The sequence below is a fragment of the Phaseolus vulgaris genome, chromosome 11, assembly GCF_051622355.1.
Source record: "Phaseolus vulgaris cultivar YP4 chromosome 11, ASM5162235v1, whole genome shotgun sequence".
NCBI classification, from domain to species: Eukaryota; Viridiplantae; Streptophyta; class Magnoliopsida; order Fabales; family Fabaceae; genus Phaseolus; species Phaseolus vulgaris.
The window spans coordinates 893,610-950,212 of record NC_143508.1 but is presented as its reverse complement, the minus strand read 5'-3'; the positions used below and the strand labels follow the sequence as shown (position 1 = coordinate 950,212).

The following is a 56,603-nucleotide window of genomic DNA, read 5'->3' as shown; positions in this document are numbered from 1 at the left end:
AAACCTACATTTTTTTGTCCTTTTACTTTTCCATTAGAAAAAATCTGGCATGGTACAGGTCCAGAGGCAGTGATAGCTAGTAAAAAACAGTAAAAGCAAAAAAGTTCAGAAAAAGAAAAAGGTTTCAATGATAGTGGGATGATCATGGCTTTTGGGACGACATAATAAAACCCTTATATTAAAAAAAATAGATATAACATTTTAAAAATAATGTACCATTTTGATTAATATTTCCAACATTTATCACTATAATTAAGTATATACACTACTAATTATTACATTACAAAAGCTTATTCATTTAAAAAATTGATTCCAAATTTATGTATCATAAAATTGTTTCAGAACCCAAATTAAATAGAGATATAGGTGAATTATAATATATAAATGAATTACAAATATGGTTTCACTAAATTAGTTTTCTAAACTTACATTAAATTTAAAGGTTACTTTTTTAAATAGTATTGAAATCTAACAATCTTACCCTATCAAATCAATGTTTGTGAAAAATAGACAAAAACTTCCCTTTTCCCTTAACCAACAGTTCCTGAGAAATATTTATATTAATCTAAAGATTCTTTCTTCTGAGTTTGATTTGACATATTTTTTCAATTTAGTTATATGTGACAAAACAAAATAGATTTTACATCACATGAACATTTATGACATTGACCAAAGAGTAAAACAAATTGATGGAATGGCACCATTCAAAACCACTTTATATTACTATTTTAATTATATTATTTTGTATTTTAATATATATTATTAAAATAAGTTGTAAAGTGGGAGTGTTTTGTTTGATATGATATGATATGAAAGAAACATTTTTATTATGCATATTTTTCATCAGAATAAGCATAAAAATGACAAAGTGCTCTGCACAAAAGGAAAGGACCCAACTTCTTTTATTTTCAAAAAAGTTATATTTTATGCATCATTACATACTAAGAATGCAGCTTTATGAAGCACACAAGAACTTGCAACAACTTTGTGTTGTTTTTATGCATTTGGAAACCCTTTGAAACTCTCCTTACTATTAGATTATGGATACCAATTCAAGAAACTGGAGATGGGCAAGAATGGCCCAATTGCTTGCAGCTTCTGCTCTTCTTTTGCTGCAAAACTATGTGGCCATTTCTGCAGATACAAGCTCTGTGAGTGCAACTCAAGTTTCTAATTCTACTTTAGTATACATGTTCATACATATATGAATGCATAGTATCTGAATAAATGCTTCTTTCTAGGTGCACATTGTATACATGGGAGATAAGATATATCAAAAACCAACACTTACTAAAAAGTATCACAACAAGATGTTATCCTCACTTCTAGGAAGGTATGGTTTGTGGCCTTCACACACTCCTTTTCCCATTATCTTGTGATACTTCAATGAAGATCAATAAATAAAGTAACTGCAAGTGTTTTCTTTTTGTTCTGAAGCAAAGAAGCTGCAAAGAGTTCAATTCTTTACAGCTACAAGCATGGTTTTTCAGGGTTTGCTGCAAGATTGACAAAACATCAAGCAGAAGCAATAGCTAGTATGATCCTTGCATTAATTATGATGTTGATTGTTGTTTAACCAATCTCAGAGCCTTTTAAAAGTTATATAATTTATACCATGTAATGCAGAGTTTCCTGGGGTAGTTTCTGTCATTCCAAATGGCATTCACAAACTCCACACAACCAGAAGCTGGGACTTCATTGGGATCCATCATTCCACTTCTAAATCTGCTTTGTCTAACAGCAACTTGGGTGAAGGAGCTATCATAGGTGTAATAGACACAGGTAATAATTGGTAGTTAAAACCTTAATATCTAATTAGATACTAATTTAGAAACCATTTATCAGTAATAGAAATTAATTTAGAAAGCAATACTTTTTTTAGTTTGTAAAATAGTTTCTAAATTAGTCAATATATGATTATTTTTAGTTTCTATTTAATGATTTTCTAGTAGTGAACTACGTTGCAAATGTAGCTATGTAACAAATAAGAATTGTGGTTTGTTGAAGGCATTTGGCCAGAGTCTGCAAGTTTCAATGATGAAGGAATGGGACAAATCCCATCAAGGTGGAAAGGAGTTTGTCAAGTGGGAGAGCACTTCAACTCCACCAATTGTAACAAGAAGATAATAGGTGCAAGATGGTTTCTGAAAGGAATAACTGATCAGACTAAGAAGCTTCTTCATGGAAACAACACCAATGAATATCTCTCAGCAAGAGATGCTATTGGCCATGGCACTCACACAGCTTCCACAGCAGCTGGAAACTTTGTTGGAAATGCAAACTACAGAGGACTTGCTTCTGGTTTAGCTAGAGGAGGAGCACCTTTGGCTCACTTAGCCATCTACAAGGCTTGCTGGAACTTTCCAATTGGAGATTGCACTGATGCTGATATCCTGAAAGCTTTTGACAAGGCTATTTATGATGGTGTTGATGTTCTAACTGTTTCTCTTGGCTTTTCCATTCCCTTGTTCTCATATGTTGATCAACGTGATGTAATAGCAATTGGTTCTTTTCATGCAACTGCTAAGGGAATCACAGTTGTTTGTTCTGCTGGAAATTCTGGTCCTCTCTCTCAAACCATTACAAATACTGCACCATGGATCATCACAGTTGGAGCAACCACCATAGATAGGGCCTTTCCAGCTGCCATCACTCTTGGAAATAACCGCACTGTGTGGGTATGCTGCAACTATTTCCAAATCAAATTGGTGAAATATGCTGATACTTTATACATGGTTTGGACTTTTGGTTCTATAGAAAAAAGTAACACTAATTTTAGTTTCTGAAAATTATAGGACAGATCTGACACCAACACCAATAAATCATGAGTTACATTCAACCCAAAATCTTAAAACAATAAGTTTTTGACTCATATTATTGTTCTTAGTCCGAAACTGAATATTTCCTATCAATGTCCTCACTTCTTTTTCAGATGTTCGAGAGGTGGGTATCAGTAGAAATACTTTGATGCTCAATTTAATAAAAATTACTTCTATGGTTCAGTATTAGAATCATCAGTTTGAGGCCCCTTCTATTTATAGTGTTTGCTTTTTTTTGACAAAAAAATTACTTAGACCCAATGATCGCTTAACCATACTTTACAACCATATTTTACAATCCCTAATAAGAATTAATGCTCTTATCCATTTGTTAGGATATGGACACTGTTTTGCCGACCGTTCGACAACTCAAACGCTGTCGGTCGGTATTGTTACAGAATGACCTTCACCTTCTCAGTCAAGCTTTTGACTCTTCGTCGATTCTATTCATCGATCCTAGACATAACAATTATACTCCTTAAGAATTTTTAACCAATGTGGATTCTAACTCATACTTGGCTACAAATAGTTAGCTATGATAAATTCATTGATCTCCACTTGAGTTATATCAACAGCGATTTATAATTGGCTAATAGTGCAAATTTTTACACTGTAGTGCAAAGAAATTAACTCACCTGAAGTAATATTTATGGGAATTAAAAGTATATTTGAACCTGTGATTATTGCTATATAGGGACAGTCCATTGATACTGGAAAACATAATCTTGAATCTGTTGGGCTCACATATTCTGAACGTATTGCTCTGGACTCATCAGAGAATTTGGCGTGAGAACTCCCTTCAGTTTTACCATTTCTTCTATGTTGCATTCTTGTAAATTTTGTATTTACTGTTTGTGTCTTCCTTTCAAGCAAGGATTGCCAATCTGGAAGTCTAAATGCAACTATGGCAGCAGGCAAAATTGTTCTATGCTTTTCTGTATCAGATCAACAGGACATTGTTTCTGCATCACTTGCAGTGAAAGAAGCTGGAGGAGTTGGACTAGTATATGCACAATATCATGAAGATGGCCTCAATCAATGTGGTTTGTTTCCATGTATCAAGGTAGATTATGAAACGGGAACACAGATATTAACCTATATTAGACGATCAAGGTGAGCTAACATACACAAACTGATGATGACATTGTTTTCTAAAATGCTCATTTTGGTTAATATTATGCATATCTGAAAGGTTTCCAACAGCAAGCCTGAGTTTTCCCACGACTGTTATTGGAAAATGGGCATCACCACGAGTTGCTTCTTTCTCGTCTAGAGGACCCAGTAGCATGTCTCCCACAGTGCTAAAGGTATATATCTGGACCTCAACTTACATGCCTGACTTATTTTTAATCAAACCAGATTTTTTTTTCAGAAACTTTGAGATAGGAGACTCGGACACATATCTTAAATAGTGTATCCGTGTCGGATACATGCATCAGATATCGATATTTATATATGATACTTGTATGACACGGTGAAGTGTCAAATTGAAGGAATATTTATTGAATTTCTATAAAAAAACTAAGAAACTTGCCATGTAAACAAATAACTATTGCTCTTACTCCACTTTTAATTCCATGATATCATCATTAACCTGAACTTGGGGGATGATTCATGGAGGTAGCCTGATATAGGTGCTCCAGGTGTGGACATTTTGGCTGCATTTCCTTCGAAGGGAACTACAAAGAACACTGGATTTGCATTCTTGTCTGGAACTTCAATGTCTTGTCCTCACGTGGCAGGAATAGCAGCTCTCATGAAATCCAAGAACCCAACTTGGTCACCTGCAGCCATAAGATCAGCTCTGGTAACAACAGGTGAGTGAGTCACTAAAAAAATATTAAATAAAAACTAAATTTATAAACTAAAATAATTGGTTAGATTAAATTAGATGTTATTTTATAAATTAAAAAAATTATTAATTTGTAAAGTAGTTTTTATTATTAACACAAATAATAAAAATAATATCTAATTTAGTTAATATAGTGACCAATTATTTTTTATCTCTAATTTTAATTATTATTTAATAATTTTTTTTGCAGTAAGTAAAAATCAATAGATACTAAAAATTTAATAATAATACATTAAAAATCCACATTTTTTATATATATTTATTCCATCACATCAAAGTTATATACAACTCTCAAGATTAAAGTATCATTTTCTTTAAAAATTACATCTTTACATATAATCTCCAAATTAACCATTTTTCTATACATTGATAACTTGATGATTGCTTAACTATTATTGAACTAACGTATCATTGCTCTAACTATTATTGAACTAAAAAATTATGCAGCATATCAAACTGGAACAGATGGAAATGTTATATCTGAAGAGGGTTCTACACACAAAGCAGCAGACCCTTTTGACATTGGTGGTGGACACATGGATCCCAACAAAGCAATGGATCCAGGATTAATATATGACATAACAACAGAGGATTATGTCCAATTCCTCTGTTCCATGGGTCACAGTAGTGCATCCATTAGCAAAGTGAGCAACACCACCACAAGTTGTAAGAAAGAAAAGCACCAAGCATTGAACCTCAACCTTCCATCCATATCAGTTCCAAACTTGAAGAACACTGCAACAGTAATGAGAAGAGTGACAAATGTTGGGAACATAACTGCTGTCTACAAAGCTCTAGTGAAGGTTCCATTTGGCATAAAAGTGAGAGTTGAACCTCAAACTTTGAGTTTCAACTCAGATGCACGCGTGCTTAGCTTCAATGTCAGTTTTCTGTGCACTCAGAAGTTTCATGGAGATTACAGATTTGGTAGCTTGACATGGACAGATGGGAAGCATTTTGTGAGGAGCCCGATTGTTGTGAGGAGCATGCAGTTTGGATCTTGAGTGGATGTTACGTGAAGAAATATTAATACACAATTTGTTGTTTGGAGAGACTAAACACAGCACATTCTTTATGTGAGCACATGCAGCATAGATATTCTGAGGAAACAGAACTCGATCCTCATGGAATACACTGTCCCATGTTAAGATTAAAAACGTTTCTTGAGATTGCTACTAACATTTATATATGTTCTCGTAAAAAAGGGAACTTTTCACCGGATGAAGAATAATTGACTTCGTTTTGGTCATTCAGTGTTACCTTCACTTCTTCTCTTCTAACTCCTTAGGACGCATTCTATTCTTCTCTCTCTCGATAGGATACTTTAAAAAAATATTCCCACAATCAAATGTTTAATATTCGGTCTAATAAATACATAAAAATAATGTACATTTCTTTTAGTTGTTTTTGGGTTGAGATTAATATATGAATCGTGATTAAAACGTAAATTTTCATATAATTTAATCTTATTATTATTTTTTAATCTTAATACATTTTAAACATTTGTCAAAGGAGTAAAACATCTCAAAACTATTTGTCCAATATAGCTTTAAAATGAAATTTTGAAGAGCAAATGTGAATAGTAGACTATTTAAACATGCAACATTTCATACATAGCTTTAAAGGTAAATTTAAGAGTGAATCAAATTATCTAAAGAAAAATTATGGTTACTAAGCAAAAAGAGATTTCATCACATGCATCAAGCAACGGTCGTATTCTTGAAGCATATAAGTGAAAAATGTTAAACATTTGTGTTCTTCACCTTCTCAATTTACCACCTTGTGACAATTCTTATCATATCCTTCCTCTGAGAGTTATTCGTGTTACCATTTGCTACGTGTGATTGTTTTAAAGAGATGAATAACTTTTTCCATTATTTATCTTTTTTTTCTTCTTTTTTATTTTATACATTACAATAATATTTTTGAGATTCAAAATACTAAAATTTCAAATTATAATTAAAATTAAAATGTAAAATAGTATACAAAATGAAAAAAAAAATTGTTATCTATTTAAAAATAAAAAAGAATGAAATAGTTATAAAAAAAATTACACTATCTCTTTATTTAACCTTTTTTCAATATAAAAAGTTTAACAACCTTGCATAAAGATATGTTTAACAATTATAGAAAAACAAAAGGCAACAAAACTAATGTAAACCAATTTAGTTCAAATTTTATATTAAATTAAAATAAAACCCAAACGAGTTTGAGTGTTATATTGAACATGACTTCCTAATAAAAAAACAACCATGTGGAATCCTAAACGCCCCTAATATTTCATGTCTATAATAAAATGAAATAATAATTTTAAATCAATTTAAAACCTTATTCTACTTTCTAAAATAATTAAATCAATGATAAAACACTATTAGTTACAAAAATAGTACATTAAAACAATAGGAAACACATTCATGATCATTTGCTTCTATTAAGAATTTCGTGTATTATAAAAATTAACTAAAATGTAGCTTCCTGTTTAAAACAAGAAAATAGAACATAAAATAAACATTTCTCTTTTTCATGATATTTCTGCTAATTTCCATTTCCTTTACATACAACTCACAGTGAAGGTTAATGGAATTCTGCTCCATTCCCTTATTAATGTTCCAAAGAAAAGATACAAAATAAAGAGAGACTAACATAATTATTAAGTTTTAAGAAGCAATCTACTAAGCAGATCAAGATAAGCAGATAGATCATACAAAATTATGGTTGCAGGTTGAGGCTTCTTTAAGATGGAGCACCAAGATATGAAGCAAGACGTAGAATATCAGAAAATATTCCACCAGCTGTGACTTGAGCACCAGCTCCTGGGCCACGAACTATCATAGGCTGATCCTTATACCTTCTTGTTGTAAATGCAATGATATTATCAGATCCTGATAATTGTGCAAATGGATGATCCTTCTTGTATCTTCGCAGCTCTACCACTCCTTTTCTATTAATCACGTCCACCACTCCCACATATCTCAACACCTTCAGAGTTCAAATATAACAATCTCAGAGTTATGTTGAGGGGCATAAAAAATGTATGAACTTTTGATTAAGGACATAATATATAGACGGAGAGATGTATGTACTATATACCACTACAAGAAAATCATTAAATAGTAATAAAATTTAGAAACAAAACATTAGTTATTATATTGACTAAATTAGATACTGATTTATAGACTAAAAAATTATTGATATCTAGTGTGGTTTCTATTATTAATAAAATATTATAAAATGGTTTCTAAATTGATATCTAAATTAGCTACTAATACTTTAGATTCTAAATTAGTCTCTATTTTTTAGAGACTAATTTAGAACATAAATAGTTAATAGTTAAAACCTTGGTAGCTAATATCAATTTCAAAACTATTTTATAAATTTTTATTAATAATATAAACTATTTTAGATACCAATAATTTTTTAATTTATAAAATAGTCTCTAATCTAGTCAATAGATTAATTAATTATTTTGGTATCTAAAATTAGTTTCTATTACATAAATCTGTCGTCTTACTTTTTTAAATGAAATCAAGGTAAATATGCAAATGAGTATTACTTTATGTTTCTGCATCAAGGTAAATATGGGAAATCAAGGTAAATATGCAAATGAGTGTTACTTTATGTTTCCACCTCATGCGCTATGCAAAATTAAAACATACAAGATATAATTACCTGTACAAACCTTTGAAAATAAAAAAATAAAAAGAAAATATAGTAGCAATTTTTCTAATTTGTAAAACTTTTCACAAACAACAAATACTAAAATATTTGTGCATGAATTATGCATGGTTAAAGCAGTTAATACTCACTTCCCCAGCATTCTCTGCATCTTTTTGTTTCTTTGTGAAGTCCTGATCAAATTTTGGTAGATCTTGCATAAACTCCTGAGCTGATGCACAAACCTGCACCGATTCATCAAAACAGTTGTAAATCAAAATGCTCACACTAAAACTAAAAAATGCATAATCAATAGAAATTATTTCTTACTTGTAGTGGTTCTGGCACAAGGCTTTCAACTGAAATATTAGATAGTTCTAGCTTTAATCCAGATTCCCTAGCAAGAATTATAACCTGTAGAGTCAAAGTAGCTTCATGATGTTGAATTTAAATGGCCACTTCCAGGATTACATGAAGCATAAAAATGCTATCATTAACCAAGATTCACATTGTAGTTAATGGTTAAATATGACTATCACATTAAATAGGCAAATGTGATATTTTATTACATCAAATAGAGAAATATCTTAGCAAATATTTGTCATTATTAATCATTGATCTTGTTTCTTATTATTGTATTGTATGTCTTTTTCTTCATAAATAAGAAAAGTCATGTGTACACAACACAATTAAAAACAATCCTTTCAATATGATATCATTTGGGTAAATATACCCCAATAACACTTTTTCTTTTCGTCAACCGATGTGCCCTCCAATTAGCAATAGTATCAATCTCATTCCCTTCTTGAAATCATTCATAAAGATAACAATTTTCATTTTTGGTTCATCAAGGGATATGCTTACATGTTTCTGTCTCATGTAGCAACAATATTGGACTTTCATAATACTTCACATATTTGTATCAATGAAGTATTTAAGAGTATTGGTATAGCATACATGTCACGTGATACAAATTAAAGGATGGGGGCTTTATACAAAGCATAAAGGAATTAATTAACATTTGACAACAAAATTTGATAAACATATACCACACTGTACCTTTCGAGCAACATCTGTTCCAGACAGATCATCCCTTGGATCTGGCTCAGTATAACCAGCTTCCTTTGCTTCAGCAACTACCTCACTAAAAGCCCGGCCATCTTTGAAGTTATTAAATATGTAACTCAAAGTCCCACTGCAGAGCCAGAAGCAATACTTACAGTGAATGGTAAATGAATAATGCCTCTAGACATTGATCATGCACAAAATACGATCTAAGTTCTGACAGAATTAAAAAATCAATTTTGCTGATACAATAGGGTAGTTCATTTCTGTAAGGGATGCATGCACTCCTCAGTGCAAGAGTTGATGACATTGAATAGTTTTGCTGTGGAGGCACATGCAAGGAAGGCACCACAATACATACCTGTTCTGAGGAAGACTCCTCCACAAGTTTCTTTGGGTGAAATGTAACACAGATGGTGCTGCAGAGGGGACACCAGGAAGAGCATGGTGTGGTGGAATTTTTAGAGACTATAGATCTTCTATAATTGGATGATTCATGGCTTTTCTGGGAGTTTAGAATATGGAAATGACTTTTTTTCTAAAGAACAAACTATGGATTGAGTGTGACTCAGTTAACTCCTAGGGTTAATGTTGGTGGGATAACATAGCTGGATTTATTTCTCCAGAAACTTTTACGAATATGTTTGAGTTACCATGTTATAGATTTGTTGCTAAATAGTGGGTTTGGTTTGGTTTAGTCCCTCCACGATCTTGTATTATTTTCTTTTGTTTTAATGTGATTTTGAGATATTGCAGATGATTGATGTTGTTAGTGGTGCCAAGATAATTGGGATGGCAAACAACTTAGTGATACTTTTTGCACCTCTATTCTAGTTAAAACAGTGTTTTAATTTGTTTTTGTGTTAAGAGTAAGAAAATTGCAAGGGATTGGACAAAATGAGACAATGCAAGACTTCAGAATTTGACACTGTCCATACAAATATTTTGCCGGAAAAAAAAGGAATAACACATCAAAAAATACCTAAATATGCCTTCAATTTGCAATATTCTGTCTCCAGTTTCAAGGAGGCCACGTAAAGTGCTGACAATGGGAAGACCAGCCCCAACCGTAGCTTCATAGAAGTAGTGTGTGTAGGATTGCCTTTGAAGAGCTCTTAACCTCAAATACTGGATGTAGAGAACAAAGGTATGAAAAATCTCCAGAGATAGTAAGTAAGTAGACTACAAAGTAACCATCATTACAAACAGTATATGTACTAGCAAAAGCTGCCTAAGCTTAAAGAAAGAAAGCACTTCAAGAATTACCAAAAAAAAAACTATTAAAACATATAATCAAAGTAGTTCAACCACCAGAACATGATCCCAACCCATTGCCTACTGTTGTTTTCTGTAGCAGTTTTATTGTAAAAGTTGAGCATGGACATTAAGAACTATACAATGAACATCACACAGTAAAAGTAATATTTTTTTTTTCAAAATTCCAATTAAAGATGACAAGAAAAGACATTGCAGATTGCTTTACAGCCAGATTTAATTGTCGCATGTTATACTTATAAAGCTTTACATTTTACTGTCAGTAACTACTCTAATTTTCCATTTCATAGAATAAGATCCGGTTAGAACACTTGTGCAACTCGTTATCAGAGTTCAGTGAAAACTGGTTTAGAGTGAAAAAATGAGTGAGAAAATTGTTTTAATCTGAAACTATGTGAGTCTTTATAAACTGAGTTCGACTCAAAATAAAACTGAGAAACTTGCCTGGTACAAAGTCTTATATTGTAAAAGCCTACATAGTCTTGTAATAGCTTACTTTGTCTTAGAAAGTATATTTTAAGTCTAATTCAAACTCATAAAACCAACTTGGTGAGGTTTACACTATATATTATAAGTCAATCATATCTCTAGTAAAAGTGGAATCTCCAACACACTCCTTCATGGCGAAAATTGGACATCGCAAACATGGAACAAGATATTTGTGAAAAATTGGACATCGCAAACATGGAACAAGATATTTGTGAATGGTTCGATAATAGGTGGTAGGATAGATCTAACAAACATCACTAGGATTGACTTTATACTATCTTAGAAAGTGAATTTAGTTGAGATAAATAAAAGAGACTACATTTGAAAGAGCTTAATCACTCCTCATATGCTCTCATTCATATTGATAGAATTCCGATACAATGAGTAGAGGGAAGAGCAAATCAAAACTACAGACCTAGTCCTAGGTAAAACTCCTGGGTACAGCATATAACAGTTTTCCAATAGAACTACTTTCTACCTATATTTAATCCCTATTCCAACATATTTTAAGTCTAACTCAACCTTACAAAATTAGCTTGAACAGTGTTGCAAAGTGAGGTTTACACCATTTATATATTATAATTTAGAAATATATTTAGTAAATTTAAGATCTCCAACACTCTTACAATAACCAGCCTATCACTTTGATAATTAGCCAAACTGAATATGCTGGCTGACTCAGCTAATAATAGAGTATGCGACTGAATATTACCTTGTATTGATATAGCTTATGTTGGACAGCAAAACAGCACTTAATCTGATAGTAGCAAATAAAAATGGTGGCAAAAAAAAATATTTTGGTTTTGAAAAATGAAAAGAAAAATAAAACGACAGCTTCCAGTCAATGGATATATGACTAAAATGATAGAAATAACAATGAAAGCAGCCTATCCAGATTCCTTAATATTGCTTGTGGTCTAGCCAAAAAAAATCATAAACAAGAAATTCACTTTTCCTTTAAATGATTTATTCTCTAACTAAAAAAACAAAAAAATAGAAAATAATTAAATCCAAATTGGAATTTCAGTATCCAGCAGTGTACTTGCAGAAAACATTGGCTTGTACTTAGTAGTGTCAAAATCATACAGCATTGATTACACCAGATAAGTCAATAACAGACGCTACCCATCCCAAAGACAATGTGCACTTCTTTACCTGCTCAAGTGGTCCTGAATTTGCTTTCTTGTTAGGAGTAATTACGTGTATTCCTTTGCGCAACCACTCATAGTAATAGCCAGCAATGACAGAGTCAGCTGTGCAGTCGACTAGTGCTGTGTTCGGTATAAAATGATTTCCATGTACATGTTGAACAAATTTTTCCAAATCAGCCGCTTCTCCTTTTTCCTCTCTAAGTTCTCTCCATATAGCTAAGTCAATGCCCCTGCAAAGAGCAATAACAGTATATAATGATTGAACAAAAACAAACTTAGTCAATAATAATGCACAGATAAAAGGTAAAAGACAAAAGAGGTCCATCTCTAAGATTTATAATACTTCTTTAAGAACAATAAAACAAACACGTGATAATAGAACAATATTTGTGTGAAATTTACACAACTTCATTTTGGGTGAAACTGCATATGTCCACTTGCTCATGAAATTTCATTCAACCTTTTCTTTCCTTCTAATGATAATTTTCTTTTATTTAAATAAGAATGCATAAATGATATATGAAAACCAAAAAAGCTTTCCAAAAAAGATAAAAAGAGAGATGTAAAGTGAAGTTAGCTTACTCACATAAAGACACTCTTGGCTGTACAGGCAAGAAAGTGTAATGAGCATTCAAAAAGCTATTTCAGTCAGAATGATTCAACTTACGCATCACTAAGCAGCATTGACTTTGAACCAAGTATGCCCATTACACGCAAATCAATGTTGAATTCTTCTTTCAGGGTTGAGGCCTGCATTAAAAGTTGTCAGGTAAATTTGCCACATATTTCAATTCCAGTATGCTAATATGATAAAATAAAGACACGCCACTTAAACAAATAAGATGAATGGAAGACAGTGTATTCAACCTATACAGTTGGGCTTTTATCGATGTATATAATAAGATACAAAGAAGAGGCAAGGCACTTTCCTAAAACCTAACCCTAAAGTTGGGGTACACACAAAGGAAAAATTAATGAAAATAACATTACATTTCAACTCTACTCCTCAAGCTAGAGCATATAGATCATATGCACCAAGCTTGGAACATATAAACTTAATCCTCAGTCCTATTAGAGATTTAGTCAGAATGTCTGCAAGTTGTTCATTAGAGCTGGAAAACTCTAAAATCTTTGGACAACAGTATCTCTTTAACAAAATGACAATCAAACTTTATATTTTTAATTCTCTCAAGAAAGACCGGATTGGAGACAATATTAAGAGATTCCTGGTTGTCACAATACAACTTCATCTATTCATTTTCACGAAATTTCAATTCTTGAAGGAGTTGTTTAATCCACACAAGTTCGCATGTAGTTAGGGCTATAGATCTATATTCAGTTTCTACATTAGATCGAGCAATAACACTTTATTTCTTACTTTTCCAAGATAAAAGGTTCCCTCCAAGATATACACAGTATTCTATCGAAGATCTCCTGCCAATGGGACAATCAGCCCAATTTGCATCACAATACCTTAAGACTTGAGTATTTCCCTTGTTCTCTTACAACAATCTCTGTCTTGGGTTTCCTTATACATATTTCAGAATGTGAATCACAACATTCCAATGATCAATGTGGGGTTTTTGCATAAATTGACTCACAACTCCCACTGGATAAGAAAGATCAGGTCTTGTTATAGTGAGATAAATGAGTTTCCCAACCAATTTTCTATATCTCTCTGGGTCTGAGAAAAGTCCACCTTGGTCTCTCATTAACTTCTGACACCAGCTTGAATTTGAATGTGATGAAAAATCATTAAGTACTAGCTCAGCTGATGTATATTTTACATATATGGAAAAAGAAAGAGTACATTACAAAGAAAAATATATTGAATAACGTTCAACCCTTGGAATAGGAACACATCCAAAAAGCAGTTTTATGAAAGTTGTAAAATACAATAACAGTCATAATTTTAACAAGATCAAAATTAAATTCTTTTGAAGAATTATTTTAATCTGCAAAACTCAGATAAAATTGGTGCAGCTTCAAAATAAAGCAATTACATGTTACTAAAATAAACATCGTTTCTTCCATCATAGGCATCATTTTCCTTGAATTGACGTGCAATTTTAAACTAAAAAAGTATTAGTTAATCTCATACCTAGGACAATAAAAAGGCAAAATATACACCAAAACATTGTGTTCTTTTTTAACCAAAATAATTATTCATTCATACAAAGTTGTCTACAGAAACTGCACCTGATCCCTTAGCTGGTCAAGTAGTGTACTTCCAATTAATCCAGGTCCAATAATGCCCATTGATATGGTGGTTCTTGAGAGATAAAATCTGGAATGGACAGCTCGCAAAGCCTTTATACAATCCTCTCGCTTCACAACAACAGTAATATTGTACTCAGAACAACCTTGTGCTATAGCACGGACATTTATATTGGCCTGTTCAAGAAAACAAGTTTGAACATTACACACATGAAAAATTATAACAAAAATCTCAAACATAGGCAATATCTTTATCATAATTCTCTAACCTTAGCCAATGCATTGAAAAGGGAGGCGCTAACACCAGGGGTGCTTGCCATCTTCTGGCCAACTGCAGCTAGAATGCTACAATTTGGAATAATTGCAACCTGAGGACATGATTTAGAATGCCACAAAGCATTAAAATAAACAGTTTTAAGTTTCAACATCATTCAGTCAGATATACTAATTTCATTGATAGAAATTAAATTACTAGCTCTCAAGTGTATACTTCGTGATAATATACAAACAAAAGATATAAGCACATAAATTCATGGGAGAAAAAAATGAAGCAATCCATTCAACACAAATTTCACATCCAAATATCTTACAAAGAAAATGACAGGAGCATATTTCAAGAGGCTATACATTCCTTTTGATTGACAAACAGATTTTCACCACACTTTCAATACAAAAAAGTAGCATATCCCTAGTTAATAATAGAACCGAGAAAGAACTCAGAAAAGTATAACTATATTTGTATTGTGTTGAAATGAAAAATTAAAGGGAACATGTAACTGATTCTAACTAATTGACAGTTAGTAGTAACTAACCCCAATTAACTGAAAAGCATATTACAATGACGGAGTAATACACTCTCCCACAAGCCCAAGGTTGGTGAGAGGTGGAAGCAATCTCAAACACTTTGAGCTTGGACCTAAGCTGTAGAAACCAAGTAAGAGACAATGGCTTGGTTAGGAAACCAATCCATTGATCCTTGTATGTGGATAACTCTCTAAGGTGCTTGACAAAAACTTTTTCATGAACAAAGCGATCAATTTCCATATGCTTCAATTGGGCATGTAACACTGGATTTTGAGCTAATGAGGCAGCACTTTGGTTATCACAAAAAAGTTGGTTTAGAGTGAGCAATACGATGTTCAGTGAAGAGGGTCTAAAACCCATAAAATTAAGCAATGGCAATAACAACACTCCAATATTGCAACAACTTGATTGTAACACCACCATGAGATAAGATTGACAAGATAAATAAATGACTGCACTGGAAGTGGATCTCAATCATCAAGGTCAAAAACACATTCAGCATTGCAGAAGATCGATAAAGAGAAGGGTGTCACAGAGGCAGGGTGAAATGCAAACCACAGTCTAAAGATCTTGAGGTATTGAAGGATTCATTTGATTGCAACTCCAGGAGACTCCAAAGAAGTAGCCATAAATTGACATACTTTGTTGACTGCAAAGCTGAGTTCAGGGCAAGCTATGGATGGTACCGTACTGCAAGGCACAAACCACAGACCTGTAAAAAGAGGGATCAAGGAGAAGACCAGCACTAGAGTTGGACAATTTGCAAACTTAAGTCATTGGAGAGGAGATGGGCTTGGCATCAAGCATAGTTGCCTTGGTTAAGAGGCTGTGAATATACTTGCTTTGAGTGAGTAGTATAGAGTGCCATCAGATTGATGGTGAACTGCAGTGCTAAAGATGTAATCAAGAGTACCTAATTGATTGAGGCTAAACACAGAATCTAACTGCTGATTGATTAACAATAACAATAGGTGGAGAGCTCATAGGTGGAGAGCTGCCTACATAAAAGTTAGGTTGTTGTATTCTTGACAGCTAAATCTAGATTGAATGTTAATGACACAAGTGCAGTGAACATATTCTTTTATCTCTCCAATTTCCCTGAATCATCTCTATTTTGTTTTGTTCTCTCTTCCCCTCTTTTTTCTGTCACTACTAAGTCCTATATCAGTTTCTTTATTAGAAAATGGTATATTACGATACCAAAATTATTGAAAGGATTGTAGTAACTGCGTATTATTGAAAGGATTGTTTGTAACTGTGTGTTGTGTAGACACGAGTATTCTTATTTACAATAAAGAAGAGATACATTAAAAAGGAACAAAATCAATATTTAATAATGGGAAATATTTGTTAAGATACGTCCTTATCAAATCATATCACATCTCTCTATTTAATGTAATATTTAAATTATATCTCTAATATAATCAAATCTCTTCTCTAACATTGCCCCTTAAGTTGGAGCATATGTATCATATGTCACAAGCTTGTCAGCCATTGGTTGCAGGAGTTGATAAAGTAAATAATGACAAGATATCTTTAGCGCTCCCACAAGCTGGAATATATGTATCATATGAGTCAAGCTTGTTACAAACATTGGATGGTAGGGCAGCTGCCAAAGAGCAAAAAATGCTTGGAGATCATTGTTATTGCTAGCAAGCAAAAGAATACTTGAAAAGTGTGGTGGCTGCCAGAGAGCACAAAGACTCAAAGTGTGGCCGCTGCCGGAGAGCAAAAAAATTGCTCAAAGCACGTGAGCTGCCGAGTAGCAACTAATGCTCGGAGAGTGCAGTGACTGTCGGGGAGCAAGAACGGTAATAATACTCTAATACCATATTGAAATGATTATTTGTGTGTGTTGTGTACACATATGAGTATTTTTATTTACAATGAAGAAGGGATACGATAATAAGGAATGAAATCAACATTTAATAATGGGAAATATTCAATAAGATATTTCACTATTGAATCGTATCATATCTCTCTATTTACCGTAATATTTAATTATATCTCCAATATAATCAAATCATATCTTTAACACAAGTAAAAGTCTCATGGTGTGATGGATGGCCAAATTTTAAATGCCAAAGACGCTGGGAACTAGGAGATATAAAAACATTTGAAGCTTAGAATTATTACATGAAGGAGAAAGACAAAAGAACTGGCAGGAGGATGGCATCAGCTGAAGGCATTTATGCCAGAAATAATAGTCTCTCCTAGTCCCAATTATTAATATCTGCATCACTGATATTTGCTTCCACTCTCCTAGACCGTAATAAGTGGTGTGTAACTTGCATATTTATTTTAACCATAATATGCGGATATTGTTAATTATAAGATTAATAGAAAAATTATAAACACTTACACAACAATGAAAACAAATCATATAGAAAAGAAAATATGGCACTTCAGTCTTTATCCTCTTAAGCAAATCAAGATAATGGCATTCAAATGTGTTCATGCAGTTTTAAAATCTACAAAATGTAAAATGTGAAATCTTCGGTCAGACATCACTCAAGTGAGTGAGGTCAGTTAAACAGAAACATGCATTTTTATTTTAAAAGAGTTGGATTAGCACCTGAGAAAGACGCCCATTATCCAAAGCTTGTCGAAATCTTGATTGCAATGCCTCAGCAACAGCTTTTACTTCTTTCTCAGGGACAGCAAAGCATACAGAATGCTCACTACTAGCCTACACAATTGCTGTTAATGATGAATGCAATTTCTTATATATCAATGTGGATAACGAGAAGAGGTGCATGGAAGTTAGAAGTGCACCTGAGATATCATTATAACATTAGCTCCAACATCTTTTACCGCACCAAAAATAGCACTGGCTGTACCTGGAACACCAGCCATTCCAGTTCTGCAAAAAATGCATTAGAGAAAAACTCATTGTAATCTATAACTGGTTACATAAAACCTTAAATAAAAATAAATAATCAAGCAGAAAAAACTGCCAACTATTAGTCATCATGTAACACGACAGCAATTCACGAGTAACTCACCCCTCAACATTTACAAGTGCCAAGTTGTCTATGGTTGCAAATCCTTTGACATAATTTTGCAGGTTCTGTATATCTTCATGATCATTAACAGAAGGGTGGCAGATCTTTGTTCCAGGAGCAGAAAGGTTGAAAATGTTCCTTATCATAATGGGTATGCCATATCTCATTACAGGAATAATTGTGCGGGGATGCAAGACATTTGCACCAAAATAAGACTGTACAACAGACATTTCCAAAGTTAATATCCTTAATTTTTATGAGTCAAAGGAGCACTGAGGCTCTACAGTATTCAACTCACCATTTCCCATGCCTCTTGATAAGACAATGTCTTCAAAATCACAGCCTCGCTAACTGCAGAAGATGTCATGGCTTATATTTTAATCAAAACATTATGTTATAGCACTCAAACAATAAGACAGAAAAATCAACTTCAACAAGTCAGCTAGAACTCCATTTGGTTACTATAAACCAATTCTCACAATGCATTTAATCCTCAACTCAGACACAAAGTAAGTAGCGTCACAAACCTTTTCTGGGATCAGCGCTATACACACCATCCACATCTGTCCAAATTGTGACTTGACGAGCCCTAAATAGAGCACCCATAATTGCTGCTGAGAAGTCACTTCCATCTCTCTTCAATGTGGTAGGAATGTTTTGAGGTGTGCTTGCAATGAATCCAGTAGCAATGATTACCTTACATGGATTCAAAGAGTACCATTTTTCTAGTCTTTGCTCAGACTCCAAATAGTCAGGATCAACTTGATTAGAACCAGAAGGATTTACAATAATGACATCCCTTGTATCCATCCATTTGCAATCAATCCCACTCTATAGAACCATAAGAAAAGCAAGTTGCAATAAGCTAAATTTAGATAAAGGGGATAAGCATGTGTTTCTAATTAAAACATCATACCTTTCTAATAACTAGAGACAACATCTGAGCAGACCATAATTCCCCATGTCCCACAACAAAATCTGTAAAGGACTCTGTTGCATGACCAGCTGCAAGATATTAAGAATGCTAGTCAGGCTTAAAATGCAACTCCTTAGCTCAAATTCATTTAAGCAACCATGAAGACACCTTTTCCACAATGAATGGAAAACTAAAAAGGCGTCCATTGTGGAAATGGTGTTTAAAGAGATATCACACACAAAAATTATGTGAAAGGTGATTGAGCATAAATAAGAGAAATGACTAGAATTGCAAATAATTAATTTGGATTTGTGTCCATAAGGTTTTTATTGACTTGAAAGAAAAAAAAAAAAAAAAAAGGAAGCACATCATGAGTGCAAAGAAGCAAAGTGTTGACATGTACAAACACAGAAAATTAATAGAACTTTGTGCCAAATATACAGATGGAAGAAAGAGACTATTAAAGAGAGAGTTTATGATTATAACCTATGTATATTGCTCGAAGCATCGCCTTCAGATTACTAATATCATTCTGCAACTTAGACAAGAAACTAGCAAGATTATCTCCCTCAAGAATGTCATGTGCAGTTGCACTATGCTTCTCCGAAACAGCATCCAATGAAGATAGATAAGACTCATCGCGTGATTGAGCCTTGTGAATAAGGGCATACATCATATCTGTCACCTTTGACATTGCAGAGACAACCACTAATTTTCTCTCAGAATCATCTTTAACAATTATTTCTGCAACATTCTTTATTCTCTGTGAGGTTCCCACACAGGTTCCACCAAATTTGTGCACAGACCAGGTTTCTCCTTTGGGAGGTAGCTTTTCCTCTAAAGCCACATTTGATGTAACATCTGCTAGTAAAAAGCATAAAAATCAAAAACATTTGCAAATGCCTCTTTCAAAACACAAAGCACTATTCCATCATAAAAGTTTCAACCAGTAAATGAAGCGCATATTGTGCTGTCTGGTGTTTTTCTTCTCTGTGGTAAAGTAAGACCCTTCCTGGTAGAAAAACCATTTCAGATAGCATAACATAAAAATCCAACTAAAATCAGGAAGAAACATCATTTAAAAGCATGCATGCTACCACAATTCAGAAAATAGTATATGATCTGCAATGGATAACAAACAAAAAGATGTATGCAGAACAACAAGCATTTAACAGATTATTGAACAGCGTAACTTGTTAATTTGCTCTTATATGCTCTGCGATGGATAACAAACAAAAATATGTATGTAGAACAACAAGCATTTAACAGATTATTGAACAGCGTAACTTGTTAATTTTCTCTTGGCATTCAAATATTCAAACTGAAGAAATTTAAAATTCTGAATTCAACTGAAAAGCTTATTATTAATCACATTAACAGAAGGAAATGGGAGGAGCGCGAGCTGAAGAAAGGGCGGCATTGAGATTGGAAGAGCTTGTGGCGAGGGTAGAGCGAAGTCCGAGAGGGCGAAATGCCGGAAAAGTTAGTTACGGCGGCAGAAAAGGACGCCATGGGTGGCTGCAGACCCTAACACAAACAGACCCCGGGACAGTGTTTCCACTGCCAAATTATTTAAAAATATAAACCCTAAAGATCCTAATGCAAATAGACTAGTGGAGAGTGTTTGTAAGAGATTAAGGTAAAAATATTTATATTTTTACAAAAACAATTATAATAATAAAAAAAGTTATTTTAACTGGCTGAAAATTTATTTTACAACATTACTAGTTTTACGAGCTTTTGTAAAATTCTATTATTTTAGTGCAATCTAAATTTAGTATAAATTTTCATCTATAGATAAACTTACAAAATTTATTAACATATATAATCACTATTATATTATCATTAAATAAAAATTAATTTTTAAAAAATAATAATTAATTATTATATTGATTAAATTATATATTATTTTATAAATTAAAAAAGTATTTATATATAAATTAATATCTAATTAGTTATCAAAATTATAACTAACAATTATCTAATTAATTATCGATATTAAAATTTAGACAACTCGTAATTAAATACTTATAATTAATTACATACTAATTTATTAATAATAAAAACTAATTTAAATATTTAATATTTTTTATAAGTTCTTATTTTCATTTTAATTTATGAAATAAATTTATAATTTTTTATACTATTATAAACTTGTAATGTATATAGCTATGAAGTTCGGACATTTCTCTTAAATGGTGTGTCGGTGTTGGATATTCGTATCGGACACCGCCACTCGTATGACACTTGTAGGACACGTGAAGTGTCTAATTCAAAATGTATTTGTTGGATTTCTGATAATTGTAGTACGCATCTAACATAATTTTAAAAAAAAAATACATTAATTTTTTAAAAACTCAAACTTATTTTATAAATTTTTATTATGATTGTAAAATTAAGAAACAAATCATTTTGAATCAGTCCTGAAAAACATATTTCTACTACAAAAAATAATTAAGAAAATACTTGCGCACATAAATTTTTATTGTCAATTTATATAATTTATAATTATATAATATATAGATCCATTATCTCGTGTTCTATATTTTAAAAATTATACGTATCTTCGTATTTATCTCTCTGCTATCAGTAATGCTACCTAAGTATAGATTCTAATTGTATACATTCTTAGCTTAATAATCACATCAAGTTGTTACTCTCTCTCCTCTAATTTTCATGTTGAGAGCAAAAGAAGAAATATTGAAAACAGTAAAATTGGATCATCCAATTCCGGATAGTGCAGTATAACAGCAGAAGAAGAAAAGTTGGTGAGTGTTGTATGAGCTGTTCAACAGAGAGAGAGAGAGAAAATTGAAAGCACTAAACTACAAAAGCACTATAATCATCTGATGCAACAGCGAGTGTGAAAACAATAGAGAAAACAGAGTTGAATCGATAAAGCCAGTGGTTGAAAGGCACTTACAGAAGGAAATGGAAAGGGCGTGAGAGGAAGAAGGAGTCGCAGCATTCAGATTGGAAGAGCTTGTGCCGGCGAGAGGAGAGCAAAGTTTGAGTCGGCGAAATGCCGGAAAAGTTAGCTACGGCGGCGGAGAAGGATGTCATCGGCGGCCGGAGAGTGAAAAGGATTAAGAAACTAAACTCCTAAAAGAAATTTATATAAAAAAAAATACAAGAATCAATCTAAATACATTAACTTTTTTTTCTTAAATTCTAACATTTTTTATCTCTCAAATTCTTACCCTTTCACTTCACGGTTCAATTCAAACAAATATTATTTTTGTTTTCTCCAACCATCATTTATTTGTACCCTTTTATTTATTTCAAAATGATCACTTTACTTTTTTATTTTATAACAACCATGATTTTCGAAGTAATTTGCCATTTGGGATTTTGAGTTTCAAATGGATTAAATCTACCTTTTTCAAATTAAATGAAATACATTTTAAATGTCACAATTAAAAAAAAATCCATTAACAAATTCAGATTGTACAATAAAAATAATATTTTAAAATAATTGGAATAAAAATTTCATAAACTATTTCTAAAACACTTAAATACAAAATTATAATTTTAGATTTGAGAGTTAATTTTATCACTCCACTATTATAATAATAATTATTATTTAATTATAAATTAGAGTATATCTTTTTAGTAAGATTTATAGAAAGGACATTGATTATAACCTCGTGATATATGGTCAATATTTTACAATTTTAATAATTATTCACAATATATTTTAAAAATATATAAATTTTATAATAATAGCAATTTTACATCATAATATAGAACTAACCATATATTTCACATGTTTTATAAATATTATAATTAAGTTCTTTATGACTTAACCTTCTATAGAAAATCTTTCAAAATCTTTTTGAACATTTCTTACTTAACAAGTTATACTTCTACTCATACAATAGGTACATGTATAAAAATACGTAAAAGAGTTAAGTCTTAAATATTAATCTTAATACATAACGTACGATACAAACAATGACATATCTTGACCTCTAACCATAGTAATGAAGCATATGATTTGACTCATAATCATAAACTTAATCTAACTTAATGACACATATGAATTTATATTCTATTTTTTTTCCGATCATCCACTATGAACATCAAAAACTACTTGAAAAGTGATATATAGTTGAGTATTTATCATTAAAAACATTGACATCATTGTAATTATTTTTCAAAAATATTAGTCATTCATCGACTCATCTAACCTTAGTAATGTTAAGTAGATATGAGACAATCTCAAGTTTGTAAATAAATATCATAGTTCAGTACGCTATTTCGAACTACTCAAATATTTACATACTTAATAACTCCTTTATTCTTTACCATGATCCTTACCTTTCATCTTGCATTGTCACTTCCCAATCACAAAGAGTCATACAAAACAATTTTATAACTCTTTCTTAATTGAGATATTTTTTGACAATTTCAGGAATCAAGTAATATATAGTGACTATTAAATTAATCTATACACATCATTCAAACAAACAACATATAAAAAAAGATTTTTTATGTGAATTTAATTACAATAGTTAAAATGTAAGATTTTTAATTTTAATTTTAAAATAAGGATAAAATAATTAATTTAATTATTTAAAAAAATAAGAAAGTTACATTAACTAGTCATGTTAATATTTTTTTATTTGTAAATTTATTAATGTGAGATTATTTTTTTTTCACACTTGAATTGACTACTAGAGAAGTCTGTTTTTTTTTTGTACTGTTTTTTTTTTACTCTCAAACAAAACCAAACAAATCCTCCTTATAAACCTTGTCTTGCCAAACACAAACAAAAACTCACACTCATTTTCCTCTCAGCACCATTTTCCATCGCCAACACAGGTATCATTGCTTCTTCCTCTTTTTCTCTATCTTTCTCTTACTTTCACATTCTTCTCTCTCTCACACACTCTGTTTACCCTTGTACTTTCACTGCTCCCTCTCTTACACCTACATTTTCTCCACTCTTTCACCTAACAAAGATTCACATGCATGTAAATATCATTGTTCCAAGCATAATATGATGAATTGTAACTGATTTACACTGGGGAATGGATGCATGCAATCTTTGATGATGCAAGATCCCTATCCCATTTCTTAGTAATGTACCCTAAAGGTTTCAAATCACTGGTAGAAATTAATCTGCATGTGGGTGTGAAGAGATTTGTCTGATTTTCTTTTTCCATTGCATGAATGTTTTTTTGGCATGTGATGATGCTATATTTCATTGGAACCATAATTACTTGGCAGTGTTTTCAATTGTGTGCAAGAATAATGTTGTTGATGATCTTGCATACCTGTCTTTACAGTTTAATCATGTAACCAAATTTTCCTTCTTGATCTTAAGTTCTTTAAATTTATATAAACAGTCTCTGTGACTTCTTACATGGTTTATGAGTTGTGTTTTGAATGAAACATCCCTATCAGAAAGACACTGATCACAAGCAAGAAAGATCAAAGTACGATTCTCTCTCCCATGCACATTATCCAACCACTGTGCCATTTGAACTTTGGGAAGAACAAACTAAACGACAAAGAAAAAGTTTCTTGCAGTTAATGTAAAAGTATGCAAATTGTAGAGCAATTCATTCACGTGAGTTTGTGCTTTAAACATGTTCATACTTCATCATAAACCTGATCGTGTGCTGGACAAGAACACACGATTCTCTATGTCACTATGTACATTTATTTATTTCCTCATTATATATTCAGAGGTGGGTCATTAGACAGTAACCTTTGTTTTCTGAATTTGGATCCTTTGACCCATGTTTCAAAATATGTTTATGTTCACTGACTTGTTGCATTTGTTTCCTTCAATGATTTTGATGCAATTTTTGTTCTTACTTTACATCATAGATTTTTCTGAATTGTTCAAGAGGTGTCAAAAACCACAACAATGAATTTGACAGCAGGTGCCGGCAGTGGAAAGATCCTGTCTGCTGTTGAGAAGTATTTGCCTTCTTCTTGTTATCACCTTTCTTCTTTCTGAGTTTTTGATATGTTGATAACCACAAATCAGATTATGATTAATTTTTTTTTATTGAAATGAAATAATTTTTAAAATATATCAATCAAATCATAATATAAACAGTAACATTTTTCTTTCTTAATATTCCTATATAACTTGATTATTCTGTGTTTCATGATTTTGCATGTTACTTATTTCTTTCTTATATTTAATGGAAAAGATAAGATACCTATATGTAATGGTTCCTTTGACAACTATGAACACACTTTTTTTAGTTATTATAGTTGACAAAGTGCAGCAAACTTATGGTTCAGGTATGAGAAATATCATGCTTGTTATGGAGGTGAAGAGGAAGAGAGAAAATCTAATTATGCTGATATGGTGAGATATATAACAACCAATTTTTGTTTTCATGTTTTTGTTCATGTGCATATGATATTAGCATGTGAAAAAAATAAGTCAGAGCACATATTGTGAGTGCATATTGTCATCTTCATTTTAATCTTGACTGTTAAAACATATTTTAATGGTATATATTTGTTCTAACAATAAAAACAATCCTCATTTGATTACAAACAAAAAATATATTATAATTTATATATCTAAAAAAAAAATTTATTATAAATTTAAATTATATAGAAATACACATTTATCCATTGATTAATAGAAAATTTCTTCCATAGTTTAAAGTTTTTTAAACTATTTGTAAACTAAGAAAATACCCTTTATTCATCTTAATTGTTGTTATAACTTGAATACATACAAAATTACTCTAATGTTTTTCAGGTTAACAAATACTATGATCTTGCTACCACCTTTTATGAGTTTGGTTGGGGTCAATCTTTCCATTTTGCACCTAGGTATGTGTTTGTTGTATTATTCATGTACAAAGTTAAGAATAGGTGTGTACTAAGTTACACTAATTTTTGTTTGTTTCTCATTCAGATGGAAAGGGGAATCTCTTTCAGAAAGCATAAAAAGGCATGAGCACTTCCTTGCTTTGCAGCTTGGACTAAAGGCTGGACAAAAGGTTCTACCATGTTCAATGATGTTAGTTATGATTCATGAGTTCTAACCCTTTGTTTTTAGGTTCTGGATATTGGATGTGGAATTGGGGGGCCACTTAAAGAAATCTCTCTATTCAGGTGAATGGACCTTGTTCCTTTTTGTGATGTAAAATGTTACTTGACAACTACAAATTGAAATACACAGTTTAGAGTAGTAATTTGGCCAATGTAATCTCAAAATTATTACATTTCAGCAAAAAGTTATTTATCTTCACAGTTGTAATCTGGTGCAGAGTTTTCAATATATCAACAGTCTTTTGTGATATCTTCTGTCATGGCTTCCTTGTACAAGCTTCTAAAAATTATTGCTTTATATTTTCCCATATTTTATTTTTTGCTTAAATAGATTTCCCATTTGCACATTCTGCTTCTGTCAATTTTGTTTTCTAATCATAGGAAATATTAGTAAAAAAGGAAGCATATATAGGCTTCATGGTCAGTAGAATCAAGTCTAGTCCAAAGTGTAACAATAACACTAAACCACTGATATCCCACTGCTACTGAGCATAACACAGAACTGTGTATTTTAGAATTATTTGTGTTTAAAGTATGAATGAGTTCATAAACTTGGTTGTATTTGTGCAGCTCAACATCAATCACAGGATTGAATAATAATGAGTTTCAGATAAAAAGAGCTAAGGTATGCTAATTATAATTATGCAAGAGATATTGACTGAACAACTTCACATTGTCAATCCTCTTATAAATATTCCTGAAAAAAAAGACAAAAATAAAACATTTTGATTGTCACTTACTATCTTTTACTGATTAACAGGAACTCACTTGTAATTCTGGTGTGGAGAAGACTTGCAACTTTGTGAAGGTTGATATTCTACAAATACCTCATTTTCCCCTTTTCTAGGAAAAAGATACATTTATATGTAGCATGTGCAAGATCAGTTTTTGCAGCATTGTTATACTTTATTTTTATGCTGCATTACAACATTTCTTTCATCAATTTAAAGGGAAAAACTTCAAGGTTTGCATTGGATATTTTGATGATAACATGATATGACTTAAGGTATAACTAACATGTTTGTCATATTTTATAATGCAGGGTGACTTCATGAAAATGCCTTTCCCAGACAATTATTTTGATGCAGCTTATGCAATTGAAGCCACTTGTCATGCACCAGATGCTGTATGTGGCTGTTTTTTGTACTCAATTTAAATAACTTTCAATTGTTATTTTTTTCCTACAATCCCTTAAACCTGCTGTAATTACATACATACCTATAAATTGACAAATATTGATGTAGTCATGCCCAACAAAATGATATGAATGTGTGGAAGTGTGAACTTACAAAACACTGTCTATAATTTGGATTGTGTAAAACTTGTGTGTTCCTTATCTGGTGTTCAATTATGGTTAGTATGCTTGCTACAAAGAGATCTTTAGAGTGTTGAAGCCTGGTGGATGTTTTGCTGCATTTGAGTGGTGCATGACTGATGTTTTTGATCCCAGCAAGAAAGAACACCAAAAGATAAAGGTATGATGGACAAAGAAATAACTTAGATTTTGACTTGTACTATTTCCCTGAACTCAGCATGGTTTATAATTCTATAAAAATAATTTACTGGTGTAGGAAGAAATTGAGGTTGGTGATGGACTTCCTGACATTAGATTGACCACAAAGTGTCTTGAAGCTCTTAAACAAGCAGGCTTTGAGGTGAAGATCAACCTCTTATCATTTTTACCATTATTGTTCAACTGAATAGTTAAGGAATGAAACCAACTACATAATTAGCTAATGAAGATTCATATTTCCTTTTGTGCATGAAGGTAATGGAGGAGAAAGATCTTGCAATTGATCATTGCCCTGTTCCTTGGTACCTTCCTCTGGATTCAACTCACTTCTCACTCAGTAACTTTCGTGCAACATCTGTTGGACGATTTGTCACAAGGATTATGGTAACACTACCAAAACTTTTGTTGCTAACAATTATCTCAGTACTATATTTCTCCAACCATTGATACTTTTTGTTTGTGAATTGGAACAATCATAGGTCAGTGCTCTAGAATTTGTTGGATTGGCTCCTAAAGGAAGTACAAGGGTTCTGGGATTCCTACAAAAGGCAGCAGAAGGACTAGTTGCAGGTGGAAAGTGAGTTTTCTGTTAATCCTTTTTCCATGTAAAAACTGTACTTGGTTGGAGTTAGAATTGCAATAGAAGTGTGAAGGAAAAAGTAAAGTTGAAATTAGACTTCCCTTAATCTTTGTTTAGATCACAAGATTATAAATCTTTGTTTGCACATGTTGCATATTACAAAAACAAAACTGAGATAAACAAAAGAGAAAAAGGAAGGCAAAAGACATGAGAAAGAATATTTCTTTGAATATATATACAAACAGTACCCTCATTCTAGGTAGCTAAAGAAACAAAATGTAAAATAAAGAGTCAATAAAGACTAAAGTAAGAAAAGACAAAATAAATGTTAAACATATGTATAAAAAGAAACAATTAAGAATTAGAAAAGACAAGATTAATATTAGTTTAGAAGTTTTGTGTTCATATCATTTGTTATTGCATTTTCAGGACAAGGATTTTCACACCAATGTACTTCTTATTGGCTCATAAGCCTGGTTCTAGCAATCACTAAGTGTGGTGCTGCATTGAGTCCTTGCAGTTCAAGGATGAAAATTTTCTAGTTATTGCCTTTGGCCTTGCCGAAGTGACTCTAGTTGTTTTGAGTTTCTTTTCTGGTTTTACATTACCAAGACTTCACCTTGCTTCTGTGTTGTTTTTTTCTGGTTTTTTCCTTTAAAAACTTGATGTGGCATCATGGTGCTCACAGTCACCATTGTGCCCTGCAGAACAAGCATAATTTTGGGACTAACATCCCTTTGAAATTATAAATTATGTTATAATTCATTTGAAGAATCAATTTAAAAATTTGATGTTAAAAGATAATTTATATTTTAAAAAAATAAAACATAATTATTTAGAATGATAATATTATATGTACACCTTTTAGATTTCACATTCAATATCAATTTTTATTATTGAAATTTTAAATGTCTTTTTAAATTAGTTTTATTTAAACTAAAGTTATTTTCATATTATAAAAATTCCCAATCACCTAATAAGTTATTTTTAAAAACCTTTTAATTTGAAACATTAAAATAATAACTTTTGATATGTTAACAAGTTAATCTTAACAATCCTTACTAAATACATTTTTATTTTATGCATGTAGTTACAATGAATCGATTTCTATTTATTAAAAATAATTAAAAAATAATACCATATAAATATAATTTTTTTAAATAATTTTACATTAATAGAATAATTCATATTATTTTGTATATAATAAATAACATGACTACAAACTTTACTTTCAAACCTATATATATATATATATATATAAATTAAGCATGGTAATATCATATTTTAAAAAAATTATTTGTAAGAAATTTTATTAACCTAAAATTTAAAATTGAATATTAAATTTTCTTAATTATTTACTTACAAGAACTTTTGTTCATTTTATATCTATTGTCTTTTACTTGTTTGCATACTTATCAATAGTACTTGTTTAGTACACATGTTTAGTTCATTTCATCTTGAGAAATTTAACAAAACTTTTCTTACGTATCACCAATGTGAAGATCTTTATACTATCAATTAATTAGAAATTATTTTATATATAATTTTTAAAATGATTTATTATAAAGATAAAAAAAAAAACTATGGTATATAGTGTAAAAAGCTGATAAAAAAATACAGTGTAAAAAAATTTAATCTCATTAAATGTTTTCATAATAGTGTTTAAAAGCTAGACAATAAAATAATACTAAAAAAGGTTAAATATGTTTTTAATTTTTTTGAAAATATGTAAAGTTCTGTTTTAATTTCCTTAAAAAAATTGTTTATCTTTTGTTCCTTTAAAACGTGTACCAATTCCTGAGACATTTATATAATGTTTTATAAAAAAATTTAAATAACAATTGAAAGACTAAAAAAATACAAATTAAATTTTTTATAATATATACCTGTCAAACATTAATTTATGAGTCAATTTTGTAATGTTGAGTTTTACAATTAAATATCGTCACGTTGTGAGAGATATACGGTTTACACACGAGTTGACAGCAATTCGATGTGAGAAATGTGTTGGAGATTCCATATCATAAAGTTTATATAGAAGAAAAAAAAAGTTACAAAGGACCACAACCTTCCCTTGTGTTTTCTCTCTTCCTCTTCAGCTCCGAAGAGATTCCCCTTCCTTTTCTGTTGGGTTCTGTGACACCCTTCTTTCCATGTAATTAAGATTCATCCTAATGAATGCCTTGTTTGTTGCATTTATTTGCTTTTGTCCATGATTTTTATGCAGTGTTGGTTTTTGATGTGTTTGAATCTTAATTGTAGCAATTTCCCTGTGAGGTGTTCAAAACTGCCATAATGAATTTGGCATCAGGTGTTGGTGGAAAGATTGAGAAATCTCAAATTTTGTCAGCGGTTGAGAAGTATATCATTCTCTCTTCTTTTTCCTTTACATGCATGTTTGTGACTTTGTATGAGATCTGGTTTTTAAGCTATGGTGGCTGATAAAATCAGATGCATTGAACTTATGGATCAGGTATGAGAAGTATCATGTTTGTTATGGAGGCCAAGAGGAAGAGAGAAAAGCTAATTACACTGATATGGTGAGATATATCAGTATCTTAAATTTGCAGCCAACTTGATTATCTGCAAGAACAGTACCATAGGATCTTCTTATGTTTTTCAGGTTAATAAATACTATGATCTTTCTACTAGCTTTTATGAGTTTGGCTGGGGGCAATCTTTCCATTTTGCACACAGGTATTCAATTGTTGTATTCTGCTAAAAATTTAAGAATTTGGTGTGAAAGAAACCACTCATGGTGCTGTTAATTTTTCTCTCCATTCAGATGGAAAGGGGAATCTCTTCAGGAGAGCATTAAAAGACATGAGCACTTCCTTGCTTTACAACTTGGCTTAAAGCCTGGACAAAAGGTTCTCATGCTCAATTAAGCACACTGATATCTGTTTCTCTATGTGTAAATTAAACTGATATGTTTGTGCTTTCAGGTCTTGGATGTTGGATGTGGAATTGGAGGGCCACTAAGAGAAATTTCTCGATTCAGGTGTTGTTCAGGCATCTTCTCTCTATGCCTTCTATTATCGACTAGAGATTAAGGCATTTTATAGTATATAAGTGGGTGAAAACCTCATCTTATAAGTCCAACAAACAATAGTTAGAATAAGCTTGAAATGACTCTGATATCATGTTAAGAAGTGAACTTTAAGTCTAACTAGGTTTGCACTCACTTATTCTTGTACTAGTTCGTAAAAAGTGTAATGCTAACATTGTTCTTGTGCAGCTCAACATCAGTTACAGGACTGAACAACAATGAGTATCAGATAACAAGAGGAGAGGTATGTTTTGAATGTGTAATTAGTACAGCAATTTGACTTTGTCAATCATCTTAAATTCTTAAAAAAATGATGAAGAAATGGTATGACTTTGCCAACTTTTATAGTTGATTGATAGTGAGTAGCTAATACTAAATCTTGCAAATAACACACTCTGATCTTTTATGTGCTTTCATTAACAGGCACTCAATCGCATTGCTGGAGTGGACACAACTTGCAACTTTGTCAAGGTTGATCTTTAAACATTTTTTCACTTTTCCTGGGGAACAAGACAGAATTTATTATCTAACTCCAGTTTCTGCACTATTATTATACTCCTATGTTTATGTTGCATTATATGATTTAAGGATATAGCTTCCTATTGGAGATCTGACATCGATTAAAGATCAAGACATTTTATAATATATAGATGAATGCAAACCTTACTTTATAAACTGTTTTTATAAGGTTGAGTTAGATGTCCATTTCTTAATATGATCAGAGCTATTTTGAGTCTATTACAGTAAGAGTTTGTTGAACTTATCAGAGCAACTATGGTATATAAGTGGATGCAAACTTCACCTTATAAGCAAGTTTTATAAGATTGGGTTACACTTAAATTTCAGTTCTTAATACTAACAATACCATTATTATCATATTTGATTATGCAGGCTGATTTCATGAAAATGCCATTCACAGACAACAGTTTTGATGCAGTGTACGCAATTGAAGCTACATGCCATGCACCAGATGCTGTATGTGACCATTTTTCCTACTCTTGTTCACTTCCAATCAATCCAATTTTTCCTACAATACAATCACATCAACTTTCTGTAGCTGTGGATGCATTATGACACAAGTTTCTTAACCACATTCCAATGTTGCCATGCTTAACACTACTTATTTTAGATTATGTAAAACTTATATTTTTCTTTGTTGATGATAGTATGGATGCTACAAAGAGATTTTTAGAGTGTTGAAGCCTGGCCAATATTTTGCTGCATATGAATGGTGCATGACTGATCAGTTTGATCCCAACAATGAAGAGCACCAAAAAATAAAGGTATGATGGAGAGGTAGAAAGAATTTTTGAAAAAATCAGAACAAATTCTCCCTCTTTGATGTAGATACAAAATGGATACTTCGGAAAACAATAAGCACATAAAAGAAAATTTGAGCAAAATGAAATAATGACCCTTAGAATTTTTAACGTGTGAATGTTCTGATTTTCCCAACAAGAATCTAGATTTTGACTTTATCTTCTACTGACTCAACATGGTTCTATAAAAATGTTTTATTGGTTACAGGCAGAAATTGAGATTGGTGATGGACTTCCTGACATTAGATTGACCACAAAATGTGCTGAAGCTCTGAAGCAAGCAGGTTTTGAGGTGAACTTGGATCTATTCTTCTTCTTCTTCTTCTTCTTCTTCACTATTGTTCTATGAATATTTAAGAGATGAAACCAACAACATAATTGGCTAAGGGAAGATTCATTCATTTTATGCATGAAGGTAATCTGGGAGAAAGACCTTGCAATTGATTCTCCTGTTCCTTGGTACTTTCCTCTGGATACAACTAACTTCTCACTCAATACCTTTCGTCTAACTGCTGTTGGACGATTTTTCACAAGAAGCTTGGTACTGCTACTAAAACTTATACTCCAACACTTATTTCACTTTATCTATGGCAAGATTCATGTTGTTTTTATTATAAAAAAATATATAGATGAACAAAACAGAAAAAAAGCAAAGGATAGCAGAATAAATATTTCTTCTATTTTTCTATAAAATCAAAATAGAGTGTCAGAATATATATAAGTACACTCATTCTAGGTCTAACTAAAGAGTTAATAGAGTCTAAAATCGAAAAAGATAGACTAAAAGTTAGACATACATAAAAAGTGAAACAACTATAAAAAGACAAAATTGATATTAGTTTTCTTTGAGATGTCGTGTATCTATATCTTTTGATAGTTGTTATTTGGTGGTGGTGGATTGAAATGTTTGTAGGTGAAGGGTCTAGAATTTGTAGGACTGGCTCCAAAGGGAAGTCTAAGGGTTCAAGAGTTCCTGGAAAAGGCTGCAGAGGGGCTAGTTGCAGGGGGAAAGTAAGTTTTTCAATAATCGTCTAATGTCATTTATACACTTCTTATTCATATGGTAATGTATTTTGGACCAAATTTTTTAACACAGTACTATGGCCTTGAAAGGAACATAAAATTCCTCAATTAAGTGAAACTTGTGAATCCTTTTTCTGGATTACATTGTTGTGAAACATGACTTGCATATGCTGTGTTTTCAGGAAAGAAATTTTCACACCAATGTACTTCTTTTTGGCTCGGAAACCAGATTCTTCCACTCACTAAGGTTCTGTGGCATGTTGGAGTTATTGCTGTCCAAGGAAGGGACTCTTATACATATATATACACATAGATATATATACACATAGATATATATACATATATATATATATATATATATAAAAAAGTCTTCTCTGCATCTACATTACCTAGACTTCATTTGTTTGTTGTCATTATCCAAGGATATTATCCCCATGCTTGTTATTATTGTGTAATTAGAAGGTGGTTTTATGTTATAGTAAAAAAAAAAAAATTTACAATGAAATTGGTACAAGAATCATAATATACTACTAGATAAAAAAAATTAACTACTTTCACATTGGTTAAATTTATTTAACATTATTGTTTTCATATAATAAAGATATTTTTCCTGAATTACCCTTATGTTATATTAATTAAAGTTGATGCTTGGGTTTAAAGATAATAATGTTTTTGAAATGGTAACATAAAAAAAGGTTTTAGAAAATTGAAATTTATTTATATTTAAGTCTACCATTGCTTTTATTTAAGCCTAGAGGATTGTATTATGGTTTATTTATAACTTTATATTTAACAAGGGATGAGACATTAACAAGATGGGAAACCATCGAAAAGGATAGAATTATATAATCACGATGAGAATTTGGGCCTAACAAAATATTCATAGAGAAAAGTCAAATTCTCCGTGGAACTTCATACATTTTTTCTACATTTTCATTATTTTTTTATTTCAACAATACCTTTTTAAGTGTGATAGAGAGTGTGTGTTTCTTTTTTCATTTTTAAGTGATGGTGGTGGCCGATGGTGAATATTGATGGTTGAGATAAGTTTTGTGGTGTTTTTAATGGTGACGGTTGTAAATCTCACATCAATTAGCGGTAAACACATTTCACAATGTATAAGTGAATGTAAATCTCACCTTATAAGCTGATTTTATGGTGTTGAATTAGACTTAAAGTTTACTTCTTAATCGTTATATTTTTGTTCACTTTTTTTTTTTTCAAAGTCACAAAAACCCAACAACACAGAGTATAACTCTCTCACACCTATTCAAATAGAACTTATAATTTGCTGAATCACATTAATTTTATTTTTTTTAGAAAAGATATATAATTTCATATAAATTTTATTTAATAATTAAAATATGTTCAAAATCATATAAAATATACAAAACTAATAATTTTCTTTCTTTCTTTCTCAATTAATCTTTAGTTGCGAGTGAATAAACTCAAGAAAGATCAATTAAAGAAAATAATCAGATTAATTAATCTTTTTTAAAAAATAAAACATTGACATATATAAAAAAAACATTAAAAAATATATATTCACTTATGGTTGAAGGTAATATAAAATAACATTTTATTTAATCAAATTATAAATACGTTCCTAATTCAGTGTTCTTTTAAATTAACCCATTTTAACAGTATTCAACGTAATGTGTTAAAATAATTTTCGTAAAATAGTACACCAAATAGCGCCTGTGGCCTAATGGATAAGGCGTTTGACTTCTAATCAAACGATTGTGGGTTCGAGTCCCATCAGGCGTGTTATCTTAATCTTTTTTATTTTTAAAAAAGTTAATTTTTAATAGATACGGACACGAATCTATGTATTATATAAATTGACAATAAATATTTTTCATGATTGGTTCAAAATGATTTGTTTCTTATTTTTATAATCATAATAAAAATTTAACAAATACCTTTTGAATTGGACACTTTATGGATACAATATCCTACAACTGTCATACGAGTGTCCATGTCCGATATGAATATCCGACATCGACATACCATTTAAGAGAAGTGTCTGAAGTTCATAGTTTTGATTAGACCCATTTGTGTTATTAACCATCCTCGTGAAAAGTCTATATAAAAGTTAAATAATTTATTTTGTCTCAGTTTTGTATTCTTTAAAAAATTGAACTTTCAAGAAACCTTTAATAACGTGTATCCTTTTAATTTTGTTTTTCTGAATGTTTAATTTTGACATCTAGAAGTGCTGGCGTGAATAAAACACTTTTATACATGAATTAATTTATAAAATAAATTTCATATAATTCTCCATAAAACAGATTTATTTGTTTATGCACAGGTAAATTTTTAAAAGCTTTCTTATATATTTTATCTCTTTCTTTTAAATTTTAACTTGTACATAAATTACTTTTACTTTATGAGAAAGTTAAATTCCTTTATTTATTTCCATCAATTTATGAAAAAACTTGTTCAACTAGACACCATGTTTCAAATTATAAAAATAGCATTTCCATAAAAAAATTGTTTCTTACAATGAAAAAAATTAACCTTCGAGAGTATTATATAACTTCAGCAGACATATTTCTTTTCAATTCCGATATTAAGTTGAGTTTATGCTATATAAGTCAAACATGAATCAATATTTCAGAAATTAATTTCAATAACTCTGATTTTTCACAGACAGAAACATGAATTTGAAAGTCTAAGCCAGTAAAAGTAAAATAAATGAAGGAAACAAAGGTCAGAAGCAAACTACAGAGAACAAAGAATTTGAGCAACTGTTGTGGTAAGTATTAAGAAATATTCAGTATAAGCTTGTTTACTTTAACTAACAGATTCTTTTGGAGTATTTGACACTCATTGATCATGAGATATTTGCATTCTGCAAGGATTGGCATGCTACTGAACCAGCAGATGTATGCATGACATGATCCCCTAGCATTGCAATGCAAGAAACATCTGTCTTAAGATGAGGTTGCACCAATTCCCATATCTTTTTCTTTTGTAGCTGTGTGTTGTCAAAGAACAAGAACAAGAAGAATTAGACCCACAAAAAATGCAGATGGACATATTAGAGTGTGTTTATCTTAACATGTATGATTAAAATAATGACATTGATTTATATGGTGCAGTGTAGTTTATATACAGCAGCCATCCAAGGTGAATCTGTGATCTATATACCCTTGGAGGTTTAGTTCAAGAGTCTACTATATACTGCATTGAAATATGCAGGCAACATGTTCTTTTGAGGCTTTTCCAAGAAAAATGCCACCAGAGCTATGGTCTTTTCAGTTCCTAGCAGTAATGAAAACCTTGTGTTAATGGACAATTATTATTGGATACTATTAAGATTATGCTCAACTTTCTCTAATAAATGTTTTTATCATTAGTTGATGTGGGATTTTCAACACCCTCCTCGTGCTAAGGCTGCCAACGTGTGTGAGACTAAATATTATGAATGATCCATAGCAGGTGGCCTGATAAGACCAATAAACTTTCATTAAGATAGATTTAAAATGACTCTTATGTAAACATTAAGTCTAACTCAACCTTATAAAATCGACTAATAAGATGAGATTTGCAACTACCTATATACTATTAAATGTCTTTTATCACTAGTCGATGTGAGATTTCCAACAGAGAGATTAACTATATCTTATGGCATATAAGTGTTAAAACTGACTAGTTTAAAACACATAAATCATCTACATTCTAGAACTTCCACATTCAACATTAATTGTTATTAAGAAAGAGCTATTGCCTGATTAGGAGTGGCGGCGGCGGGTTGATTATCTTTTTCATCTTCCGATCCAAACCATATTCTTTCACCAGGAGTTGCTTCATCAGGAGGGAACAAAAGTTCAACATTCTCATGTTTTGCATCAGAAGCTGCCATCAGCATTCCACAGGACTTCACACCACGCATATTTCTTGGCTTCAGGTTGGAAAGGACAATAACCTTTTTTCCCTGCATGTAACATACAATTAGTTAATAATTAGAGTTTAGAGTTTAAGGTTTAGGGTTTTGAGTTTTTATATACTGTAAAAACAACAATATGATGTCAATCGCAGCCTCAAATCCATTTCTGCACTGTTGACATGCACACATACAGAACCAACTATTCAACCAGTCATCGTAACTTTGTCTACTAATCCATCATTGTATGCATTATTTACACAACACAAAGTGTCTTGCTCGTAGAATTCACACTGTACAAATGATGCACAGAGAGAAATCACTCTTTCTTCCACTACAAGGATTAATTATCCAAATAAATAGAAGTTTTGATTTGAAAGTTGAAACCACAGAAACTATCAAGAGAGAATAATCTGAACTAATTACGGCAGTTTAAAATTTATACAATCATTCAAATAATTTGCTTCCATACACAAATACACTTCCCTTTCCCAAATTTCATTATGTCAAAATCATCTAAAAGAAATATACTTCTTTTTTTCAAGTAAAAGAAAGATAGGATGCAGATTATGGTATGAGGGGTATCAAAAAGGACACGTGTAGGAAAGCTAGCTACGAGATAGGATAAAACCTTAAGCTAATACTCAGAAATCAACAAGGCTCGGACAGTCCTATTAAATGGCGTGTCCGGACACACGTATCAGACACCAATACTCATATTACACTTGTAACACACGTATCAGTGAAGTATCAGTGAAGTATCAGTGAAGTATCAGTGAAGTGTCCAATTCAAACAAATATTTGTTAAATTTTTGACAATTTTACTACGTTGTAAAAGGAGAAATACATCAATTTTCTTAAAATTTAAATTTATTGTATAAATTTTATTATGATTATAAAGTAACTAACAAATCTTTTTGAACCAATACCAACCATGTTTGAACCAATACCAACCATGAAAACATCTTCATAAATCTTCATGAATCAGTGTCTGTGCTACATAGATATCAACATACAGAATATGCTTAAATTCCACAAAAATTGAGATTGGTGATACTTTGTATACTGTTTTTCAGCAGAAAAAGACCTAAACTCAAGGATCAAATATTCAAAATAAAAATTGACCAAAAATTAAAAATACCTGAAGGTGTTCAATAGGGATGTATTTGACAAGGCCACTGCATATGATTCTGGGTTCAGGCTCACCGATATCAACCTCTTCAACATACAGAGAATCAGCCTCATCGTGTTTCCATGCCCTCAGAATGCGTCCAACCCTTATGTCAAGGAGGCCAGCGGCGTCCTTGATACTGCTCTCAGCTTCACCACTTGCATTCCCTGTGACGGCTTCGGTGGTTGTTACTGCCTCATCAATGGAAGAAGAAGAGAGTGTGCGAAATGAAGGAGACCCAAATGAGTTTGGAGACGAGAAGAGGGTGAAAAGGGGGAACTTGGGAGGGAAGCGAGTGGCGTTGGAGAGAAGGGGAAGATGGGGTGTGGTGTTTCGTAAGGAGCAGAGTGAGATAACAGAACCAATTCTCAAAGCATTTGCCATTTTAGTGTTGTGAGATGGATAGAAGGAGGATTAGATTGGATTTCGAAACCTCCCACAAAACACACAGAATAACTATGCCACTCGGTAAAATAAAACTATATTATTATTTTAATTAATCTTCTTTTAAGTTTTAACCAATGTAATAACGAAGACTAATAGCAACATGAATATACATATAACCTTTAAAATTTATAGATAATCTCTTTAAAATTTATAGATAATCTCTAAAATTTAGAATATAATATCATATCTCTATATATTATATAATTATACATTAATCAAATTGATAATAAAAATTTATATATAATATTTCAATTTCTTTTAGTAGAAAGATAATTTTTATAATTAGTCCAAAACAATTTATTATGAGAAATCCAATAAATATGTTATAAAAATATGCTCATAAAAAAAATATTTATTCAATAAACAATAGAACCGGGTTATAATGGTGAGAAATCCAATAAATATGTCATAAAAGTGTCCCCATAAAAAAAATATTTATTCAATAAACAAAATGAATTGCGTTTGCCGGGAGTCGAACCCGGGTCTATTGCTTGGAAGGCAATTATCCTAACCGTTGGACTACAAACGCTTCTTGCTTATAGTTTGCGCAAATCAAAATAACACATTTTAGACTGATAAATCAATTAAAAAAATACGAAAAGTAAAGTATTAATAAAATAATTCATTTTATATTCCATAAATTTTAATTTCTGCTTCTTATTTAAATCGAGTAAATTCGATGAACAATGCATAATAAGCTTATTGGTTTTCTTATTATTAAAGCCTGATATAAACACATTAGTGTTATACCAGAAGAGGAACTCAAACAAACTGTAGTATTTTAAAATATAGTAAATTTCTTCCATTTTATTTCCAGTTCTAACACAAAAAGCGATTTTTGACAAAAAAAAACACTTATTTCTTAAATATTACACGAACTCCCTTTCATTTTGTCTACACTACAATTAAATAATTTTGCAGTTGTAAAAATTGAGATTATCCATGGTTAAACTGTAAAAAAAAATATCTTAACGGCAAAATCATTGAAGCCAGGAATGATAAAAGATATTAATTATTTAATACGATACATCAGAATGAAAATGTATAACAGGTACCTACTAATTATTATTATTTTTCAATTAATCTTAATGGTTTTATTACCTTAAGCCAAATATATTATATTCTCATTTGCCTTATATTTTGTTTTACCAATTTTTTCCTATCAAACGGACATATTTTGATTCATCAGTTTGCATTCTCTCTGGCATTTTCCTCCACGCTTATAGTCTGCTACATTGCAAGTATTAAACATTCTTTGTTTCCTAGTTTCTAATTCAAAATTAATTGTAAGATTTGAAACATTCTTCGGTAAAATACGTTTTCTGAAAAATATGCTTGAACAGGTTTTTATAATTTATAATTTATGTAACAGAATGAATAACTTCCTAATACTAATATCTTAACTTTCCAAAAAATGAAGTCACTGCAAATTAGATAGATTCTCATACTCTACTCTCCAGTTAATATACTGAAAGTTTTAGTTTGAAGACATAATCTCTAGTTAAACTCTAGTCACTTCCAATGAATTAGTCACATACTTTTAAGTATAATAATAGGTGCTCTTATGGATGGTCAAACTCAACTTGGTCAGTTCCAAATGGGGCATACCAATGGCATGGAATCATCATCTATGTCAGTGTGTTCCATTTCCCTTTCCGAATCAGTGTTAGTCAGTCCCTGATGCTGCCATAGACTTTAGTGGTAATCTAGCATCTGCTTGTCAGCAAATCAAAAGAAAAAACCGAACCCTTCACAGCACAATTATGGATCCTAAATCAAATGAGCACTAACTCCGGAATGATATGCTCAAAACATACAAGAAGACATGAGGAAATGGGGAGAAAAAGAGGGATTACTATACAATGAGGCCATTCAAAAATATACATGCAAAAGCCACACCAAAGACACGTTGAACTGCCTTCTTCCTGACACACATCTAAACCCTAAAATCTCTTCAACACAACAGTGTCCAGAAGATGAAATATGAAAAAATAAGCAAAAGCAATTCAACGCCACCGGAATTACAACCTGCAAAATCACCATGTTCATAATGTCAAATTTGGCTCTGCAACAATTTGGCAACGATAAATTTGAGACGAGCCAAAAAAAAATTCTAATCGTGTTATAGACGTACAACTAGGGTGTGCACTATTCACAAAAACTTGAAACATTTAAAGATGTGTATTAAATTCGTTCAACAAACAACCAGGTCAGTGTTAATTTATAAAAAAAAAAACTCAAAATGGGACTTACCATTATTTTTTAATGTTTGTGAAGTTGGGAGAGCTGGTAATGACATCTCTGCCAAAAAAAATAGGGACAAGAGTTAAACAAATGCAAACAGTATTTGTAAATTGTAATATCAGCATACTGGATAAAAAAAAAGTATGCAATGATGAAGACGGTAACTTTCTCGAAAAAACATACCAGGTGCACAGAGTGACACGGATGTAATTGAAGATGATGATGGCCAGGGCGCAGCAATGTTGTCACTCAAATCACACGTAAAGCTAAAGCCGGATGAATTGTCAAATATTACATCTCCAGGCAAGCTCCGAAGTAAGCATCCTGCATATAAACCAACAACCATCTTATTATTTACCAACATTACAATTGCTCCTCGACAAAAGTCAAGCAAGAATATACTTTTAAAGGGAGTTTTTTTTTCTCTGCTCAACAGAACTAATTTTATTAAGATATGATACAAGATTGTATTCTAATGAACCTGGAATGCATCCCTCTTAACCCCGCATGCCAAGTTCAACTAACAACATAATCCACCACCTTTCTGAAAAGAATGGGAAATAATTCCTAAATAGCATGATTGCATTCAACTATCAAATATTATATCACAAATTCCCTGGTCTTTGAAGCAACACCATGTACTGTCTGAACCAATGTGTAAATAGGTTATTGAATTAAAAAACAACATCTCTCAACAAAATGCAAGCATTAGAAAAAAGAGCAAACCTTGTTGTCCATAAGCTGCCAGCACCAGCATCATGCAGAGCCACAACAGAAGAGTTAGATCAGAGAAATTCAAAACCGGCCATGGGCAGAAATTATCAATTAAGCTTGAGCGGGATAAATACCTTGTATGCTGAAATCTTTCAAATCAACATCACAAAGCTCATAAATATTTGTCATCACTCCACCTCCACGCAACATGGATCCAAAAAGTGTTGCGCATATTATAGCTTGTTTATTTGTAATTAACATTTGCTTTTGTATCCCAGCAATATATGCGTTTAATGAACTACAACAGGAAGGACTAGGGGCAGCTACATTCTTACACGCATTGATTACTTCTGCAGGCTCCTCAAAACTCAAAGGACAAACTGCACAAGCAATATTTACTCTTAACAAGTGTTTATTAAAAAAAAGTGAAACAAGATTACATTTCAATTGACCAAACACAATTTTAACTATATGTCATTCATATGCACAACTATGAGAAACGAAAAAATCATATCAAATATCATATTGTACAACATTCTGGCAATCTTAGTTTGCCTAAATTAAAGAAAAACACACAAATACCAACTCTTTCCTATTGAACTCAATCTCCTCTTTACGATACAGAAAATATAGATAAAGTATGGAGTCACCCAAGTAATAGGACACAAGAATATAAACCAATACACAGAAAACAAAAAATAATGTGAAAATTAGGTACAGTAAGACCAGTAATGTATAATCACTTAATTGCCTTTCCCCACATTCCAATCCCAATTTATCCACGAATCATATTATTGGCTGTGTCACTGATAATCTCCCTAAACTACAAATAAATTAAATTAAGAATGAAATAACAGTGCACCTTTATTGACTTTGCAGGCAGACAGTATTCGGAATGCAGTATTTGCAGCTTCAAATGATAGCTTTTTGGAAAGATATGAATAAACCACACTTTTACAATCATTAAGATAATCAGTGTGATTCACTTCCCCGGACATATTTTCATTATTGTTAATCGTCATTTGTCTTCCAGAAATCTGTAGTGCTGCATCCATTATCGCAGGTTGGCAAACAGGTCTGCAGCATTCTTTAAGTGGATCAACAGTGCCGCATGCCTCAAGTAACTTACTTGTATTCACTGTTTTTTCAAGAGTAATATCATCCTTCACAGGACATGACCCGCCTGTAAAATTAGATGATTTTATGGAGCATAGTGTGGGGATCGAACTATTTGCCCCTCTACTGGCAAGAATACTAATGATATCAGAAAAACAATGATTGGCAACTGCATTTGGTAAAACCAAATTATCAGATTTCATGCTGTAAAAACCTTGGAAGATGTGGATCAAGCTACTAAACTGAGGACAACATATTACATTCCCTACAAGGGCTGCCAAAGGCCCAGAGCAATCAGATGCTGCTTTATCTAGTATACTTGATATACCTGGATGGGAAAAGTTCACAGGACATTTTCCAGTTAAAACTGGTTCATATCTGGATGGAAAAGTAGGATACATTGGTGGCAAAGACTCAGAGGGATATGGGAATTTTGGTAAGACAGCAGGTGATATTTCTATAGGGTCAAAGAGTCCAGATTCACCAGAAGTGGGTTCCTTAGCTAACTCTACCAGAGAAGAAATTCTTCTATGGCTGGCATGTACTTCTCGTGCTGTCACATCTTGAAAAGTAGGAAGCCAGATGATAAATAGAACTAGCTGACAGTACAAAGAACCTGCAACAATTTAATCAGCACTTAATAACAGAGGTATAATGTAATATAATATAATGTAATCAGACATGATGCCTTGGATGAGTTTTCCATGATAACTGTGAAATTATTGAACAAAGATGAGATGGACATGTGCTTTCCTATATCTTATTGAAATTAAGCTTCAGTTAATGAAAGATTAAGTATATATACTACAGAAATAAAGAACTCAAAAATAATTTTCAAACAAATTAAACTAATACGAGCTGATGGAAGTTGTTCTCATGTCATCTGCTAAACATCATTTCACATTAATGTAACAAATTCCCCACTTCTTTCGAGGCCCCCCTCTACCAATCCACCATGAGAGCAGGAAAACATAGTAACTACAATAGTTGCAACTTCTGGAGAATTGGGTAGTTTGAAATGAGGCTTTTGGATTTCATTTTTATCAAAAACAACTTACAAAGAAACCATGCAACGTTTATTTGCAGACTAGCATTATGTTGAGAGTATGAAGTGGAGACACAACACAACACAAGGCTGATTCAATGAAATTATTGTTGTTTGTGTTTATACTAATATAAGAACGAAGAATCAACACACAAAAGACAGCAATGCATACAATTGTGCTTTGATCCAACATAATTTAAAAAAGAATGATAAATTTGTTGATATATGTTACAGTATGATGATGACTACCTCAAAAATAACCCATACATGAGTGTGCACAAAGTCAGGACTCAGAAGCTTATGAAAACCTAAACTGTAAATTAATGATCCACTGACAAGAAAGCATCCATCAAATGTAATAGTCTTACCCCTGTAACAATTAGCATCGTGAGAGCAGCCCATAACTCCCTAGCCCTCTGGTACCATTGAGTTTTACACAGGAGAACCAAGTGGCAGTTGCCGGTGATAAGCCAAGTGGTACCACATAGCAACGTAGCAATGATGTAATACCCCCAAGCTTAAGATCTGTGATTAAAGAGAACAGTTTAGGCTATTGAAAGAGGACAATCAAGTACTATTCCAAACTACTACCTAATCACCGAAGCCAACATTAGCATGCTACAGCACAGGACATAACCAGTGAGATTATAATATAAGACTATCAAGCCTGAAAAAATTGGAGTAGCATTTAGCAGGAATTTTTTTGAGTCAGCAAATAAAAAATGGAAGTTTGAGAGAGGGAAGTACTCAAAGCAGAGGTTTTTAAACCCTAGCATTTCGGTTTACTTTCTGCAATTTCCTACAAGAAGATATTACCTAAAAAAATCAGATAAAGTGGAACCACATAATCAATGGAAATGATTTCCACTTCCGCTTCTTTTTTTTAACCACACTGTTGGTGCAGACCATTTACCCGTATCTCCTCAACAAGATTTAAGCCAAAATAAACAAATAAAAAAAAAAAAAAAAACTGAGCCTAATAACTCAGCTTAGATTACATAATTAACTCACTGAGGTGGACAATTCCAGTTAAAGATAAAACCCAAAACAGACAAAACAGCAATAGCAATGACAAAGTTCCACAGAAGCAGAGTGAACAGAATTCACACACGGAAACAAACAGCTATTTTTCCTCTTTCTACTAAAAAACGAACAGAGTGGCACGATCACCAAATCCAAATTTGACAAGCCAAAAATAGAAATGTGAAATATAACAACAAAAAACACAAGATTCGTGTTAACAAGTGCTGAAAAAAGGAACCACGCAGAGATTATTGTTGATTTAGGAATGTAACAAAAATAGATGAAAAGCGTACCGTGAAACAGCGAGTGGTGTGAAATCGAAGCAACGAAGGAATAGTTGCAGAAGAGGAAAAATGGATCGGGTGGAAAAAGGAAACCCTAATGGAAGAGCAGGAGCAATGGGGAAGAAGAGAAGAATAGCAGGGAAGAAGAGTGATATGGTAACAGCTGGCACCCGCATTACCTACTCCTATTCCCAAAAAGTTTAAACGCACCGTTTTTCACTCCACAACAACACTTCTAACACTGTACTCAATTCACTCTTTCCCTTCGACTTCTTTTTCTCAATCATTCGGGTTTAACTTTTCCTTAACAACTCTTGTCGACGATGTGGTGCCTTTCTGGTATAAACTATATTGAGAAAATACAAAAGAAAATACGTTGTATAGATTTTGAATTCTTTCACAATAAATTATTTGCATAAATATACTAAGTAGGATGTATATGGTTAAATGAAATTTTCGGATAATTTAATTGTACCAGTCGAAATCAAACGAAAATAAAAAAATTTGGTATCTGGTACAGAAGAGGATTAACGAAACTAAAAAAATTTGGTATCTGGTACAGAAGAGGATTAACGAGTTTAATTAAATATATAAATATAAATAATCATAAGTTTTTTTTAAGAAGAATATATATTATTATTACGCATTAATTATGTCGAACACCAAATATCGAATATTAATATTTAAAGAAAATCTTGATTTTTGGGTAGCTTGTTGGGCTATGTACTAACATCATATTGAGGAGGACAGTTTCTTCCTGCACCCCACAATGTTATGCAAAGACTAAACTGTCCCTATTATTTTTTTAAAATCCTAAAATGCACTTGAACTGTATTTTTTTTTCCATTCTGGATTATGGAATTTGGAAATTTTTTGGATTGGCACTTTCGGTAAAATTCCGAATCCACCAATGTGTAACAAAAATATGCATTCTGGATTAAAAAATTCATAATTCAAAAAAAATGAATTCTGGATCCACCAATCTGTAACAAAATTAGACTTTCGGATCAACAATTTGAAAATTAATAATTTATGCAAAATTTGCTTCCAGAATACCCTCTCAGTTTTGGATTTCTGAATCCATAGCACACTCCCAAATCTCGATTTCCAGTAACCACGGTGCCCTTTTTCAAATAAAAAGTCAAGGCCAATTTTAGAATTTAGAAAATTGTGGGCTGCAGGAAGAAAACAGTAGGGGTGCAGGAAGTAGAAGCCACTGAGGAATATTTGTAACTAATTGGGCTCTAGTCATATGATTGAAGACCGTTTCATCCTGCACCTCAATACTTCTTGTTCACCTCCATAATAAATATGAAAATACTTTTTTTTCCTTTAATAAAAAAATAAATTAATCCTAAAATTTCACATACTCTCTCATTGTGCCATCTCTAAAAGATCCTAAACCTTCATATCTTCATCAATGACACATCACAATCTTCTCTTTTAGGTAATCACTACCTAAATTCAACAGATAAAAGAATGCTTACTTTACACGTTATTACTAATAAATAAAGTTCATTTCAGATTAGTTAAATACTTAAATAAAAAATAATTCTACATCTACTTTTGTTGTAAAACAAAAAAAAAATGTAATTATAATTTCTGCCTAAAAAATGAACAGTTAAAACTATGATAAAAGATATGTCACTTATATAATAAATCAATTTTGACTTTAAAAACTAAGTATAAAATGTGCCCAATTTAGTTATTGTTGTTTTTTCATCAAAATTGTGTAATTTTATTTTGTAAATACAAAAGTAAGGAAAAAATATTACAAAATTAAATAAATCGTGTTTTAAAACGTATAATAAAACATTTTTTATTAAAAAATTACACTAAAAACACTCACGAACGAGTAACACAAACTTCAATATTAAATAAAAGACAAACGAATTCATGTTCTCAACATGAGTTATACAATCTCAAAATAAAAAATACAGGTATTTAGCAAGATTAAATAAAAATAATACAAATTTCCATATAATATATTTTTATAGATTAAAACACTCTGAAACAATTACACTTAAAAGTTTGAAAGTTTAGTTGGTTTAAAATTCTCATAATTTTTATTTAAATATAAAATAAAAAAACACTGTTTTATCTTGCTATAATTACAAGTACTAAGTCATAAATGAATTGTCATAAGTGAAGTACTGTTTTAAAAGCATGTGTGAATTAAAAACTGTTATCCTTCTACAATCATGAAGCTCATGAATCTGATCCAGTTGTAATGAGTAGAACAGAACAAACACAGGGTCAGTAGAACAGAACAAACACAAGGTGTTGAAGTGTGGAATAATACATAATAATCAAACGTAAAAATGAAAATTTATTCCCACGAAAGAAAATATAATTAGATATCTGGTGTTAGTTACAAAGTAATACAAGGAAAAACCTCATCTGGGGTCAAAGATTATGGTAATGTAGTGTGCAAACATTTGGAACAGAGGTCTCTGTTCATCCCCAGTATGTAAACTTTGGTAACATCTTTCACTATCAAACGAGCATTTACAGGTGAAGGTTCTATTCTGATGGAGGTCTGTAATCAAGCATCTCCCTGATGTTTAACCTGATTGAAGGCCCCATGGATGAGCATATGTGGGCACTTTTCCAGTACACACCTTTGGCACCTGAAGGTTTGTTTGCTTCTACTGATTTCTGTGAAATTAGAACATTGGTGGTTACAACTCACACAAGTTTATCATTGTGAAATTAGAAACACAGATACAAAGGTTGCTTAGAGAAGAACATGTACCACAGCAGCAAGCAAGTTTACAAGAAGATCCTCTTCTGAAAAGTCAACTTTTCCAAAAGGTAAGTGCACGATTCCAGTTTTGTCTGCCCTGTATTCAACTTTTCCCTGCTTGAACTCTGCTATAGCCTGTAAAGTTGAATGGATTCAAAAGGGTTTCTGATTAACCAAGTGTATAAGCCAAAAATCTTGAAATTTGTCACCCATGCTCTTGTAATTTATACAGAGAGAATGAAAAACCAAAATGAGAATGCGTCAACCAAGTATGAATTTGTACATTTTGCACCATGGTTCAACACATACAACATGCAAGCAATGAAAAAAGTAAACAATAGAAGTGGATAATACACCTCAGGAATATTAGTTGTTACAGTGCCAGCTTTTGGGTTTGGCATCAGTCCTCTTGGCCCCAAAATCTTTCCTAGGCTAGCAACCTGACACAATCAACAACGATAATTATTAAGGGTAATTCTATCATAAATAGCAATACTAAAATATATTTATTGAATCACTGAACTCTTCATAATTAGAGAAAATATGTCAACAACATATCTAAAAGTTTAATGATAGTAGCTTTGAAGAGTAAAATTAAATTAACCAAAACACTTACAAGGTGGTTTTTAATCTACATTAGGATAACCCAATTAGCAAATAATTCAATCATTACCAATTGTACATGTAATTTATCGAGATTACATAATTTTGTGGAATACTCAAATTATACTTGATAAACAATGAACACTAAATAGACAAATCTATTAATCTAATCACAAAATTAAGACAAAGATCACCAAAGGAACACCTTAGGCATCATATCTGGAGAAGCAATTAGTTTATCAAACTCCATGAATCCTCCTTTTATCTGTTCTATCAGGTCCTCTCCACCCACCAAATCAGCTCCTGCATTTTTTGCTTCATCGAATTTTTCACCTATCAAAATGAACTTTGGATTAGTCTGGTAAAAGCAATATATGTATTATGAATTTAAGAGACAATCCAGGCAATTCATAAATTGTAAATGGTAGGATGGAATTCTAATGGTGTTTTGTCCATTTGATTCTCATTAAAGTCATTACATTGGACATTCAAAACCACCGCTTCGCCTATATATGGTAATATGTGTTATCTATCCCACACTTCTTTCATTGTTAAACTTTTAAAGCTACTATCATGCCTTTTAACAAGGAATATTAAGGTGCAATTTAGAATGTTCGTTTTTAATCCTACACTTGTTATTCATAACTTTGATTATCTCATCATATACTTATTCTAAACTTTGTTCAGAAGTAAGAATGGGCCTTGAGAATATATTTTGCCAGATAGAATGAGCAAAAGCACAACTGCGGGGAGTATAAATATCCTCCAAAGATATGGATAAAAATATCAAGGAAATAGAACAAAATCAATAATGCAGCAAGCCACTTCAGTCCTGCATCAACTGAATTCCATTGAACAGCGCTTGCAGAGCAACACAGACAAGCCATAAATATCATTCCAATCCCATAACAGATTTTCAGGGCAAGGAGAGCAACATAAACCTAACCATCCCTTAATGATTTGGCCTCCGTACCGAAACCTTTGATTTGATATTGGAAACAAAGAGCTAGAAGAAACTACTCAAAAAGTCAAGGAACCCACTTAACATTCATCAAACAGATTAACCAATAGTTTTATTCCAATTACAAACTGAAAAAATTGCTAAGTGGACATTGAACAGAAAAAAAGGTTGATCTGACCTATCCATTTCAACCATGTTATATACACACACAATTGGATCTGACCTACCCACAACAACCATGTCATATACACAAACAGTTTAGCATTTAAGTAAGTTAAATAGTCAAGTGTTTTTTTACATCAAACCCAGACACCTCAAGACAATACTTGGCACAAGCAAAGCAACTAAGTTGTTATTACATATATCTCTTCAGATTCAGAATCAAATCACCAATAGCAGAATAAAAAGCACTTAAACAGGCTCCCAAAATATACAACCAAGAGCGACTAGTAAAGCACTTCCATTTAATTATTATGTTAATCTGTTAATATTATTAATTATTTATGGTACAACAATCTTGTAACCCGAGAAAATTTGACTTCTAAAACAGTATCCATCTGATGGGTGAGTTTGGAAACAAAGTAATGCATAAAACAAAAATTGTAAACAATGAACCAGAACCCATCCAAAACCACAATCACCAGGCCACCCTCTTTAACAATTAACTCTAAATGTTTCTACTAATGTTTCGCTTATGAACTCAATAGCCTTACTTTATCCAGGTAGCAAATCCAAACTATTGTGACATTGGTGGAGTTGTTTCTGTGGATTACTATCAGCAACTGCGGCTACAGCCATTTAATATTTCAGAGCACGGACAGATCATAGATTAATGTTCTTTACAGAAGGAGGGGATGAATGACAGAAACATTTAGAAAAAAGGGGCAGTGACCTAGCATGAAGACTTGAATAAACCGTATGTCAGACAGGAACACATTCTGATAGAGTGAAGAGCTTAAAATTTATCAAAAGTAAATAGATAGCCAACTCAAGGGCAGTTGAAGGATGATAAAAATTATGGTCCACTTACTGAAGGATTAAAATTTCATGCTGGTAAAAGCAGACACTTGTTACTTAAAAATCTGTAGAGTCTAAAGAGTATGACTGGCAGTATCATATCACAAGGGGATAATCTTGTGCTCTCATAATTATTTATTTGCGCAAGTAAATAAAAGACGGATACATACACAACCATAGCAACTCTTACTTCGTACGCATATGAAGCTTGATCCATCACACTCTACCAAAAGTAGATGCACTTTAAGATTTGTAAGAATTAACAGATATTTGTTTAAAAATTCAGAATCCAGAATGATACGACTTTCTATTTATGAAGTGGCACAGAAATTCATGTATTTCAATACCTTGCCTGGGCAGCACAACGTCTACATTTGGGAGAGAAAAGCTATCATCTTATTATACCCACCCATACCAGAAGTTTACATAACAGCTACATTTCCCTTGGTATGAATCCTCTTTCTAAGAAAATAATTTTCAGCATTATCTGGAAACCTATAATTGACTAAAAGTGGGAATGAGGATTCAGAAGCATAAATACCTTGAGTGAGAACAGCCACTTTAACCGGTTTTCCAGTTCCCTTAGGCAGATTTACCTGTCAAGGAAGAGTCAAAAGACTCGGAATTAAAATACATTCATCATAGCTCAAGTTTTCAATGTAATTGCATGTACCAAAATCAAGCAAGGAACAGGAGACTCACAGTTGCTCTTAACTGTTGATCGTTATATTTAGGGTCAATGTTGAGGCGGAAATGGGCTTCTACTGTTTCAACAAACTTGGTTTTACCCGTTTCTTTAACCAAAGATACTGCTGTCTTCAGGTCATATTCTTTCTTACGCTCCCTCAATTTTTGAATTTCCAAGAACCTCTTAGACCTTGTCTGGTGAGGCAGTATAAGAGCAATTAGCCTTGAAACAAAGGGTACAAACATCCAATATGAACAAATTGATGACCCAGGCACTCAACTCAATTTTGGAAGAACTATGCAAATGGCTATCTTGTAAAATTTATATAAAAAAAATGCAGGAAGATACTCATGATGCATACAAATGGGAAGGAGGTAAATCAGATGCTAAAATATAAGGAACAAACAAGCAAAATTCCTGCCTAGAAACATCATGGAACAAACAGTTTACACCACCATTAACAATCAAGGATGTACTTCTGACAAGCACCTCCAAACTGGCACTCAAACTATACACCCTTGAAAATTCAGAAGATATCTGTCTGTAAATGCCATTAGACATAATCATTCTACGAAAAGATAGATGGTGTATATATATATAAACTTGGTCCAAATAAAACTATGAATCATTGGGTTTTTTCATTTCATCAACATCTTTTCAGAGTATCTCACCCCACCTCCTCTCACTTTAAAGAATCGCTTGGCAATTTTACTTCCAAACATCATTTCATTTCAATTGAGTTAGCAGCTATTATTGGTCCTTCAAACAAGCACAGCAGCACATTCAGACACACCTTTTACCACTGCAGCAATTACTCATTATCTACTCCAGAAACATGAAACACAACCCAAAAACAGCTCAACACACTTCTACTTAAAAGCAATTATAAACAAAAAAGAAAAAAAAAACATGCAAATAGTAAAAGGGGGAAAGGAAACAACAAAGCATGCAATTTGTTCAAAAGGGTATTTCAACCAGCGAACCCAAAACTCCATAGACATAACTAAATTTAAAAAAGAAAAATGAGAAAAAAAAGATACAGCACATACCCTGTCCCTCTTGAGAGGCAATGCAGCCTTGCCTTTCTTAGGCTTGGCGGTGGTGAGAGTGTCGACAGGGCCGGACTCCTCCACTCCCTCCGCCGTGTCGTCGACAGTTTCAGGCAGCTCAACCTCGGCAGCCAGAGCAGCGACGAGGGCATGGCTGGTCCTGGATTTGGGGTCCCTTTGGAAGGTGAAGTGGACCCACTTGGAAGAGGGCTTCAAGACGAGGGGACAGAAAGAGAAGGTTCTGGAAAGAGGACTGTGAGAGTGAGAGAAGAAGCGAAGAGAAGAAGAAAGATCTTGAGGGTGAGCGAGCATAAGGGAAGGAGGAGTAGTACATGAAGCCATGTCTCTGTTTCTGTTCAGACACTCTCTGCAAAGCAAAACCAAACCAAAAACCAAACCAAGCTTAGGTTTGCAATAGCTATCCAGACATATAAAAAAAAAAAAATATAGGATAAGAAGATGTGCCCTATCGTCTACGAATTGACGCGTGGATTATTATATCATGGTAAAACAATTTTTTCTTTTCTTCATTTATTTATTTATTTATTTGACTAACAAATTCTCTGAATATTTAAACCAAAAACTAAAGAGAAGACACCATATTAATTTAAACATGCATACTATCATTTTTAAATTTTTCTTTTTTTTGAATTTATAAATTCAAAATTTTTAAAAAAAAAAATACAAAAAATGTATTTTGGAGTAAAAAAATTTTAACACAAAAAAATTTCCAAATGCATTCCAGAAAAAAAAAATCAAAATTCAGTGTTTCAGAAATCCAAATCTGAAAATGTATTGCACGAAAGAAGTTTTGGAAATAGTTTTTTATTTACCATCTCTTTTTATTTAAGGTTAATTTTATTATTTTTTAAAAAAAATCATTATTTTAATAATAAATTGATATCATTAAAATTGATATGATGCAAAAGAATTTGTCAAAATTAAAGTGTAATGCTTGCAATTGCAAAATCAAAATGAGTTTAAATGAGGAATTATCACTTTCATAGCATATTTATAGTCTCAATTTTAAGTGATATATACATACATATATATATATACATATATTAATTCATAAAAAAATATATCATTTAAGTATATATTATATAGGGATTGGTGAAAATCATAATAATTTAATGTTTGTTATAGTGACCTTGCTTTGGGTTTCTCCATCTCCTTGTCACTTGACTTGAGTGATGAATAATGTCCATACATATTGGATTTTGTTTGCATTCACTTGGAAAGTTAGATTGGACTCTCATTTCAATTTAACCTTCACAATTATGATGAAGCAGCTTTCAAATCTCTTGTGTGATATATCAGCCACTACTAAAGTGTGTTTGATTGAATAAAGTTTGTCCTCTTATTTGGACATAATGATATATATCAAGAGAGATAATTGAATCCTTGGAATCAAAATATTGATAGAAACTATGAAGACAGTTCAGTTGCATGCATACCAAAATTGTATTTTGGAAGAGAATTTAAAATTGTGCTAGAAATATATAATATTTTGTGTAGGTGGAAAAAATACACTGCCTAATTAAAATCTAAAATTCAAACAATATGAATATAAGAATGTTGGCAACATTCTACTTATGCCATTTTTATTGCTCTTTCTCTTTGCAACTAAATTTTTTTTTAACTTGTAAATCACATACAAAGGGTCATTAAAAAAGTGGTGTGACCCCATTAAATTTTAGAGGTTTTTAGTATATGTGAATGAATGAGTGTGGTGGTGAAATTTTTTAAGATTGTGATAACATCATTACGAAAAATTATTTGAGTTATTATCCGCTTCAGAATTTGAAACTTTATTATAATTTTGTCTTAAAAAGCATTTTGGAAATTTAAGAAAGAAATGTATATTTAAATTATCTTTGGTCTCGACTCTGAGTTATGTGGGATTATTGAGCATACCATAACAATTCCCTCAGTCAAGAGCTAGCATCCAATAAATGCATATGTTTCTACCTCAAGTCATTAGGGTCAATCACCACATTTGATATATCGTCCACTTTTTAAGTTTGGAGTTTCTTTCATTGTATGTCAATACACAAAGATTCAATAAAGACATATGATAACAATATGGGAGAATATATAAAATAAACAAGAGAAATGATACTTTGACAACCATGAGAGTTGTATACAATTCTTGATGTGATTAATTGATTTAGATATAAATATATATAGTAAATTTATAATTAAATGATATGAAAAAATATTAAAATAATAGTATTGAGGGTTGAAATGTGGTTGTATAAAAAAGTAGGGTTGTCAATATTTCATTACTCAATAAACAATCTATCAATGCATAAAGAAGCACATCTACATAGCCCAACAGTTTCTAAAAGTTCAGAAATTTTGGATGTGTTTATATTGACTCATAAGTATTACTCTTCTTCCCTTGATTATGATCTATGAGGCTCGAACAGTTCTCTTAAATGGGTGTATCCGTGTCAGACACACGTATCGTGTCAACACTCGTATGACACTTATCAGTGAAGTGTTCAATTCAAAATATATTTGTTGGATTTTTTAAAATTCTAACACGGTTCTAACACAATTTTAAAAGGTATAAATACAATAATTTTCTAAAAACTCAAATTTATTATATAAATTTTTATTATGATTATAAAAATAAGGAACAAATTCTTTTGAACCAGTCATGAAAAATATCTTCCTGCTCCCAAAAGAATCTGAAACATACTTTTGCACATAAATATTTATTTTCAATTTATATAATTCAAAATTATATAATATATAGATTTTCATGTCCTCGTGTCCTACATTTTAGAGATTATACGTATCTCCATGTCCGTATCCGTGTCGTGTCAGTGTCCATATCCGTATTTGTGCTACATAGATTATGATGATGAGTCCATTCCTCATTGAGTTATGAGGTTTTGTTCAATAAAAGTTTCGATTTTTAATTTTCTATAGCAATTGTTTTTATTGTCTAATCTCCTGGAAAACTGGTTTTTGTGAGAGGTTGTACTTGAACGCATGATTGAGAGTCTTCCTTATCTTAAACTTTGGTTTCTTAGTTAGTTCGCATTGTTCTAATTAATTTCTTGGGCGCATGATTCAAGGGAGAAGAGGTAAGCATTCCCATGGAGTATACGCATGGAACAAAGTGGGTATTGATTAAACCAGTAGACGCATGCTTTACTGGTGAGTTTCAGTTGAATCAGATCGGCGCATGTTCAATCTGGTTTAGCTCTGTTGGAGGATTGAGAAAAGATTAATCTTTAGAGAACCTGTGAAGAATTCAATGGTGGAAGAACTTGGGATCAACCGCTTTTTATTTGCTATTTTAATTTCTTTTATATTTTTTGCACAACTATCTCAACCCCTTTTTATCTTTATTGTTATTGCTAACTTGTATTGTCTGCAGATAGATTTTAAACCCTGATCAACTGATTTTACTATTGGATTCGTTGGGAGACGACTTGGGGACATTTATCCACAATTATACTATCATCTCTCTAGTGTTAGACAAGTCTACGCTAGAATCATATTAATTTGACAGCAAAACGACAGCTATCAGAAACCTATGGAAATTCCTGATTGTGTAATCTGTATTTCCGAGTTTGGCTCTCAATAATGGAGTGGTTTACCATGGAATTTTGCACTGGGTGCAGAGAAATGGATTGGAAACTCATGGCACTATCTTATTTTGACATTTAATCCTGAAACTCGAGTTTTTGGGGAGCTCGTACTGACGACCCTCCTTATTATCTGAGGGTGACAACGGGTATTTGTTGTACAAATTAGTACAAGACCTTTAAGAGTCTACTCTTTGATTTGTTCAGGAAATATGCGCTGCTGTTTGGGTGATGAATA

The 56,603-nt window shown here is 31.9% G+C and overlaps 7 protein-coding genes and 2 non-coding genes across 21 annotated transcripts; 4 read left to right on the top strand and 5 right to left on the bottom strand.

The window, feature by feature from the left end:
- Positions 1-829: 829 nt before the first annotated feature.
- Positions 830-5,920, top strand: LOC137828069 (subtilisin-like protease SBT3.8). Of its 11 annotated transcripts, none has more exons than XR_016517330.1 (10): positions 830-1,151; positions 1,242-1,333; positions 1,438-1,535; positions 1,627-1,782; positions 2,008-2,678; positions 3,514-3,605; positions 3,690-3,932; positions 4,012-4,126; positions 4,454-4,636; positions 5,119-5,920. XR_016517330.1 is itself a non-coding variant. In XM_068634489.2 (10 exons), the coding sequence occupies exons 1-10, from the start codon at positions 1,041-1,043 to the stop codon at positions 5,673-5,675; spliced, it is 2,328 nt and encodes a 775-aa protein (XP_068490590.2). In that variant the 5' UTR covers positions 830-1,040; the 3' UTR covers positions 5,676-5,920. The 11 variants fall into 11 exon arrangements, 5 of the variants coding, with proteins under 5 accessions (XP_068490590.2, XP_090153410.1, XP_090153409.1 ...); XR_016517331.1 differs by having other exon boundaries at positions 4,440-4,636; XM_068634489.2 differs by having other exon boundaries at positions 4,444-4,636.
- Positions 5,921-7,164: 1,244 nt separating this feature from the next.
- LOC137836180 (bifunctional aspartokinase/homoserine dehydrogenase 2, chloroplastic) lies at positions 7,165-22,528 on the bottom strand. 2 transcript variants are annotated; one of them, XM_068645044.2, is made up of 18 exons: positions 22,171-22,528; positions 20,195-20,259; positions 19,734-20,108; positions 19,248-19,336; positions 18,859-19,162; positions 18,630-18,682; positions 18,332-18,546; positions 18,102-18,189; positions 17,902-18,015; positions 14,792-14,890; positions 14,505-14,699; positions 12,973-13,055; positions 12,310-12,535; positions 10,373-10,518; positions 9,385-9,520; positions 8,656-8,739; positions 8,478-8,570; positions 7,165-7,650 (listed from the first exon to the last, which is right to left on the bottom strand). In XM_068645044.2, exons 1-18 carry the CDS (start codon positions 22,308-22,310, stop codon positions 7,405-7,407), a joined length of 2,751 nt encoding a protein of 916 aa, XP_068501145.2. In that variant the 5' UTR covers positions 22,311-22,528; the 3' UTR covers positions 7,165-7,404. The 2 variants fall into 2 exon arrangements, with proteins under 2 accessions (XP_068501145.2, XP_068501137.1); XM_068645036.2 differs by lacking the exon at positions 22,171-22,528 and adding an exon at positions 20,620-20,875.
- Positions 22,529-24,007: 1,479 nt separating this feature from the next.
- On the top strand, positions 24,008-29,137 carry LOC137836176 (cycloartenol-C-24-methyltransferase). Its single transcript, XM_068645032.2, has 14 exons — positions 24,008-24,071; positions 25,086-25,178; positions 25,512-25,578; positions 25,984-26,057; positions 26,143-26,227; positions 26,287-26,342; positions 26,850-26,904; positions 27,040-27,087; positions 27,322-27,405; positions 27,638-27,754; positions 27,851-27,934; positions 28,048-28,176; positions 28,272-28,369; positions 28,802-29,137. The coding sequence occupies exons 2-14, from the start codon at positions 25,126-25,128 to the stop codon at positions 28,863-28,865; spliced, it is 1,014 nt and encodes a 337-aa protein (XP_068501133.2). The 5' UTR covers positions 24,008-24,071; positions 25,086-25,125; the 3' UTR covers positions 28,866-29,137.
- A 1,503-nt stretch (positions 29,138-30,640) lies between these two features.
- On the top strand, positions 30,641-34,290 carry LOC137836171 (cycloartenol-C-24-methyltransferase). The gene is made up of 13 exons (XM_090297280.1): positions 30,641-30,732; positions 30,846-30,912; positions 30,996-31,069; positions 31,158-31,242; positions 31,318-31,373; positions 31,611-31,665; positions 31,845-31,892; positions 32,313-32,396; positions 32,588-32,704; positions 32,949-33,032; positions 33,156-33,281; positions 33,654-33,751; positions 33,946-34,290. The coding sequence occupies exons 1-13, from the start codon at positions 30,668-30,670 to the stop codon at positions 34,007-34,009; spliced, it is 1,023 nt and encodes a 340-aa protein (XP_090153406.1). The 5' UTR covers positions 30,641-30,667; the 3' UTR covers positions 34,010-34,290.
- Positions 34,291-35,457: 1,167 nt separating this feature from the next.
- Positions 35,458-35,530, top strand: TRNAR-UCU (transfer RNA arginine (anticodon UCU)). Its single transcript has one exon. It is a non-coding gene; the product is annotated as a tRNA-Arg (tRNA).
- Positions 35,531-36,367: 837 nt separating this feature from the next.
- LOC137836164 (Nucleic acid-binding, OB-fold-like protein) lies at positions 36,368-39,321 on the bottom strand. Its single transcript, XM_068645024.2, has 3 exons — positions 38,794-39,321; positions 37,497-37,703; positions 36,368-36,743 (listed from the first exon to the last, which is right to left on the bottom strand). Exons 1-3 carry the CDS (start codon positions 39,205-39,207, stop codon positions 36,600-36,602), a joined length of 765 nt encoding a protein of 254 aa, XP_068501125.2. The 5' UTR covers positions 39,208-39,321; the 3' UTR covers positions 36,368-36,599.
- Positions 39,322-39,727: 406 nt separating this feature from the next.
- Positions 39,728-39,799, bottom strand: TRNAG-UCC (transfer RNA glycine (anticodon UCC)). The gene has a single exon. It is a non-coding gene; the product is annotated as a tRNA-Gly (tRNA).
- Positions 39,800-41,019: 1,220 nt separating this feature from the next.
- On the bottom strand, positions 41,020-46,018 carry LOC137836153 (GPI-anchored protein). 2 transcript variants are annotated; one of them, XM_068645011.2, is made up of 8 exons: positions 45,706-46,018; positions 44,758-44,914; positions 43,091-43,960; positions 42,363-42,608; positions 42,241-42,255; positions 41,698-41,838; positions 41,524-41,571; positions 41,020-41,298 (listed from the first exon to the last, which is right to left on the bottom strand). In XM_068645011.2, the coding sequence occupies exons 2-8, from the start codon at positions 44,789-44,791 to the stop codon at positions 41,225-41,227; spliced, it is 1,428 nt and encodes a 475-aa protein (XP_068501112.1). In that variant the 5' UTR covers positions 44,792-44,914; positions 45,706-46,018; the 3' UTR covers positions 41,020-41,224. The 2 variants fall into 2 exon arrangements, with proteins under 2 accessions (XP_068501112.1, XP_090153665.1); XM_090297539.1 differs by lacking the exon at positions 45,706-46,018 and adding an exon at positions 44,981-45,051.
- A 1,981-nt stretch (positions 46,019-47,999) lies between these two features.
- EMB3126 (Ribosomal protein L1p/L10e family) lies at positions 48,000-53,228 on the bottom strand. Its single transcript, XM_068645004.2, has 7 exons — positions 52,761-53,228; positions 51,726-51,905; positions 51,565-51,619; positions 49,251-49,378; positions 48,799-48,882; positions 48,452-48,577; positions 48,000-48,354 (listed from the first exon to the last, which is right to left on the bottom strand). Exons 1-7 carry the CDS (start codon positions 53,100-53,102, stop codon positions 48,220-48,222), a joined length of 1,050 nt encoding a protein of 349 aa, XP_068501105.2. The 5' UTR covers positions 53,103-53,228; the 3' UTR covers positions 48,000-48,219.
- Positions 53,229-56,603: the final 3,375 nt, after the last annotated feature.

Coding starts and splice junctions, on each gene's coding strand:
- EMB3126 (XM_068645004.2), bottom strand. CDS start 53,102: ATGGCTTCATGTACTACTCCTCCTTCCCTTATGCTCGCTCACCCTCAA. Junction 51,620..51,725: donor ATCAACAGTTAAGAGCAACT/GTGAGTCTCCTG, acceptor CTTCCTTGACAG/GTAAATCTGCCTAAGGGAAC. Junction 48,883..49,250: donor CTCCAGATATGATGCCTAAG/GTGTTCCTTTGG, acceptor TGATTGTGTCAG/GTTGCTAGCCTAGGAAAGAT.
- LOC137836153 (XM_068645011.2), bottom strand. CDS start 44,791: ATGGGCTGCTCTCACGATGCTAATTGTTACAGGG. Junction 43,961..44,757: donor CGATGCTAATTGTTACAGGG/GTAAGACTATTA, acceptor AAATTGTTGCAG/GTTCTTTGTACTGTCAGCTA. Junction 41,299..41,523: donor ACAAACATTAAAAAATAATG/GTAAGTCCCATT, acceptor GTGATTTTGCAG/GTTGTAATTCCGGTGGCGTT.
- LOC137836164 (XM_068645024.2), bottom strand. CDS start 39,207: ATGGCAAATGCTTTGAGAATTGGTTCTGTTATCTCACTCTGCTCCTTA. Junction 37,704..38,793: donor TCCCTATTGAACACCTTCAG/GTATTTTTAATT, acceptor TGTTACATGCAG/GGAAAAAAGGTTATTGTCCT. Junction 36,744..37,496: donor CCGCCGCCACTCCTAATCAG/GCAATAGCTCTT, acceptor GACAACACACAG/CTACAAAAGAAAAAGATATG.
- LOC137836176 (XM_068645032.2), top strand. CDS start 25,126: ATGAATTTGACAGCAGGTGCCGGCAGTGGAAAGATCCTGTCTGCTGTT. Junction 27,088..27,321: donor AGACTTGCAACTTTGTGAAG/GTTGATATTCTA, acceptor TTTATAATGCAG/GGTGACTTCATGAAAATGCC. Junction 27,406..27,637: donor CTTGTCATGCACCAGATGCT/GTATGTGGCTGT, acceptor AATTATGGTTAG/TATGCTTGCTACAAAGAGAT.
- LOC137836171 (XM_090297280.1), top strand. CDS start 30,668: ATGAATTTGGCATCAGGTGTTGGTGGAAAGATTGAGAAATCTCAAATT. Junction 30,913..30,995: donor AAGCTAATTACACTGATATG/GTGAGATATATC, acceptor TATGTTTTTCAG/GTTAATAAATACTATGATCT. Junction 31,666..31,844: donor ATCAGATAACAAGAGGAGAG/GTATGTTTTGAA, acceptor TTTCATTAACAG/GCACTCAATCGCATTGCTGG.
- LOC137836180 (XM_068645044.2), bottom strand. CDS start 22,310: ATGACATCCTTCTCCGCCGCCGTAGCTAACTTTTCCGGCATTTCGCCG. Junction 18,683..18,858: donor TAGCGCTGATCCCAGAAAAG/GTTTGTGACGCT, acceptor CATCTTCTGCAG/TTAGCGAGGCTGTGATTTTG. Junction 7,651..8,477: donor ATGCAGAGAATGCTGGGGAA/GTGAGTATTAAC, acceptor TGAACTCTGAAG/GTGTTGAGATATGTGGGAGT.
- LOC137828069 (XM_068634489.2), top strand. CDS start 1,041: ATGGATACCAATTCAAGAAACTGGAGATGGGCAAGAATGGCCCAATTG. Junction 1,152..1,241: donor TTTCTGCAGATACAAGCTCT/GTGAGTGCAACT, acceptor GCTTCTTTCTAG/GTGCACATTGTATACATGGG. Junction 1,536..1,626: donor TCAAGCAGAAGCAATAGCTA/GTATGATCCTTG, acceptor CATGTAATGCAG/AGTTTCCTGGGGTAGTTTCT.